This window comes from Mesoplodon bidens, assembly GCF_964165515.1.
Source record: "Mesoplodon bidens genome assembly, chromosome: 20".
In the NCBI taxonomy this organism is placed as follows: Eukaryota; Metazoa; Chordata; class Mammalia; order Artiodactyla; family Ziphiidae; genus Mesoplodon; species Mesoplodon bidens.
Window position 1 is genome coordinate 10,746,228 of NC_138181.1, and position 60,948 is coordinate 10,807,175.

General features: G+C 42.7%; 1 protein-coding gene across 9 annotated transcripts; it reads right to left on the reverse strand.

The window, feature by feature from the left end:
- Positions 1-15,508: 15,508 nt before the first annotated feature.
- On the reverse strand, positions 15,509-60,567 carry IDO2 (indoleamine 2,3-dioxygenase 2). Of its 9 annotated transcripts, XM_081220681.1 has the most exons (13): positions 60,300-60,350; positions 58,060-58,273; positions 51,775-51,844; positions 48,318-48,413; positions 41,074-41,193; positions 38,837-38,955; positions 37,573-37,587; positions 36,040-36,139; positions 34,606-34,723; positions 28,608-28,667; positions 24,560-24,611; positions 18,159-18,307; positions 15,509-16,682 (listed from the first exon to the last, which is right to left on the reverse strand). In XM_081220681.1, exons 3-13 carry the CDS (start codon positions 51,823-51,825, stop codon positions 16,327-16,329), a joined length of 1,236 nt encoding a protein of 411 aa, XP_081076807.1. In that variant the 5' UTR covers positions 51,826-51,844; positions 58,060-58,273; positions 60,300-60,350; the 3' UTR covers positions 15,509-16,326. The 9 variants fall into 9 exon arrangements, with proteins under 9 accessions (XP_081076807.1, XP_081076808.1, XP_081076805.1 ...); XM_081220682.1 differs by lacking the exon at positions 58,060-58,273 and having other exon boundaries at positions 60,300-60,361; XM_081220679.1 differs by lacking the exons at positions 51,775-51,844; positions 58,060-58,273 and having other exon boundaries at positions 60,300-60,566.
- Positions 60,568-60,948: the final 381 nt, after the last annotated feature.

The following is a 60,948-nucleotide window of genomic DNA, read 5'->3' on the forward strand; positions in this document are numbered from 1 at the left end:
CTGGTCTCAGGACTTAATGAAGCTCAGGTTCTTGATGTCTCATCGCAGAAAGACTTCAGTGAGAGACAAAGTGATAGGTAAGGAGTGGATTTATTTAGAGAGAAACACACTCCACAGACAGAGTGTGGGCCATCTAGAAGGTCCTGTAGTATGGGGTTGTCAGTTTTTATAGGAGTGAGTAATTTCATAGGCTAATTAGTGGGAAGAGTATTCCAGCTATTTTGGGGAAAGGGTGGGGATGGGGGGTTTCCAGAAATTGGGCCACTGCCCACTTTCTGACCTTTATGGTCGGCCTTAGAACTGTCATGGCACCTGTGGGTGTGTCATTTAGCATGCTGATGTGTTGCACTGAGAAGATACTAAAGCTCAAGGTCTAGTGGAAGCCGATTCATCCTCCATCTTGGACTTATTTGGTTCTAATCAGTTTATATCGTGTCCTCAGGCTCTGCCATTCTTTTAAAGGTTGTGCCCTGCCCCCTTCCCCCCTGTTTCAGGAGGAGGCCACACATGGAACAATTTTGACATACAGATGCCACACTGGGATAGTGACACAGAAGATCAAAGGAGGAAACAGGGGAGCTCTGTTTCCCTGTGTCCACACCAGGCTGTCTCTGCACTTAACAGTTACCCCTAGGGAGTGCTGACATGGAGTAAAAGTCATCCAACTGAGGAAGAAATGGAAAACATATGTGCTAGGCCAGCCTGGAATACTCCTCAGCACTTAAGTGAAGAAACTGAAAATCTGGACCCTGGAATAGCTTTTAGCTACGCTTAAAACATGTGTGAAATAGCAAAGGAACAGGTCAGGAGTATAGCTCACAGAGCAAGTCCTATTAAAATACTTTGTACTCACGGAGTGACGGATGTTTTGGAGCTTTTCACCTGGTAACACCAAAAGCTAAAGCATCATTTTATGCCTGAATCTCATGGTTTTTAGATATAAGACAAGGCACAGAGTTAGTTCTGGTGTTTTGAAAGTTGCCCTATATCACTAGTAGTTGATCCACACTCTTCTTTTTTTAAAAAAACATCTTTATGGGAGTATAATTGCTTTAGATCCACACTCTTTATCTGACTTTCTGTGTAGGATCACAGCTCTCTGAGGACATGTCTTGAGACTATGCTATATGTATAGAGTATAGAATGTATAGAATCTAGTGCCTGACATGTAAAAGGTGCTCTAAAATTTATCATAAGATGATATAGAGATGAATGCTCTAAAGACAGGCATCTGAAATATGTCTGGTTTGGAAGCATAAAATCTAGTGTCTATTGTTATTTTGGGTTTTTTTTGTGGTATGCGGACCTCTCACTGTTGCGGCCTCTCCCATTGCGGAGCACAGGCTCCGGACGCGCAGGCTCAGTGGCCATGGCTCACGGGCCCAGCCGCTCCGCGGCATGTGGGATCTTCCCGGACCGGGGCATGAACCCGTGTCCCCTGCATCGGCAGGCAGACTCTCAACCACTGTGCCACCAGGGAAGCCTGTGTCTATTGTTCTTATCCCTTTCTAAAATCACAAAATGATTTTACTGGGCTCTGTATGAAAGATCATATGCTAACACTGATTCAGCCCCTTAGCTGTAAGCAGCACCCACATCAGACGGCTCTTTGACAGTGTGGCTGAGAATTTTAGTCTAGGATCTACCCCTCTGTACTTGGGACAGGAAATCAAGCCTTCCTTTCCTCTTTGGACAGAATAATCAAGGTATATAGCTTTTTGATAATACCATTAGGGTTTCAGAAATGGGCACTAAATGAAACCATGCAGAACCCTGTGGGGCTCCTGGGCACAGAAGTCTTTCAAACAGTCGCTAATCAGGAAAGGGAGTGGATGCAGAGGCAAGGGAGGAGCAGTCAAGAAACAATAGTGCAGCCTTGGGGCAGGGTCCTGGTTCCCCCTCAAGGGATACACATGACAATGTCTTTGAGCTCTTCGGTAGCACACAACCCCCTATCAGATGGAAGATGTTCCAGAGAAAGGGTCACACTTTGATAAACACAAGAAGCTCATATCAGGAGACCACCTGAGGTCAGACTAAAGGGCACACACTCTGATCCTTATCAGCAACACTGCCCTTGAACCATTGCTATGAAACTCCTCACCAAATCCCCCCAAGTTGGACACAGAGTTTTCAGAGGCACGAGCCTGCTGTGTCCCCCCTTTGCCTGGCAAAGCAATAAAGCTATTCTTTTCTACTTCATCCAAAACTCTGTCTCCAAGATTCAATTCAGTTCTGCTGCACAGAGGCCAAGTTTTTGGTATCATAAAGAAACACCAAACCAAATCTTGTTCTGCTTTCTCCACCCAGGGCAGCCCTGTTGAAAGCTGGGGAACATATTTCAAAGCCACATCTGTGGAATTCCTCTGTCACTGCTGCAGTAAAGGGTGATTTATGGTGATGCCTGTCCTTGGTTTATCCCAGAGCTAGGAGGACAGATTACGAAGGCACTTTGTATTACTATCTCTCTCACCATCGAGGAGTCCTAGAGGTGACCACAAGGATGGGCATGGTGGAGAAGATGCTATATTAATGGTGATTTTTATTGAGAACAAAAGGGGACCTCTGCTTTTCTCTTCTGTTCTCTTTTCTCTCTGTAAGGGGACTTCTGGCAATTGGTATTGCCATTGCTCCTGACTTTTAAATGAAAGACTTCTGAAGTAACTGGCACTGTTTATGGAGTATGAATTAAAGATGGAGTGAAGTGGCCTGACTCACTGGCGATTGATGGGTGATTCACTGCAGGGGAATCACTCCCCAAAGCCCTTAGTGTAGAGTCACCAATTAGGGCCATCACGTTGGGACCCTGTGTCTCTGTGTTTCGGCGGCCAGAGCAGCACAGAAGCTCAGAAATGGACACTGGGACAGGAGAAAAAGCTACAGAAAGCTGAGGCTAATGGACTGGGTCTGTTTAAAATGAAGAATGTTGCAAAAGACAAGGAAGGACACTACATAATGATCAAGGGATCAATCCAAAAAGATATAACAATTATATATGCACCCAACATAGGAGCACCTCAATACACAAGGCAACTGCTAACAGCTATAAAAGAGGAAATCGATAATAACACAATAATAGTGGGGGACTTTAACACCTCACTTACACCAATGGACAGATCAACCAGACAGAAAATTAATAAGGAAACACAAGCTTTAAATGACACAATAGACCAGATAGATTTAACTGGTATTTATAAGACATTCCATCCAAAAACAGCAGATTACACTTTCTTCTCAAGTGCACATGGAACATTCTCCAGGATAGATCACATCTTGGGTCACAAATCAAGCCTCAGTAAATTTAAGAAAATTGAAATCATATCAAGGATCTTTTCTTACCACAACATTATGAGATTAGAAATCAATTACAGTGAAAAAAACGTAAAAAACACAAACACAAGGAGGCTAAACAATGCATTACTAAATAACCAAGAGATCACTGAAGAAATCAAAGAGGAAATAAAAAAATACCTAGAGACAAATTGCAATGAAAACACAATGATCCAAAACCTACGGGGTGCAGCAAAAGCAGTTCTAAGAGGGAAGTTTTTAACAATAAAAGCCTACCTTAAGAAACAAGAAAAATCTCAATAAACAATCTAACCTTACACTAAAGGAACTAGAGGAAGAAGAATAAACAAAATCCAAAGTTAGTAGAAGGAAAGAAGTCATAAAGATCAGAGCAGAAATAAATGAAATAGAAACAAAGAAAAGAATAGCAAAGATCAATAAAACTAAAAGCTGGTTCTTTGAGAAGATAAACAAAATTGATAAAACTTTAGCCAGACTCATCAAGAAAAAGAGGGAGAGGACTCAAATCAATACAATTAGAGATGAAAAAGGAGACGTTACAACAGACACCACAGAGATACAAAGCATCATAAAAGACTACTACAAGCAACTATATGCCAATAAAATGGACAACTCGGAAGAAATGGACAAATTCTTAGAAAGGTGTAATCTTCCAAGACTGTACCAGGAAGAAATAGAAAATATGAACAGATCAATCACAAGTAATGAAATTGAAACTGTGATTAAAAATCTTCCAACAAACAAAAGTCCAGGACCAGATGGCTTCACAGGTGAATTCTACCAAACATTTACAGAAGAGTTAACACCTATCCTTCTCAAACTCCTCCAAAATATTGCAGAGGAAGGAACACTCTCAAACTCATTCTATGAGGCCACCATTACCCTGATACCAAAACCAGACAAAGATACTACAAAAAAAGAAAATTACAGACCAATATCACTGATGAATATGGATGCAAAAATCCTCAACAAAATACTAGCACACAGAATCCAACAACACATTAAAAGGATCATACACCATGAGCAAGTGGGATTTATCCCAGGGATGCAAGGATTCTCCAATATATGCAAATCAATCAATGTGATACACCATATGAACAAATTAAAGAATAAAAACCATATGATCACCTCAATAGATGCAGTAAAAGCTTTTGACAAAATTCAACACCTATTTATGATAAGAACTTTCCAGAAAGTGGGCATAGAGGGAACCTACCTCAACATAATAAAGGCCATATATGACAAACCCACAGCAGACATCATTCTCAACAGTGAAAAACTGAAAGCACTTCCTCTAAGATCAGGAACAAGACAAGGATGTCCTCTCTCGCCACTATTATTCAACAAAGTTTTGGAAGTCCTAGCCATGGCAATCAGAGAAGAAAAAGAAATAAAAGGAATCCAAATTGGAAAAGAAGAAGTAAAACTGTCACTGTTTGCAGATGACATGATACTATACATAGAGAATCCTAAAGATGCCACCAGAAAGCTACTACAGCTAATCAATGAATTTGGTAAAGTTGCAGGATACAAAATTAATGCACAGAAATCTCTTGCATTCTTATACACTAACAAGGAAAGATCAGAAAGCGAAATTAAGGAAACAATCCCATTCACAATTGCAACAAAAAGAAAAAGATACCTAGGAATAAACCTACCTAAGGAGGTAAAAGACCTGTACTCAGAAAACTATAAGACACTGATGGAAGAAATCAAAGATGACACAAACAGATAGAGAGATATACCATGTTCTTGGATTGGAAGAGTCAATATTGTCAAAATGACTATACTACCCAAAGCAAGCTACAGAACCTTGCAGATCCTCCAGCCCAGCTCACTCTCTTCACAATTGAAGACCCTGAGTCTCAGTGAGGAGGGGTAACTGGCCTACGATGGGCAGGCAGAGGGAAGCAATACAACCGTCCTACCAGGCAGTTTATATTTATTCACAGAAGAATCCTGATTTATATGTAACATTTTTCCAGTGCTTTCTTTTCTAACTAACTTTTTCTTTTTTAAGTTTTACTTTATGTTGGAGTATGGTGGATTTACAATGTTGTATTAGTTTCAGTTGTACAGCAAAGTGATTCAGTTTTATATATATATGTGTATATATATATATGCACACATCCATTATTTTTCAGAATTTTTTCCCATATAGGTTAATGTACAGTATTGAGCAGAGTTCTCTGTGCTATACAGTAGGTCCTTGTAGTTTATTTTATATATAGTGTGAATCCCAAACTCCTAATTTATCCCTCTCCCTCCTACCCCCCCTTTCCCCTTTGGTAATGATAAGTTTGTTTTCTGTCTGTGAGTCTGTTTCTGTTTTGAAATAAGTTCATTTGTATCATTTTTTAGATTCCACATATAAGTGATATCATATGATATTTGTCTTTCTCTGTCTGAACTTTTGAAGGCGTATTTTATCCATTAATTTTAGCACCACTTAAGAAATATGCCAAACTTGTTTCAACTCAAGTACCAGAATCAGTCTCCCCTCAGATAAAATCATGGTTAGTCAGCAGTTGATTTGGAATTTTGCCATTTTGAGGAAACTCTTCATCTCCTTTCCTGTGTCTTTTGGCCCAAGCTGTCTTGCATTTTTTACTATGTCCTTCGTTTAACAGTAGTATTGTTTTTTCTTTTTTTTCCTGAAACTTGAATTTGTGTTCTATTTCAGTTGAAACTTAATGGTGCAAGAGACTGATCAGAAAGAATTTACTTTTATATAATAAAGACAAACACTTTTATGCAAGTTTTTGGAGAGGGATGGGTAGCCAGGCCATCAGAAAAGACTTAGGCATTTTTGCTTCTTATTCGGATGATGATAAAGAATTTATGTTTTCTGCTTCAGAAAACAAAACTCTTTTTCATTAAATGTGAGGTGAATTATAGGTAATGGTTCATGGTATCCTTGCCAACAAGGGAGAGAGGAGAACGCCATTAACCAATGAGTCTCAAACTTTAGCTTATAATGCCGTCACCTGGAAACTTGTTAGAAAAGCAAATGATCAGGTTGAACTCCAAATCTACAGAGCAGAAACCCTGGGAGTGCTCCAACCCCATGTTTTATCAGATTCCAGGCAATTCTGATGTAAGCCTAAAGTCTGAGATATACTGGGTCAGCCAAAAAGTTCGTTCAGTTTTAAGTAAAAATAAAAGATACGTTTTTCATTTTCACAAAGAACTTTACTGAACACCATATTCACTCACCAAACGAACTTTTTGACCAACCCAATAGATTGCTGTAAACTTAAGGAATACAACTCATTTAAGAATTTACTCCTGACTATGAGAACAGGTAGAATTTCTTCCAATCTGAGAGCAGCTATTTTACCGAGGCAGGACCTTTTCCATATCAAGGTAGCTGTAAGTTGAAGATCATATTACAGCTTTTAGTGCAGGCTGACTGGCCCGAGGGGAGGAATGAGTTGTCAGTGTGCTGTGACTTCATACCCTGCTCCTATCAGACACTATTTGCCTCTCCCTCCCTTGAAAGTTTACTAGTAATGTTTAATAACTATACTTAAGGCTTTAATCCTATTATATGTCAAATACCTTAGGGAGGAATACTTTCATCCTTTACCAGTCTCTTATACAATGAACTGAGTTTTGGACTCCTTTCTGAGGAAAAGTTTTGAGAACCATGAAAGACACAGAGAAAATTAGACTATTTAAGGAAGGTATAATAAAAATATGTCTTGTTGCCCACCTCAACAGGCATTCATGCCTTCTTCCTTTTTTTTAACAGAATCCTATTTTTTGTTAAGTATACAGCAATTCTGCCTCTGTTGGAGCTGGGAACGCTATGAGATTAAGATATAGTCAACAGAAAGTAAAATATCCATAGAGGACTTCTTGGAAGTCTTCTAAAGAAAGAAATTTTCTGTATTTCCCTTTTCCTTCCCATCACCTGGAAGGCAGATATAAAGGCTGGAGCTCCAGCAGCCATCTTAAACCAGGAGGTGGCAGAAATGTCCTGAGATGTCTGAATGGAGAGAGAGCAACTTGAATTATTCATGACTGAATGGAACCAGCATTCCATTCCTAGATATGTTAAAACATGAGAGAGAAACACACTTCTATTCTTGAGATTTTTTTAAATATAAAATGCAGCATGATGGAAGAGATGGTGCCAAGATGGGGGTGGACAGCACAGAAAGGGGAGATTAGGAGTGTGGAAGCTAAACTTTCCTACTTACAGCTTAGCCAACCCTGTCAAGCAGTAGGGAATTAAATTCCTTCTCCCAGAAAATTAGCTCCCCCTTGCCAACAGACTTATGAGTCTTTAACTCTGTAAGTACTAGTTCTAGTTTTTCAAAATCTATAGTATCTCCATTTCCCTCAGAGAGTGTTGTAAGGCCTCACAACAACACTGACATGATTTTAGTTATATGTTTTAAAGCTAGATATTTTATATCATTTAGAATCTAGGAGTGGGATTGGAGAAGGTCTTTTATAGTGAACATGACAGTAATCAAACAGAGTCAGAAAAATATTTCTCTAAAAAGATGACAATGTAATACCATAGAAATTTCTCAGTTTTCTCCGCGGCCTTCCTCCGGGGTTCTTAGGGCAAAAATTCCCTTCCAGGTGAACAGAAATGAGAGAACAGAAATGAGCCGAACTCTTCTATGACTCTATGCCTCGGGTTTAAGAAAACACATTTCCTTCCACACTGTTCAACTGTGTGTCTAACAGTCCCTGGAAACTCCTAATAGCACCAATCATAGCAGCAAAGAGTTACATGGTGTTTGCTCTTTGTAGACTCTGGTCCAAATGTTTTATATACAGTACAGTAACTCATATAATCATCATACCCTATAATGTATGAATCATCATCACCCTGAAATTGACTCACAAAGATGTCACAGATACATTGAATGGAAGAACTGGAATTTGTACCCAGGCAAGTGACATAGAAAGTAGGATGTTATGAGGAGATTTCTGTGGGCTTCATGCTCTGTATCAAAATCTCTAATCCCCAATTTTTTTTTTCTTTTTGCGGTACGCGGGCCTCTCACTGTTGTGGCCTCTCCTGTTGTGGAGCACAGGCTCCAGATGCACAGGCTCAGCAGCCATGGCTCACGGGCCCAGCCACTCCGCGGCATGTGGGATCTTCCCGGACCGGGGCACCAACCCGTGTCCCCTGCATCAGCAGGCGGACTCTCAACCACTGTGCCACCAGGGAAGCCCTCTAATTCCAAATTTGTTTACTACGTGGCTACAGGGCATTTTGCAGCATAGAGTCTACATTTGCTTTTTTTCATTAGCCTCACATCAGAATTAATTCTCTGTTTTAATTTCTGTATTGGAAATTAATGGACAAGGGAGATGATAAATACAGACTCTTTAAGTTTGTTTTCTTTTTATGCTTGTTTTGTATTTTAGAAGAAGGGTGAACGTGGTGACAAGGAGCAGATCGGTTAGATGTCACATTGTCTGTTCCTTCTCCTGTCTCTGTCCACCCAAAAGTTCCCCTCCAGAGTCTGAATACAATTTCAGTGATTGCCCTGATAGGACATGTTTAAGTGAAGCATTTATTGGCCTGTGCAAATTTCATCCCTGTGTTCTTACCACAGTAGGAATTCCACAGGAGTCACACATGGCTCCGGATGCAGTGGATCGGGATGGGGGGTGAAGGAGGTAAAGAGGAGAGAAATATGTAATCAGTGATATTTTTCTTTTCTTGTAGGCAAAGCCCCAACTAGTCTCTTTCTAAGCCCAAGGCAGTTATTTGGCTGTTCCTGTTTGTAATATTTATGTGATCTTCCTTTTCAATCCTTAGTTGTGTTATTAATCTTCTTTTCCCAATCTGCCAGCATTTAAGCTTCCTGAGAGTAAAGATTCTCATATAACAGTGGTCACTGAGGTAGGAAGAAGAATTCCTCTCCAACTTTCAAAACAACAGGGATTAGAGTTTTCTTTTTGATAAAGGAAACTCTTAAGAAGAGGAATCCAAGTTATCCACAGATCTACCACCCAGAATATCCCTATTAAAAATTTACAAATAAATAAAATAAGATTTGCTTTTATTTATTTTTATTTGTTTTTTTTGGCTGTGTTGGGTCTTCATTGTTGTGCACGGGCTTTCTCTACTTGCGGCGAACGGGAGCTACTCTTCGTTGCGGTGCGCGGGCTTCTCATTGCGGTGGCTTCTCTTGTTGCGGATTACGGGCTCTAGGCGCGCGGGCTTCAGTAGTTGTGGCTCGTGGGCTCTAGAGCACAGGCTCAGTAGTTGTAGCACACGGGGTTAGTTGCTCCGCGGCATGTGGGATCTTCCCGGACCAGGGCTCGAAACCGTGTCCCTGCATCGGCAGGCAGACTCTCAACCACTGCGCCACCAGGGAAGCCCTGGTTTGCTTTTGGACACACAGAGAGCTGTCTGGATGGATTACTGTGGCTCTGTCTGGAGCCATGGCCCTGGGGGATAACCTCTCAAAATTCCCCAAGTCCTACTGTGGAGAAAGAGATAATTCTAAAACATAGGAAAAGCTTTTGTGAGATAGTTGGGAAACCACCCTTGCTCGGGCTGGTGCTGTCTTGCAGGTCGCTGTTGCCCTCTGGTGGTGACAGCGCAGACTTGCAAGCAAAGTTTAAACTTTTCAAGCCTGGCACAGAGTGAGGCAATCCCCACCCCTGATGTTTGCCAGGGCCTTTGGGGGTAAATGGACATCCACATGCCATGTCTACACATATGTAAAAGTGATCAATCAAGATAGCAAATTATTCAAAAAGATTCCATCGTCCCACCTCGAAAAAGATACTTTCGTAGTAAGCTGGGGGCCCATCTTCAAGTTAAAATTCCCAGACCCCTGAGAATCCCATATGAAACCCAGAGGCCTGGAGACAGTGGGTGTCCGGCATAGCTCACTCTTCCCAGCCCCGCTCTGTTGCACATCTCCAGGGACCGCGCCATCACGCCATGACATCCCAGCCTCCTGGCCAAGCACCATCCCCATCCCTGCTCTGCAAAGAGCCCCTCCTTCCCACGCACTCACTGTGCGTCCACCGAACAAACAGCACTGGCCCCATCAGGACCAAACCCAGGAGAGGACTATGCAGGTTTCAGGAGCAGTCTTGGGACCCCTTGTGCAAGGATTCTGTGTTTCTCGTACCCAGAGCATGATCTAGAAGGTGGCAGTGGTGGAAGTGGTGTGGACTCTTGGGGGCAATTAGGGTGACCTGACTGGGTTGCCTGCATCTGTTCTGCTCTCAACACTGAAGTTCCATGTCCTGGGAAACCTTTCATCTGGATGTGAAAAGTCCCACGTTTCAATCTTGTGTACGAAGATTAAAGGAGAAGGGCAAAATGCACATGACAGTCGCCCAAATAGGAGCTGCAAATAACACTGTTTTCAACGTCAAACCGATGTGTTGGAGATTATCCCTCTTCTACAGTCATGGTCACTGGTCACTGATGTTGGCAACTGTGGTTTGTGGTTCACAGCCATAGGTCCGCCACTGATGCTCACTCCGAGGGATGTGCCTTATAATCCCAAGTGTTCACAATCTGTGCAACTTTGCCTGTGGACTGACTATGGTGTCTTCTTTGTATCGAGACAGTAAGAGTTTGATTTTTCAGTGTGACTGCTGTGATCATGTTTACCGAACCCTTTTGAAAAGTTTAGATAATTAAAGGGAAAATAATTACATATTATTGGTTTAATCAGTCCTACTCTTAACCACTACTATGGCCACAGTTAAGTATATTTTTGATGATGTTTATGTTCAAGAACTCAGTTTTTTGTTTTTTGGTTTTTTTTTTTTTTTTTGCGGTACGCGGGCCTCCCACTGCCGTGGCCTCTCCCATTGCGGAGCACAGGCTCCGGACACGCAGGCTCAGCGGCCATGGCTCATGGGCCCAGCCGCTCCGCGGCATGTGGAATCCTCCCGGACCGGGGCACGAACCCGCGTCCCCTGCATCGGCAGGCTAACCCCCAACCACTGCACCACCAGGGAAGCCCAAGAACTCAGTTTTTTAATGTTGCAGGCAAGCAGATGCTAAACTGCAAAAATTAGCAATGGCATTTCAGAAAGCGATGATATCCGACTTCTTTATTAAGTTTACTGTTAAGTGAACAAAGAAAGAGAAAAACATGTCTTCCATTAGCAAAGCAAATAGGACATCTGTGCACAAGGAAATACAACACACAATTGGGTGGGTGAAATTCATCGTCGTGGAAGGAATCATTGGCTTGTGGGTACAGAAAGTTTTCTATCCCAGATCTTAAACTGGATAAGATCTCACAGGCTTTAAACATTTCTTTGTTGTCATAGTTTAGTTTCATTTTGATTTTAACCCTGGTTGGGAAACAACGGGAAGCAAATTACAGATTAACAGTGAGGAAAGGGGAACTCAGTCTCTGAACCTCTCTGTCTTGATATCCTATAAGTTGAGAGACCTTTGCAGATATTTGCATCCAAGTTTGACCGAAGGCAGGCCGGGGATCAGGATGGCGTGGGGCTTGCGAGCCCGCAGAGAGAGCGTGACATGTTAGCTGTGTTTGTTTTCTTGTAAAATCATTCCTGAGTCTTCAAGTCCTCCCTGTCTTTCAAGAATTGTTGCCGCTCTTTCTTCGGAAAAAGACAAATAAAATTGAGTCTCACCCCTAATAAACGCATCATTTTGAATGAAACAGTGGCTAATCCCTCATGCCCCTGAGGTCCCGTCTAAATAAAGACACTCATTTTTCAAAAAAAAAAAAAATTGTCATGACAAAAATAAATACATAACCAACTTCTTGGGGGGGGCGGTTACAAAACTTCCTGTAGTCTGAAAGACTGAATCTTTAAAGTCTCTTAAAAAATTACCACACCCATCCTAGCCAGACAAGGGCACAGGACGGAAAGGACTCAGTGCTTCCTTGTCACCAGCAGTGGTGGGTGGAGGGAAGTTGGGTCTCGTGTACAAGGCTTAGCACTTGAAGGCCTCGCTGCTCCTCCTCACGTGAAGATTTGTCCTACATTCTCAACCTCGGAGCAGTGGATTTTTATCATTATTAAGAGAAGCAATGGGGACTTCCCTGCTGGTCCGATGGCTAAGACACTGGGCTCCCAAGGCAGGGGGCCCCGGGTTCGATCCCTGGTCAGGGAATGAGATCCCACATGCTGCAACTAAGACCTGGTGCAGCCAAATAAACAAACTAACTAACTAGCTAACAAATAAATAAATAAGTAGAGGTAATGGTTCCATTCCACGCAGATCACCCAGCATATGGAGCCTTTAGTTGTGAACTAAGTCCGCTTTTTCTAGGTGGTGTTCCTTGCTTCTCCCCTAGTGGCTTCTACCCAGTCCACTGCTGCCTTGCTCCCTGGCATGTCTTAGAGAATAGCTCTACTTGGTACCATTTTTTACCTCCTTGCCATCGTTACAAAGGAAGGTTCTTCTGCTAATACAGAGTGTGGCGTTAGACACCATAACTTCTCAAGGAAGCTGGAGATGGCTAATTTTATACATCCGCTTGGCTGGGCCATGATGCCCAGATATTTGGTCAAACACTATTCTGGATGTTTCTGAGGGTGTTTGGGGATGAAATTAACATTTAATTCGGTGGACTTTGAGTAAACATTTAATTCTTTTGACTTTGGGTAGACCTCATCCAATCAGATGGAGGCCTGAATGGAACAAAAAGGCTGAACTTCCCCTGAGAAAGAAGAAATTCTCCAACAGATGACCTTCAGACTTGAACCACAGCATTGGCTCTTCCCTGGGCCTTCAGCCTGGGATAGATATAGATGTAGATATAGGAACAGATACAGATATATATGCAGATGTAGGTATAGGTATAGATACAGATACAGATGTAGAAAGAGTTCCTAAGCCTACACTTGTGCCTTTTCTTCGAGCTTGAATTAACATCCTCACTTCATCATGATCATCATCAAATCATTTCTACCATTAGTTATTTTTCCCACTGATATGGATTCCCTTTATCTCTAGAAATATTGAGGAAAATGCATTCTCTTTTGTTCTGGAAGCTTTATTTTCACACTATGCCCTAAAGCTGCAAATGGAACTCATTGGCCCTAGAAATCAAAGCTTGAACATGAATTAGGAGTTGGTTCTTTGGCAAAGGAGCTCTTTGGTTTGCATTGATTTCATTCTTGTGTAAAGACAGCAAACAAACAAAACATTCTGAAAGCTTTGAAAGACTACACTTTGTTCACTTCCATTTCAGCCCCCTTTAATCTATCTGGTTTTCTAATTATTCAACATTTACTGAAAACCTGCTCAGAGCCAGGCCCTGTGGTCTCTTTGTATGGACTTAGATCTGTTGAAAGGATACCAGGGAAGAGGAATCTCTGTTAATCCTGTCACTCTCAGGGAAAAAAAAAATTTTTTTGATTCATACAAACCTAGATTTAAAACCTAGACTGAACTGGCATGCTTTAAGTTATCAGTGAAAGGTCCTTATCATTATACTATGTCAAGAAAAGTCTATGTTCTGTCTCACGTTGCTTGCCTATTTTGAGGTCATGTTATCTCTTTTCTTTACCAAGTGCAGGGATAAGAGACAACCAGGTCCAACTTCCCTTCTGGTTCTTAGGAAGCCCTAGACATGGTTCCCTCTAGTTCAAGGCCCCATACATGAGAATAAAAGTATCATAACCACCATTTAACTACTCTCTATATTAGCTTCCTTCCATTATGACAATGTTTCTTCTTTTACAAGTAAGTGAACCGCTGCTCTGAAATAGTAGATAATTTGTGTCATGAAATGTGACAAAGCTGGGATACGAACCCAGGGTTTTCAGCTCTTTAAGCCCACACTTTTGTCACTTTCTACTTTCTAGGATTCCCAAATGATAAATGGTAATTTTATTGCCATGCAGACTCTGTGAATCCAAGAAGCTGGAGGACTGCAATGTTCTCTCTTGAACTGATGTCTGCATGATGCTCTGAGGCCCACCCCATAAACAAATAAACTTCTATTAATTTTTTTCCTCCATAACAAGAACTATCCCTTCTGTGACCTATATCCACCCCAAGACCGATCTGATCATCTTGATTTTTTAAGAAACAGGAAGCTGAGGATGAGGGATATTCTAAAATTGGTCAAAAGCCACATTGTTAACAAATGGATGAATGTAGATATATCCATGGGTGTGTGTATGACTGAATCACTTTGCTGTACACCTGAAACTAACACAATATTGTAAATCGACTATACTTCCATTTAAAAAATAAATTTAAAAAATGGAGAAATCAGGATTCGAACACTAAATTCAGACATATTTTAAAGGTCACACATTCTTTTTGCCCAAGAAGGACATCAAGAAGGGGTGATGCTTTGGACGTCTTTGGACTGTGGCGTACACACAGCCCGGGCAGTTAAGACAGCCTGGGCTTATTGATACCAAGTTAGAGCAGTTAGAAAAGCAAAGTAAAGAGAAGTAAATATATCCATGCTCATTTTTTGAGTTTCACGGTCGACTTTTCAAACACAAGGACAACCTGCGGAATGAAAAGGCTTTTTGAGTGATGAGAGCCTCGGTCTTCTGAGCTGAAACTCTGACTTAAACGGTAGGCAGAGAGGACCTCATCAGACCCAGAGTTTCCCTTGGTCCACTCAGACCAGATGCTCTTGGCCCCTTCATGCCCACCTCCCCATTTTTTTGGCAAGGCCACGCCCTGAGAGGACGTGGGTCAGTAGTAGCCTTCCTGGCACCCCAAGAAATATACTGGTTCATGACTTCTTACCAAGGGCCCTGGGCATTGAGGAGAGTCCAGAAACCCCTGTCACCCCCCACCACCACCACCACCATTGCATCGAAGAGTGGAGATTGTGCCTACACCTCTGGGCAGATGCTCTGAGCGGGTCTGGCAGTCACCCAACATTCCTGGGGGCTGTGGGAATAAGTCAGTGCTTCTCCAGGTGGCGCGATAGGACCTTGAGGGCTGAGCATCTTTTCCTGCTTAGACAGGATGAGGCATGCTGCGGGCTCCATTAGACCACTACCCACGTAGGGAGGGGGACTGCTTAGCAGATGCTAACTTGCCCACCTGCCCGATGATCAGGTGCCTCTCCCTGATGCTGTGATATAGATCAGCCCTCCGGAATTTAGAACTAGCCCGGGGACATGTGTGTGCACAGTGAGGGCAACCCTAAATTAATGGAATTCATCCTAAGATTAATGTTTTCTAGTTTTCTACTGCCAGGTGGAGTGAGATCTTGAGATATAAACCAAGTCAATAAAAAGCGACATTTATTTGCACATAACACATGTGGATTTCCCATGTATTCCCATTTCACTCATTTACTTCCAAAGGGTCAATTCATTCATTTTACAAATACAAACTTTCAGCGTAAGGAGAAAGAATCATTCTTCTAAAAAGAAAGAAAGAAACCAAAATAGAAAGTACACATTTCTGAACCTTGTGGCTAAGCCTCACCCGTTCCCATATCATTAACTTCTCGTTTCCACACTGGTGATTTCAGGGTCTTATCTTCAGTCTCCTCTTCCCTTCACGTCTCCACTGGAGCATCTCCAAACTTCTGCCCCCAAATTCCGCACACATGGGGAGAGAGGACTCTAAAATCCCTGCTGTAACCCCTAAGCCAGGGCTCAGTATGGGCTGAATAAGTCAGTAAGTGAACCAACGAATGCAGGAATTTTTAAATTTTTGTTTTTTGGAGAACTCAGCAAGGTGATCTGTCCACAAGCAATTTTATTTGATTTGTGAAAGTATGTTGGTTTTCTATCACTTGACAAACAGAATAGGGGTACACTCACTCCTCCGTGGGGTTCTGAATGAGGGCCTATCCAGAGCTGTTTGCTATTAACCAGTGATCAGGGAAGGAAAGACAAGTTCCTGGCCATGAAAATTCTCTCAACAGAGGAGAAGATGGTGTTCTGTGGAGCGAGAACATGAACAGGTCTGAGGTCCCTTTCAGATGATTCCAGACAGAACCCTGGTCCTCATTCTCCAGGCCCACCTGCTGTCCAGTGAAAGGGGGATAAGGAGAGACCTGTGTGGTTTGCAATGCTGGGCGAAAGAGCAGTCTCTTAGCCACTTTGGTGGAGGATCGCCTCTAAGGTCTTATCCCTGACACTCTTCAGGAATCTCACAACTGCCGTTCCGCCTGTGCCCCTCTCTTCTAAGGCCTGAGGTGGCCCCGGGAGATGGCTTGTCCTCCTGCCCTTTGCTTTGGGTGCAGCCGTGATGAGGTACTTGGTCACCATGGCGAGGTGGTAGCTGCGTAGAGCTGCCAGGGCCTCCACGCACTGGTTATAGGCCGTCAGAAGCTGGCTGTTTCCAGAGGACAGGATGTGGTCCCTCAGGGAAGGAGCGGAGTGAAGTTCTTCTATGAAGGCCCTGTGGGAAGGAGGCATGTAATCCCTCATGCTGTGCAGAAAGGCAGCTGAAAGAAACAGGGCAGGACAATGTCATAAAACAAGGCAGAACGATGCTGTAGCTCCACGTGCAAAGGTAAGAGAGCCTGTCTGCCTTTCCAGACATCAACACAGCAAATGCTGTTGCTGTTCTCCTAACTGCTCATTCTAATAGTGTCTAATCGACTTGGCTGGCTCTTTTGCATACAGACATCAAATCCTCCAAAGGCAGATTGGAGATGAGGAAGGAAAAGAAGCAAGCCCATCACAAATAACTAAGATGGAAGTAGCTCTACCAGCCAAGGTATAAAGAGTTATCGTCTACCAAATGTGGGCAACATATCTTGCTAGTTACACATGAGGTATATCTACAAATGTAAGGCATGGACCCTTAAACTGATGAGCTAAATACTCTGCTGAATTTTGTTTCCTCAGTGCTTCATTTTGGAGGGAGCGCTAAGGAAGAGGAAAGTGATAGAGTTTCTAAGGACAGGAAGATAAAGAATGATCAACTGTTTTAGTAACAGCCTCTTGAAGTCAAATTGTTTAAAAATCAAATCAATAGACATTTATGGGAAACACAGGAAACTCATTATGGGATTCATATTAGGCACGGTACGTCAACTACTAAGCTCATCAAATCAAAAGTCCATGAAAAGTGATCATAGTTCTATAGAACAGACTTTTGTGGATGAGACTGGACCCCATGACACCGAATTCTAGTCATTTATTTTTTCTTAATCCAACTTGAAAACTCTGTACTAGGAAGTACCTTTTTGCAGCTGTTGAACATGAGGCCTGATGTTGGCAGGTAAGGAAAAGAGCCATTTCAAGCTTGTAAGATGGCAGAACCCCTCTTCTGGTCTAAAGAGCCTTGGCTTGAGGCCACACCATTTTTACGGAATGGGCTTCGGGGGAGGAGCCCATACCCATCCCCAGCTGCATCCAGACTTGGCAACATAGTGTCACAGCCCTGGATCTGCAGATCTCTCCCCCACTCTACAGAAGCAAGCTACTGCCTAAGGACCCAAACAAAGTTACAGGGAACAGCTGGAAATATAGGAATGTTTTAAGATTTGGAAATAAAACCCAATATTCAGCTGAGCTCTGACACTAATTGGCTTGACAGTCACAGATGGCAGGTGCACAGTCTCCTGGTTGATCTGGAGAAGTATAGACTTCCTGATAGTTTCATTTACACTTGGACATATCAGTTGATAAAAACAGCACTGTGGGCTTCCCTGGTGGCGCAGTGGTTGAGAGTCTGCCTGCCGATGCAGGGGACACGGGTTCGTGCCCCGGTCCGGGAGGATCCCACATGCCACGGAGCGGCTGGGCCCGTGAGCCATGGCCGCTGAGCCTGCGCGTCCAGAGCCTGTGCTCCGCAATGGGAGAGGCCACAGCAGTGAGAGGCCTGCGTACTGCAAAAAAAAAAAAAAAAAAAAAAACACTGTTCTTCCTCCCTGTTAAGGAAAAAACAAGAAAAAGAAAAACGCCCGACTTACCACTTTCCTTGCTGTGACGAACACCCAAGAATTCATCAAAGGCGTGCAGCACGGTGCTCTGAGCAGCGCTCGCGCCGGAGTAATGCAGTGGCTCTTTGGAGACACCTTCATATAACAACCCCGCAGGCATTGCTGGGTTATCCTTCCAGCTAGGCAAGAGTAAACATCAGAGAGAAGAAGTGGCTGCTAGGAGTTAAGAGTATATTTTCTGATATGGAAACAGAGATTGAGCAAGAAAGTGAACACAATTTCAATGGCAACTTTAGGGCAAGAGGCTGGATATCTTCGTAGGATGTGTACCTAAGCATTATCTTGACTCAACTTCATAAGAGGCCAGCCCTTCTCTTTGCTCATATAAAGGACTGTTCCAGAGAAGTAAAAGATACTTAAAGAGAAATTGCTGGCATTGGTCCTATGACATATTTTTTGGAAAAATTCAATTATAAAGATGACGTCAGTGCTGATCCACAGGAACCATTAACATAGGGGATCTGGAACAATCTTCACTCCCTCTACTAATCTCCACCTTGATGACCTTGATGCCCATAACTCCACAAGTAGAGTTTTGAAAATACATGCGCGTGCACACACACACACCCCCCAAACACTGACACAAACACACAAAAATACATACAAATATACACACACATCTTTTCCCTTCCCTAAAAGTTATAGCTATAACAGTTTTCACATTCAACTTCAGTTCTAAATACTACCTAACTTCATGGGAATGCCTTTATCAGATAGTTTGTTGATGGCAGGTGTTAATAATAAGGGTAGCAGCAAAGAGAACACAATACAGCCATGCAGGTCACCAGAATCTACAGTCAAGGACAGGAGGAAGGACTGGAATTAAGGCTCAGATTAAATGGTTTTTCCTTCCTTCTCTCTCCTCTCTTCTCTTCTTTTCTCTCCTCTTCTGTCGCCCTGATTCCATGTCTTCATCTTTTTGTCCTTGAGTCTCCCTCTTCCTGAGTCCCCAAGCCACTTTACTCAGTTCGCCGTCTGACTTTTTATAGGGTCTTGAACAGTCACAGAGTGTATGTGGGTGATTCCACAATGAGACAGCCAGCAGCGCCGAGAACACACCACATCTGCCTTTACGATGCTTTACAGTTTACATATCACATTCACATCCATTTTCTCGTTTGTCCTCTTTGGGGTAGATCAAGGCAGGCATTTTTAAATCCATTTTACAGATAAAGAAATAAAGACTCAAGGCACTAAGTCTCTAGGACCATGTTGTTAGAGACAGAGGGAACGAGAACTTGACCCCCAAACTTGTCATTTTCTAGTTTCACTTCCCAAGACCACCCACGTGTAAATTTCTACTTTTACTAAAGAACAGAATCTTTTTCTTTTATTGCCGGGAACCCTGTTGTTAACGGTTTTAAATAACAGGCTTATGTTGATGTCTCTCCTTCTTCCTGTAATTCTACAAGTCATTCTGCTGGAGAGAAGGGAAACACACACATCCCACATCCCGAACACACAAAAGCCGCAGACAGACTGCTCAACTCGCATCCATGACATTTTCCCTGAGGTAGGAAATGCTATTGTTTTCTTTGGGGGCTGTTTTGCGTTGCCTATTCTGTGGTTTCACTGGATGAATATCGTAGTGGCCTTTGCAGTTGGAGCAATATCACTGTGGAAAGAGATGACATATGCACAGCAGGGCAGGGGACAAGTTGGAGGAGACCAGGGAGGATTCTGAGTCTAAGATCACAACCTGCTGTAGCTCTTAGGAGAGACCACTCTATCTTAAGCAGATATGGAATGGAATCTCAGCTTTGATACTTAGTAACTCTGAGCCTTAGGTGAGTTAATTAACTTCCTGGAGCCTCAGTTTCCTCATCCAAGTAATATTAGTATCTACCTTACTGGGATGTGAGAACTAATTAAAATAATACCTGCTCTGTGCCTGAAAACTATTCAGCACTTGATAAATATTAGCCATTTTATCATATTATTCACAGTGAATTTTAACCTCTTCTCCCTCCTTTCATTATTTTGTAACTTTGTACAAACCCTCTGAGTCTCAGTTCTCCTGACTTGTACCTACTTCCTGAAGCTGCTGGAAGAATCAAGTGAACCCCACAAAGGTCTTCTGACTCAGCAGAGTTCAGGACACTGGTGCAATAAAATTTCTAAGCAACATTTTACAGGGCAGAAATATTGAGGACCAGACTACTATCATGTGGTAAGTGGACCAAACACAATGGCTGTACTGGTTCAGATTTTTCTCTGTAATCCTGTTGATGGTCTCATATAGTCACTTTGGTCTCCTTCTCTAGTTCCTTCCCTTCATGACCACTTCTAAGTGCTGGACACTCTCAGGACTCAGTCCTTGGGCTTCTCACGACTCTCACTTCCCAAGTGATCTCATCTAAGTCTCTTGGATTTCAAAGCCAACTATAGTAGGATTATTGACAAATGTGCACCTGGATCTGGATCTCTGCCCTATATTCCAGAGACGTGTCTTCAACTGCCTACTAGACATCTCCATGGGAGGGGACACATCCCAAACTGACCTCTCGATTCCCCCTTCCTTTTGCCAGACTTGCCCCTCCCACATCTCCACCTTCAGAGAAAGGAAAACGGCAGCTCCATTCTTTCCATGGATCCGGCCACACACCTAGAGTCCTCTCTGAAGGACCTCATTCTCTTCCATTCTACGTGCAGTCCAAGCAGATAACTTCAATCCACATCCAGAACTGACTGTTTCTCAATGCCTCTGCGGCTCCTGCCCTAGTCCAGGCCACCACCCTGGATTGTAGTCAGAGTTTCTTAGGTGCTTTCCTTGGTCCATTCTATTGCCCACTCAGAAGACAGAGTGACGATTTGCAACTTCATCCAGCTCATGTCACTCTCCTCAAAACTTCCCGGTGCTTCTCTTCACACTCAGAAAAGGAGCCAACGAGCCTCTACATGATCTGGTCCCTCCATCGCTTGTATTTCTCATTCTCCCACATTGATTCCATGCAAGCACTGCTGGGCTCGGTGCAGCTTTTCCTCCAAAAGTGCCCCCACCCCAGGGTCGGGATGATGTTGTTCCTTTCAGGCAGAGCAGGTACCTGGGTGGTTTGCTACTCATCCTCCTCACCTGCTTCACATATCTGCTTAAGCATCCTTTAGAAATGTGGCATTTGCAGATCACAATAAATAAATAAGAACTTTGGCTACCACACCTAACACTCCATGATGCTCTATTATCCTACTTTGAAGTTTCCTGTATCTCTTATTGTTGTAACACATAGAGTATGGTATTGCCTTTGTTCTATTTATTTATTCATTATCTGTCTCCCGTGATTAAAATGTAAGCTCCACAGAAATGAAGTTGCTGTTTTTACTGCTCCATTCCCAGCACCTAGAACTGTGCCTGGCATTTTGTCAGCCCTCGCTAAATATTTGATCAATCAATGAATGAAAAAATAGCACTCTATAATTAGGTATTATCTATCTTGAATATGTAAATCCAAGTGTATTTGTTGAAAGGACCTGGTCAGCTTAAAAGAAGATGATAGAGAAAAAAAGAGCATGAAAGTTAAAAAAAATAAAAGGAAGGCATCTACTTTCAAAACCCATATTCTCCACCTTGATGAGATTAACATGAGGAAGAAAAATTGGGTTTCTCTGAATAGCCCAAGGATTGCTCCCATGCATTCTCAGGCCCAAACTGCTATTTGTGAAGAAAAGGAATTATTTTCCTTACAAATCTCTGTAGGCAAGTTTATTTTTAACATTTCTTGTAGCATATTTCTAGCAAACCCCAGAAAAGGGGAAGTTTAAACAGAAAAAAAAAAAAGGAAAAGAGATGACTTTTATCCATAGGGGCTAACTTCCCTGACAAATTTGACGTGAGTGAGAAATAAAGAGACTATGTTTCATTTACAGATGGAATTTCTTAATGCTCCTAAATAAAAATGTTTTTTAAAAAGTCAACAAAAATAATAAGTCAAGCATAAGACAAATCAAGAACACAGAAGCAGATTTAGATTTTTCAAGACAAACCTACTGGGAACTCTCAACAATCCAGATGTTTTTGGCCACCAACACATTTAGGGTTGGCTACTGGCCACTTAGTTTAGCTATGTGGGAAATAATTTTGAGGATCAGAAATAGAAAAGAGGCATTTATGTAGATCACAGATAAAATGCATCACTGACCCAGAATTTATATATATATATATATTTTTTTTTTTTTTTTTTTTTTTTTTGCGGTACGCGGGCCTCTCACTGTAGTGGCCTCTCCCGTCGCGGAGCACAGGCTCCGGACGCGCAGGCTCAGTGGCCATGGCTCACGGGCCCAGCCGCTCCGTGGCATGCGGGATCTTCCCGGACCGGGGCACGAACCCGCGTCCCCCGCATCGGCAGGTGGACTCTCAACCACTGTGCCACCAGGGAAGCCCCAGAACTTATCTTAATGAAAATGAAGTCACCCTTTGGTATCCATTTAACTATGATAGATGGAATTTTAAAAATGTTGTCCCAAGATTCCCATTCTAACTCCTAGAACTATTAATATAAGACAGCATGCCTGTCGATATGATATATTATAAGGCAAGGCAAAAGGGACCTTGCAGGTGTAATTAAGGTCACTAATGAGAGACCTTAACCTAGGCAGTTATCCTGGATTATCTAGGGGAGTTTAATCTAATCACACAAGACCTTCAAAGCAGGCAGTTTTCTCTGGCTGATGACAGAAGGAGAACTCTGAGAGATCTGAATTACCAGAAGGATTGGAAATATCATTGCTGAATTGCAAAGGATACTGAAGGCTTCTAGAAGCTGACAGCAGATTCTGCCAGGAAAGAATGAGACACCTCAGTTCCCAACCCACAAAGAGCTGATTCTACCAAAGACCTGAATGAGTTTGGGAGTGAATTCTCCCCTAGATTCTCCAGATAAGAGCTCAAGCCCAGCAGATCCCGACTTCCACCTTTTGAGACCCTAAACAGAGAACCAAGCCAAGCTCACCCAGTCCTGTGACCTACAGGAATGTGAGATAATAAATGAGCCTTGCTAAGTTGTGGTAATTTGTTATGCAACAGTGGAAACTAACCCAAACTCAGAGAGCAAACTGAAGCACAAGGAGATTTTCCAGAATTAGTTCTTCCTAAAACGCAGTCTGTTTAAAACGTTTTGGGAAAACGGCCCTTTTGTTCTCCCCTCTAATCCTACCAAAGCCTATCTGCATGTTTTGCTTAATATTTGTTGCTAGAATCTCTATTTTACAATCAGATCTTTGTATCGACCCTGACTACATGCAAAAGATACAGAGAGCAAGAAGAGTTCTACAGGATGAATAATCCCTTTGTCGGGGATTCGGGAGTGGAGGGTACATGGGAAGGTCTAACTTCTGAGATACGCCCTCAGTTCCATTCCTTTGCTCTTCCCCTTTCCTCCTCTTTTCCCCATAAACCAGGTACCTGTTACTCTTAAGTTATTCTCTAGCAACTTTGCTTCCACTCACTACCCCTACAAGGAGGGTTCCCCACCCAGGCTGGCCTCCCCTGAGACCGTCTTACACTACAGACCTACCCAATCTAGAGAAAATACTTAATACACATGGTCACTCCCTTCGTGCACCCATGGAATATACCACTAAATCTACTGATGAATCAATACATCTGTTGATGTTGGAATTCGGCATGACTCTTGCTACATCCAGACACAGCTTCATATTCTTCCTACCAACAGCGTTTCAGGCACCTCCTAGTTATCAAGATGGAGCTCTAGATGATGTCTATTTCACATTTTCACCTCTTCCATCCATCACCTCCACCTTTCACTCTTCACCGTTAAAACAAAAACAAACTTAGTTTCTCTCAGTTAATGTGAGTAGGAAAGCAATCTCATTAAAATGTGTCACGTTATGACAAATGTATTTAAAATAAGACATGTATCTAAGAGTAGAGTTCTCTATCTGGAGAAATTGCAGGCCAGGTGACCAAAGAAGAATACCAGGAATATGAAAAAATGTCTTTGGGGTAGCTATTCCAAGAATGTTAGCAGGAAGCTTTTAAGCTACTGCCTGTGCCTCCACCTGCCTGCATAACAGGCAGGAGAAAGGATATACATAATTGAGCTTTGTGGGAGGCACACTGGGCTTTTTTCCCCTCTGTCATCCAGTGATTTTCTAAGAAAGGTGAGTACATTGAATCTAAAGTGATGGCCTCAGGACAATTACTCTAAACTTTACTATTCAATCCTTCAGTGTCATTTGTCATGCAAATGGTACCCCACTTCTTTTATCCAAGAATGGATCCAGGTGATTCCTTTGTTAGCAAGGGTTACTTGGTGTGTTTCTTCCTCTGGGAAGCTTCTGTCTGTTTTTCCCCCTCATAAATCTGGGAAAGGCTACAGATGCCTCATGCAGGAAAAGAGTTGAACTATACTTACCCAGAGAAGAAGATCCGGATGACTGCATAAAACATGTCTGGATCTACATAATCTAGAGGAGCAATCAAAATGTGAACTTTACTACGGGCAAAAAAAGCAATTGGTTCCATATGCACGGGCTCTGCTGCCTTCCCAGGGCACCCCCTCTATCTGATCTGCACAGAAACCTGGAGGGAACACAGCAGCTGGAGGGGGAGGAATGTTCCCTTCTGTTACCCCCCTCACTGGCGCTGACGGGAGGGTTAAACGGTTCCAAATGCTGCCTTTTTCTATTTGTGGTTACTTCCCTCTTCTGCACTTAAACAACAATCACCAAAAAGAGAGGTCAAGGCCATCTTTAAAAAATTAATATTTTAAACAGACAGAGAGAATGAAAGAATGTGGGAAGCAGAAAGGAGAAAAGCAGAGAGAAAGAATCTGCTCTCTTCAAGGCTTTCAGAAGAGAGGACCGCTGAACCCCTGGGTGCATTTCTGTGTCGTCAACAAAGGGCAGAGAGTGGAGGATCCTGTGCTCAGGCTCTGCCACACTTGGTCGGACACAGCCTCACTCATTAGTCCGTGCAGCTCGTTGGGTGTGCGTGTGTTGTTGTTGTTTCTGTTTTTTGGGGTTTTTCTTTTGACGGTGCCACATGTGGGACCTTAGTTCCCCAACCAGGGATCCAACCCACGGCCTCTGCATTGGAAGCCCCTAGTCTTAACCACTGGACCACGGGGAAGTCCCTGTGCAGCTTATTTTGAATCTAAGCCCATGCGCGGGGATAATTGATCCCACTAGCTTATTAACTTGTGTGTGTAAAGAAGCACGTCCTCACATTTGCACCGAATTTCTTTTCATCCACTTTTGAACCTTATTCTCTCTTCTTCTCACAGTGCGGCCCCTCTGGGAGCTGACATGTTTCTCTCATCCAGATTCCTGTCTATGTCTCTGTGTTTCGGAGAAAAAAAGAAACACCTTTTGGGGTACACGGGCCTCTCACTGCTGTGGCCTCTTCCGTTGCGGAGCACAGGCTCCGAATGCGCAGGCTCAGCGGCCATGGCTCACGGGCCCAGCCGCTCCGCGGCACGTGGGATCTTCCCGGACCGGGACTCGAACCCGTGTCCCCTGCATCGGCAGGCGGACTCTCAACCACTGCGTCACCAGGGAAGCCCAAGAAACATCTTTTTGATGAGACCTAAATAACGGCATCTCTATACCATCAATTTACCTTTTCCACCGTCACACCTGATCTCTGGTCCTCCAGCTCTGTCTTCTCTGAAGCCCCCTGGGCTCAGGTACCTCACATCTCCCATCAGCCGCAGGCTTCCCAGGGCCTCTGAGGGCTGTCACACCCTCCCTGCTCCTGTGCTGGACTGTTCTCTGGGCCCTATTTCTGGGTCTTTCCCATTTGGTGCTCGGTTCCCACAAATATGCTAAGTACTATGTACAAATTTTTGCTGAAGCAGTAATGACTGGAGATAATTTAATGTTTTACCCAACTTATCATATTTAAGGAGGAAAAGCCAAATGATTATTTCAGTAAATGTGAGATAAATTTTGTTTGTTTGTTTGTTTGTTTTTGGCTGTACCACATGGCTTGCAGAATCTTAGTTCCCTGATCAGGAACTGAATCCAGGCCCTCGGCAGTGAAAGCGCAGAGTCCTAACCACTGGACCACCAGGGAAGTCCCCAAGAGCCACCATCTTTTTTTTTTTTTTTGCAGTACACGGGCCTCTCACTGTTGCGGCCTCTCCCGTTGCGGAGCACAGGCTCCGGACGCGCAGGCCCAGAGGCCATGGCTCACGGGCCCAGCTGCTCCGCGGCATGTGGGATCTTCCCGGACAGTGGCATGAACCTGTGTCCCCTGCATTGGCAGGCAGACTCTCAACCACTGCGCCACCAGGGAAGCCCAGTTATAAGTATTTAAATGAAAAAACAAAACAATGTTATTCTCAAATAATATTTTTCTACATAGAAAACCTAGATAATCAACAGATCATCATTAGAATTAATAAGAGTGTTTATCAAAGTGCTAGATTCAAGGTTCATACTAAATATCAATTTCATTCTATAAACCAAGAACAAACAGGAATTAGTTCAATCAAAAGATGCCATATTGGCTAGAAACAAAAATATAAAGTAACTATGAATAAAGCGGAATATATCTAAATCTCTTACCTTGAAATAAGTCAAAGTAATTTAAGAAAATGTGTCTTTGTTCACGGACAAGAAAACTCAGTATCAGTATCTAGGAAAATAAATGTATCTAAAGAAGAGTTTTTTGTTTTGTTTTGTTTATTTTGTTTTTATTGTATATTCAAGTATTTAATGTAATTACTGATATATTTTGGTTATATATTCACTTTTATTTATTTTGTCTTTGTCTCATATTCTCTGTTCCCTCTTTTCTTCTTTTTTGACTTTCATGAAAAAAATGTTTTAAATTATTTTATTTTCCCCCTTATTATCATTACTTTCCCCCTCTTAATGCTATTCTTTTAGTGGTCATTCTTGAGATTACAACAGATATCTTTGATTCAATAGATCTACTAAAATTAGTACTTTTACCACTTCCCAATCAATACAAGGTCTGTAGAATACTTTATCCTATTTAACCCCTTTGCCTTTTGTGCTATTGTTATCATTTATTTTATTTCTACATACATTTTAAACCTACATTATTATTGTTGTATAAAGTCAATAATCATTTGAATTTAACCACATAGTTACCGTCTCTTGCTCTTCATTCTCTCCCGTATTTCTGTGTTTACATCTGGAATCTTTGTACTTTTGCCCAAAGAACTCAACTGAATATTTATTTTAGTGTGGGTCCTTTGGCAATAAGTTTTCAGAGTTTTTATTTGCCTGAAAATATCTTTGTTTTAATTTCAAATTTGAAAGATATTTTGGCGAGGTGTGTGATGCCACATTGGAAGTTATTTTGTTTCTGCACTTCAGTGGTATCATTCCATTGTCTTGGTTTCTTTTTTTCTGTTGACAAGTCTTCTTATTTCTTTAAAGAAGAGTTTTCTATCTGGATAAATTTCAGGCCATGTGGGAAGAGAATAACACCCAGCAATATGAAGGCATGATTCGGAGAGCACGTTAATGTCTTTACGTTAGTCTCCACCTGTCCATCTGCCCTGATCAGAGGACAGAAGACTAGATAGAATATCAAAATCAGGTAATTTTTCTCCAAATTAATATACAGATTTAATGCAATTTGAGCAAAATTCTTAACAGAATTTTTTATTGGGATTTGACAAGCTGATTCTAAGTTTATATGAAAAGCAAAGGGTCAAAGACAGGACGCGTGCCCCTGGAGAAAGCAAGGTGAGGGGGATTTTCTCCACCTGAAAATGAGAAACACTATGAAGCTATGGTTCATTTAAGACAGATGGTTTTGGTGTGGGGAAAGACAAACAGACGATGAAACGGAATAGGGAGCCTGGAAAGAGATCCAATCATTTAAGAAAATCTGATGGAAGACAGTGTTAGTATTGTAGATTAGTGATTATTCACAGAAGGGAAATTGAATTTATTTCCTATGTCATACTGTATAGAGATAATAATTATATGTGTATTAAGGGGTGAAAGGTGAAAGACAGACAACATCAACTACAGAAAAAAATGTAGAAAAATATATCTATGACCTCTGATTATGAAATTATATCTTATGCCAGACTTCCTAAAAATAAACTGTTACAAAAGTAAATACTGTGACTATATTTAAATTAAGAACTTCTGCTTTCAAAATGCAGAATGAGACAAACCACAGCACTTGCAATCCATAACTAACAAAGATCACCCTCCAGAGTGTACCCAAAAACTTATTAAAGGCAATGAGTAAAAGATAAAAGACATTTCCAAAAATAAGGAAAGCCATGCATTTCACAAATCAGGGACACACACGATGAGCACGCAGGAGCACAGGCCCTTCCACCCCCATCCCAGACACACAGACAGTTAACTCATTAGAAAACAGGGAAATGCAAGAGTGACATCATCTGCATGGCAGAATAAGAGTTTTCTACTATCTTCCCCACAAAGAACATTGTTTTAGACAGTCACCCGTGGATAAGACAGCCTTTGTGGAAGTCCAGGAGTCCAGTGAAAGGTTCCAGAACACCACTGGAGCAAAAAAAAAAAAAAAAAAAAAATCTAAGAGTGGATGCACTGAAGAGGGTAGGAAGGATATTTCACTTTACCCACATCACCCCTTCCCCAGGGCAGCACAGCACAGGGCCAAGAGAGACCTTCTTGGCACAATCCTGAGGGTGGCAAGAATGAGCCTTTGCAGATAGGTGGCGAGCAAGTACTGCGGGACTCTGTGGGATTGGGAGAAAGCAAACACACTTGAGAGTTTAGCACTGCCCTAGGGGAAGCAAAGGAAGAATGTCAGCTCCTGGCCTGGCTTTGCAGGATCAAAAGAAGGCATGCACGATGAAGAGGATTAGGAATTCTGCCACAAGAGGGAGCAAGAAGACTGGAGCAGGTGTATCCGTAGAAAGTGTGAAAAAAGCCTCAGAATCCCTACCAGGGCTGATGGAAGGTATTTCTCTCCCTAAACCAGGTAGAGAACATCTATTAACGTGGGGCTGGTGAAGGACATGAGCCACATAAAAACTCTTGCTTCTGGATCTGATGTGTGTACACTTGGGCTAAGAAGAGCAGTTCCTGAAAGCCAGTGTCATTATCCTACAGGGAGCATAGAAGATCCAAGAAGACACCTGAGTTAAGTCTCCCCCCTTTCCTTCCCTGTGTCTTCCTAGGGGAGTGGAAAAATGGCCCCATGGACTGCAGTTTCTGCCCCGATGGCCAAGCCCAGGTGCACTTAGTGGATGGGGCTAGATGTCTTCCAAAGTGGATGTTGCTATTGTTCAGAAAAACACAAAACACTTTGGTCAAGTATCTTGTTCTTTTAAATCTAAGTGACTCTCAAGAAAAATACAATGTCTGCTTTGGATTAGTTCACTCTCATCTCATTTTATCATAAGCATTATTTTTGTTTTGCTTGGAAAACCTAAGGAAACTTGCTTTTACAACTTTTCAGGGTTAGGGATTTAGGTTTTATACTGAGAAGTGGCCTTTAAACAAAACAAGACTCAGCAAATCCTTGCTTTGGGTCAGTACTAAAACCACAGACCCAGAATCACTGCAGTATTTTCATATGACATTATTAATGTTCATTATGGTCATCCCACTCAGGAAGGTAAGGCAGTCAATGCTCCATTACTGACACCTAAAACAAAGCACTGTAGGTGCATAATGGAAATATACATCTGATGGACCTGACCACCAAACTGTGTCTTTTTGGGGTAATTCCACCTTTTTTTTTTTTGGTATGGGGGCTTCTCACTGTTGTGGCCTCTCCCATTGCGGAGCACAGGCTCCAGACGCACAGGCTCAGCAGCCATAGCTCACGGGCCCAGCTGCTCCACGGCATGTGGGATCTTCCCGGACTGGGGCACGAACCTGCACCCCCTGCATCGGCAGGCAGACTCTTAACCACTGCGCCACCAGAGAAGCCCGTAATTCCCCCTTTTAAAGCCACGTATTTCCACTGAATGTCTCAGCATCACCTTAAATGTGACATGTTTCAGAGCAAGTATTGTTTCCTTTCCCCATGTTCCCTATTTACTTTGAAAATCAATCTGCCAACCAAGCAGAACTTGATTCAATCTTCCAAATAACAGATCTTTGCCAGAGGCCTCATGACTTTTTTCAACCAGCTTTGAAATCATACATATGTATATACCCTTGATCCCTCTTCCTGCCTTGGTTTACACTTAAGCTCTGCCAATCCTCAGCCCTTCTCCTTGGGGAGTCTTGTTTATTTCTCCTGTTGCAGTCACTGCTCCATCCCTTGCCCCATTCCTGGGTTTGGCAGCATTGCTGATAGGGTTTAAGCAGCTGTATATGCCTGGATGAGACCAGGGCTGAAATCTGAGTGTAAACAGGAGTTAAGTAGGCAGAGGGTGAGTTAGGAAGAATGTCTGAAGCAGAAGGAATAGTCCGTACACAAGCCTTGAAGTGGAAAAAGATCTTTTCAGGAACAAAAAGCTAGTGTCAGAAAGAATAAGTGAAGGGAAAGATGATGTGAAATAAATTAAAATTAAAATAGCCTGGGGTCAGTTCATCTTGGGTCTTGCAGAATAGGTTAAGGATTTTGGCCTTATCCTTAGAATAATGGATAAACTAGTGCTTTCAGTTGAAATCTAACGTGATAGACACGTGTAGTTTTAAATTTTCTAGTAGCCATATTTCAAAAGGTAAAAAAAATGGAAAAATTAATATCAATACTATATTTTAGTTAACTCCAAATATCCAAAATATTATCATTTCAGTATGTAATCAATATAAAAATTATTAATGTGGTTTTTAAAAGTAATTATTTGAAATCCTGGGTATATTCTTATAGATTTAAAATTTATTTTATACTTAGAGTGCATTTTAATTCGGATGCTGAATTTTCAACAGTTAAGTGAAAGGTAATCTTTCTAACAATGAAGCTGTGTCTAACAGAAAAGTATTGGACACTGATTCAGTTTTTCGACTTCAATTTCAATTAGTTAAATTTAAATACAATAAAAAATTTAGTTCCTCAGTCACACCGGCCATATAGCAAGTGTTCAGTGGCCATGTGTGACTAGAGGTTACCATATTGGACTGTGCCAGGAGGGCAACTGGAGGGTTTTAAGAGTCAAAGTGATGCAATCAACCTGCACTCCTAAAAGTTGATTCAGGCTTCTGTGAAGAGCATGGATTCGCCTAGGTAAAGGGCAGATGAGAGAAAGGATTGAGAAGGCCACTGCAGGAGTGCTGGCAGGAGATGATGATAGGTGCAGAGGAAGTGATGGTGGAAACACAGGGAAAGGAAGAGATGCCAACAGCAGTCCAGAAAGAGACTTCCCTCTGTTGTAATGGAATGTTGTTTTACTTGGACCTCTCCTTCCCCTGACAAAAACAACAAAAAGCTGGATAAATATGAAAACATCCTAAAGGCAATCAAAGAGCTCAAAAGACAGCAAGGAACCACCAAGCAAATATTGCAAGGGAAAGCAGAAACCCAAGGAGGTAGAAAAGAAGACCAGCAGAGATAGTTGTCCCTGAAATCACTTGCCCATCCAGATTCGCCAGGGCTCTGGTTTAGTGGCTTCTCTGTACGATGGGAGCCCTGGTCCCAGCTTTGGTGAGGAATTTTACACCAGACCCTCCCCATATTATCCGCAGAGCCCCAAATGCCTATACTCACAACCTCCGAGTGAATCAGGGCCCCGCTGTACCCCCGTTTGCCACAGGAGACAGAATTAGAACTAACTTTGGCACCAAGCCAAAGAGGACTAAAAAATAATCTGTCCCTAAAAAGTTGTGACCTTTTCTTTTGCACATTTTTAGCCCAAGTTCAGTTGTCGGGTCCTTACTTGTTCAACATGATTTAAGATGATCCAGAATTTTAGAGTTCCAAAGAACCAGGAAGAACCAAATACAAATATTTCTCTCTCCTAGTCCCAAAAGCCTGCTTACAGATGATGTTTCAAAGACAATGAACATTACAAGGTGAAAAAGCACAGAAAAAAACATGACAGCCACTGTGAGGACTGAAAAAGAAAGAAAAGGTTAAAAAAACAAGAAGGAGGGAAGGGATGTGGGAACAGATGTATATGTATGACTGATTCACTTTTTTATAAAGCAGAAACTAATAATAAAAAGAAAACCAAGAAGGAAAGAGAAACCAGTTTCAAATATCAGAATTACCACATCTTTAGGCGTGACTTTGAAAATTCCTGGAAAGGAGGCTTTAGAGAGGAAGGGAGCACACAATTCGTGCTAAAGTTTGGCTCAGAAAGAAGAATCGTTGGGTAAGCTCCATTTGGGGGAGGAAAGCAGTGCAGCTGGGCTCTATTTATCAGGCAGAAGAAATTCAACAACCATAAACCACAATCAATCACTAAAATATCCGTGCGATTCCTTACACCTTGCAGATTTTATTGTTTGTTATCTTTTTTTTTTTTTTTTTTTTTTTTTGCAGTACGAGGGCCTCTCACTGTTGTAGCCTCTCCCGTTGTGGAGCACAGGCTCCGGACGCGCAGGCTCAGCAGCCATAGCTCACGGGCCCAGCTGCTCCACAGCATGTGGGATCTTCCCGGACCGGGGCACGATCCCACGTCCCCTGCATCGGCAAGCGGACTTTCAACCACTGCGCCACCAGGGAAACCCTGTTATCATTTTTATAATTTCACCTTTCTGGTTACTGTGGCTGCATAACAAACCACTCCAAACTCAGTGGCACAGAATGACCATCGTTTTACGCTCATGGACTCAGGGCAGGAATTAGGGCGAGACACAGTGGAGATGGCCTGTCTCTGCTTCACAGTGGTTGGGTCCTCAGCTGAGGAGATGGAAGAGTGAGGATGCCTGGAAAGTGGGAACTTAGACTCATCTGAGGGCTTATTCGCCCCTGTGCTAGGTGCTAATTGGAGCACCTACAGTTGGCCTCCCTGTGTGCTTTGACATCCTCATTCACAGCCACGGTGGCCACAGAATTGATGGACTTTTTACATGGTGGCTCAGTATACAGGGTGGCAGCTGCTGCATCACTTTTTCTAGCCTTGTCTGGGAAGTCACGCTGTGTCACTTCCGCTGAGTTCTACTGATCGCGGGCATGTCAGAAGCCCGCCTACGTCACAAGCCAGGACACGGGCTTTGATGAGAGGAATATCCGGGCCACATGGTACAGGAGCCCTGAGGATGGATGGTGTTGTTGTGGCCATTTTTGAAAACTGCAGGCTGATACATTCATCTATTTCACTGCAGTGACTAGTAGTGAAACCTTTAAAATACATGATGTCTGTGTGGGAAAATTTGCCTTTGGGGGACACAAGGGAAATCACCCCGTCACCTGCCCAGGCCATCAGACCTCCTGCAGAGGATGATCAAGAAAGCATCAGGGTTGGCCTGGGCTGAATAAGTGCCTTTGAAAATGAGTGCTAGGGAAGCATGTGAGAGCCAGACAGGGCTGTGCCACCTTACTGGGACACACCCCGTGACACGGTGGAGGGCCTCCTGTGACCTTCCAAACCACTCACTTCTGCTTATTCGTACGATCTGAAGACCCTGCAACGTCCCTCTAGTGGTCTTCACATCCTGAGTAATACACACAGGGCATCTTGCAAAACTAAAATCCATCTCACTAAGCTGGGAGAGCTTGTTTGGCAGGAGACCTACTGATGTGATCGGGAGGAATTTAAAATGAAAAATCAGGGAAATGGGGAGATGTGAGTCAAACATGTGAAACAGGGGCATTGAATAGAAAGAATACATAACCCTGTGACTTCAGATGGACTTTCCCGGAGAGTCCGGGATGACCAGGAAATCTATCCTTTTCATGAAAAGTCATAAAGCTGAGCACCATCCGGTCTCCGGCTCCCTCCCTCCTGTCCTGTTTCCTACAAACACTCTCTTTTTCCAGAATCTGTTTTGTTTTCCAGTGAAGAAGGACTTAGGGAAACTGACACTTAGCTGCTTTTCCCTTGTTAAACAGATCACGCCCATTTTCCCCCTTAAATTTTTGAGATTCTTCTGCCAGGGGAAGTTGAAGAGCTGCTCAGACATTGGACAGGAAGGCAGTTGCCAGAATAATATGTAACCAGTTGCAGGAAGGGGGGGCCCCTTAAGTGGCCACACTTATGGTAACCCATCCCTGCACTGGCCACAGAGGAGAGCTGGAGAAGCCAAGGCCAGTCATGTCCTCCGGTTCCAGGGTCACTGCTGGATGAAGCAGGTACAAGCCATGTTGTGTGCCCTTCCCCTCCTCCCAAGCTTCGTGCAAGACCTCAACACACAAAGAAATACATGACCGCCGAAGAGAGGAAATTAGCCTAATCACAAGAACATAGAAAGACTAAACCAGGAGAATATCCCTGCCAACGGAGAGGTCATTTTCCAATAGCACGAGCGGCCGTTACCTAAAACAAAGCTAGGACAGCAGTGCCTTCTCATGGATGCTGCCTACCTCCAGGCCCTTTCTCCCCCGCAAGCGATCCCTCAGCCTTCAGGAGCCCCTTACCATGCATTTGTCCCAAGGCTCTGGTGATGTCCTGAATGGAGAGTCTCAGTCGCTGGAGGGCTTGGAGCAGGGAGTCTGGGCTGGGCAGCAAGACGGCATTCACTGCCTGAACGAGGGCCTGGGGATGAGATTCAGTCTCACAATGCATTAGCGTTCACTGAAGGCCCATTGAGATGCAGTGAGCCTCAGAGATGGGGGAATCCAGGAAAGGCAGCCCTCTGCCTGCTGGACTGTGTGACAGGGCTCCCCAGGGAGTGCGCCTAAACGACATTTGCCATGAGGTCCTTCTCAAAGGAGAATCTTCCTGGTCACCTCCCAGATGGACCTGGTGAGGTCTTTCTGGATCTTTCCACTGGCTGATACTTGTTGTGCCTCTCAGGGGTCTCACTCTGTCATTTTCCTCCTTTCTGCTTCCTGAGTTATGACACAGGAGGGTTCTTTCTACTCCTGCGTCTTGGCTCAGGACGGCCCCACCCCTGAGCTCTGTGTTACAGAAAATCAGAATCTGTGGAGCCCTCAGCTCAGACCCCCCTTCATTAGCAGTCTCGACCTTATCTGAGCTATATTTGGAAGACCAGTATTTTATTCTGTATCTTGCTATGGACTAAACACACGGATAAGAAGTAAAGTGACCACATAGTTTCACTTCTGAGAGTGCAAGAGGGAGCTATAATAATTGTAGACCAATCTGGTCACCCTACAGTAGGTACAGTAGGCACCCAAAATATGCTTACCAGGGAAGGGGGTGAGGAAGCACAGAAATCTAACTTCAGTACCTTCAGGCAGGGCCTGGATTCTCTGGCAGACACCTGACCTTTCTGGGACCTGCCTGACCCCTAAAGGAATTCAAGTTTACAACCCCCAGGGCTAGGTAATCTCAAGGATGGTTCATTTTCACTCAGAGCCCTTGCATGGTAGTTCCAGCCATCAGCATCTCTCTCTCTCTCTCTGTCTCTGTCTGTCTCTCTCTCTGCTTAATTCCTTTACATTACTCAGGTATTAACTTTCAGACCTGTCATTTCCCTTGGAAAGCTTTGCCCGACCCCTCAAGTCTGAACTAGGTTTTAGACATCTTTTCATGAAACACGGCACTTTTTTTCATGTTACTCCCTACCTCGATGCACCCTCCTCCACTGGATCCTGAGCCTCTGTGGAAGCCAGAGCAATGTCTGTCTTATTCCCCCAGATCTCCCATTGCCTAGAACAATGCTTGTTTGTTGATGGGCAAACGGTCAACTGCGTGTTTTACAGTAGTTGAGGAAAGGTAGATACCTCTGTGGGCCAGAACTTAAATCTCTTTGCTCAACTAACCAAGTAAGATGAGGCCTATATTGATGAATTCACTGCAGGGAAGGGGCCTGGGTGGGAAGCAAAGCTCAGACTGACTTTTCATTTAGAAAAAAAAAAAAAAAAGTTCTGTGAGTGGGAAGATACCTTAATCCCGGGTACAGCCGCTTTCTCCACCAAAACAGTCACCAGTATAAAACCACGCAGGCTTTCTCCCCCAGGGAATAAGAAAATGGGGTCCAAGTTCCTTGGGAGGGACATGACCACGTGGTTAGAAAGGTCTGGATACAGTGAGTACGCACGGCCAAGCGGTGGCCTCGAGTCAGGTAACTGCTAGTCCAAGGTGGAACCAGAGGTTGATGTTCTCCTCTCCACAGGGCAGCCCAAGGATGGGCATCTTCCCTCCAGCAACATTCAGGTAGGAAAGAGACAGATCTGCTCCAGCCCAAGTTCACCTGAGGACTCTCAAAGTCTAGCATGGCCCGGATGGTCCCAGACCATCCCCCCCCACCCCACCCCCGCCCCTGCTGTGGAACTGCTAAAGCACGAGTGGACAAGTAGGGCTGATTCTTCACAGGGCCAGTCCAGGGCCCATCACACCCTTCCTGTTAGGAGCACAGTGTCTTAATGCTGCAGTGACCACAGGCAACAGCTAATTCCATGCTCCTTTTTTACAGACAGAAAACTATGGCCCAAAGAAGCAAAATCGCTTCCCCAGTTGCATCCAGCTGGTTAGTCACTGGACCTGGTCCAGAACAGTTTCATAGCTCAGGCTAGTCCTCTCTCTAATTAGTCATTTTCCCCCCAAATTCTGTATTATAATAGTGAAAGCTGACGACTGTTATAGAGGGATCATTCTTAAATGATCAGTTATCACATGGATTCAAATAGCCCAGAGGTGGATCCAGTCTACAAAACATAAAACTTCATTCCATAAGCCACTTCTGCCACTAAAACATGAGAAGACGTGAAAAACAAACACAAAAGATAACTCAGTCAGGGACCCCCGTAGTTTCAGCAGAGTCACATTAGTGTGGGAGATGGGGTCTTCATGCTTCATCTCTCCATCTTCTGAGCTATAGCTTTTATACTGAGCCCCTTTATTGAGCTGAGGTTTGGTGACCGGAGAGGCAGTGTCAACTTAGAGGTTAACTGTGCTCCCTGGGGAAACAGGAGCCTAAGAACATCTGGACCAGACTTGCCCCACGAGCTCCAGTCTATGTAATATTTCAAAGGGATTCTGTATCTGTAGCAGCCACAGCCAGCAATTTGGCCTTTCAGAGAAGTTAGAGTGAGACCAGAGATCCTTCGCAGATCATTAGACTTCAAAAAATCACAGAGAATTGGAGAACTGGTGAAGTTTTGGTGTTTTGGGGGGTTTTGGTTTGTTTTTTTTGCTCTTCTTACATTGCATTTTACTTGTTTTATTATGTACAAATTGGAAAATGTAGTAAAGAAAATTAATCCCTTAATCTCTACAAAGCAGAGGCAACTACTGTTAACTTTTGGGCTGTTGATTTGGGGCACATTTCCTTCTACTATTTTTTCATGCATTTTTATATGTTTTATGTACTATACATGCAGTGTGGTATGCTTTCTCTTCTTTGCTTGTGGGTTTTATTGTAAGCTTTTACAATTAGCAAGGATCCTAAAGTGAGTGAAGGATTTCTGAGAACTTACCTGATTTCCAGGGGTCTAGTCCAATTTCAGTTATTGACAAAAGGAAAGAAAAAAAAAAGAACAAATCAGTTTGCAAACCTGATATACCTTCTAGGGTCACGTGGACACAGGCATGCACACTTGTGTGCAAATGCACGTGCAGACACACACACAACGTGCACAGTTTGGATGTCACGGGTTGTGACTAGACCGTGGGCCTGAGGGGAGCAGAATAGACCACCCCAAATATGCCACTTAGGTGTATTGATTATTTTGAATTAAAGGTACTTGAGAAACAGCAGGTGCCAAAAGGACACTCGGACCTCTTTGTACCCCTGAAAGTAGGAAATAAATTTCCCATGTGAAGGCGCCCTCCCTGTCGGGAAGTAGAGAGACAGCCTTATCACCAGAGACAGGAATTCAGGGCTGAGAAGCCTGTATAAACAAACCTTGTTACTTCTTTCCTAGTTAGCTAACCCAAGCCCCAAAGCCTGGGTCTTGTCAATTCTTCATAAATGCATTGCTTCCTCATCTAGAAGATGTACAAGCTTCCGGCTTTAGTCGCATATTCGAGTCTCATATTTTTATGGGGCTCTAATACGTACAAAATTAAATTTGTTTTTCTCCTCTTCACCTATCTGATGTCAATTTGATTATTAGACCAGCTAAGCAGCCTCAATGGGAAGAAGGGCAAGGTTTTCCTCCCCTACAGTCCTCGGAGCCACCAAGAGGGAGATAGATAGATCTCAATTTACATATCAGCCCCAGAGCATTTAGCCTGTGGCCATGCTGACAATGGATCTTGCTCCTTTTATATACTTGTAATTACCTGCCCCAATGTGTTCAGAGTGGGTTGAGAGGAAGCTCCTGGGAACTGTGATTTTTGAACTTGTGTTCAAGTTCACCCCCCCCCCTTTTTTTTTTTTTTGCGGTACGCAGGCCTCTCACTGTTGTGGCCTCTCCCGTTGCGGAGCACAGGCTCTGGACACGCAGGCTCAGCGGCCATGGCTCACGGGCCCAGCCGCTCCGCGGCACGTGGGATCTTCCCGGACCGGGGCACGAACCCGTGTCCCCTGCATCGGCAGGCGGACTCCCAACCACTGCGCCACCAGGGAAGCCCACACCCCTTCTTTGGCACCATAAATCAGGTAATAAATATGAACATGTCTAATCACAAAATAGCTGACAAAGCCTGGATTTTTCCTGCAGAGAGAAGGAAAAGTCAAGACTCTCCCTTACCTGGTTTTAATCTGTGCAAATCCCAAACACCCTCTCCCGCTCTTACCTTCCGGGGTTCCTAGTAGCCCAGTTGGCCAGAACCAAGTCCGCGTGAAGCAGGATAGGAGGGAGCCCCAAGTTCCTGGACACCTCGACCAAGGGAAGGGCAAGGGTTCTCGGCAGAACCTTGCAGACATAAATCCAGACAATTAGCACATTCTAGCAAGAATGCAGCAGAGGAAGCAATCTGTCTTTTATTCTGGCAATCTTGTGGTAGAGAACGAGCCGGGGATAAAAGTGGAATTATGTGAGTGATCCATATACACACACCTCATTCTCATATTTATTCTGTTAACAACCTAGTAGATATATTGTTTATGAGTATGGTCTGAAATATATATGAAAATTACAAAACTGGAACACACACACTTACACATCTAGTATAAAATAATCTCTGAATATTGTGCAGAGAAGGGCCTGAGCAAATGTTTAAGCATAAATGGGGGCTGAGTTGATGAGCAGTGGGAAAAAATCTCTCTCTATCTATATATATCTCTCCAGATAAATAGATAGACACATAGAGATATGTAGCTATCTAGATATATGTGTGTTTTTGTGTATAGTCTTAGTTTTAGGAGCATATGCGTATGTGTTTGTATGCACACGCGGCACGCACGTGTGTGTGTATGTGTGTGTGTGTGTGTGTGCGTGTCCTCTCCTCAGGGAGAGGGATGGGAAGGATAGAATGCTTCATCAAACCCAATAACAACTTCCAGTAAGTCACCTCAAGACAGTCCCCATTCAACCCCTGAGTTATCCTAGGACACCCTAAAGAACCCCATATGCCCCCACATCCAGAAAAACTACCCGGACCCATGGGGGTGCCAGTGGGGGACTCCAACCACGAACAAGGCTAAATTAGTCCACATCCAAAAGAACATTCTTATGCTTCCTGTCTCCCACTTCCATTTTCCTTCCCCTTAATCTACTCAAAGAAGTCCCGCTTCTGCCTTTGTTTTCCCTTAGATTTTTAGAGAGAGTTGGGACAGAACTCTTTCCAGGTAGAAAACAATAAAGAGCTTTAAAGAATTTCAGATTCAAACCTAAGGCCAACTTCCCTTGGGGGGCAGCGGATGAGGAGCGCAGCGCAGAAGTGAGGTGTCTCCAGAGTGAAGAAGTTACGGGAGGAGATACAAAGAAGGTAAGAGATGGCCCGAGGCGGGGGTGGGGTGTGACAGGGGGCTCCCACCCCTTCCCCTGATTGAGGATTGTGGTTTGGAGAACAGAGGAGGAGGGAAGCCCATTGGGATGCCCTGTCGTATGTGCCTAGATCTCAGACTTTCCAACATCAGACACGTGACTCTTTTTAAAGAGTCTGAAGCAGCTCTATGCTTTCCTCTTCTCTCCTTCCTTACATTCCTTTCTTTTTCTCACTGGGAGTCTCCTGAATTTACTTGAGAGAGAAAAGGTAGAATCAACCAAGCACACAAAATAAGCACAGGCTGCTGACTCAAGCAGGAAGTACTGGAACAAGGGTAACACCCTCATTTCTGGAGAATGTCCATTTATAAAAAAATGAAACTGATAGGAATTTATACTGCAGTCAGTGAAACAACGATTTCACGTTCCAAGTTTCTGACTGAAACTGTAAAAAGTTATGAAAAGATTCAGAAGAGATTTACATGAACTATTAAGAGACACAGACCAATATTTGGTAGATAGCAAGCAACACTCAAGAAAGTAAGATTAGTGTTATAAATGGCAATGTGTGCTTTTCCCCTCTGGGGAAAGAAGGTTACATTAGTGACATCAGAAGGTCTGAGTTGTGGCCCTGGATTTTCCACGAGCTTGCTCTCTGACCTTGGGCAAGGAATTGAACTCCTGTAGTCCTCAGCCATCTGTAAAATGGGCACAGCATGGCTGTACTTACCTTATGGGACTGTGAACACTGACTGTGATTACGGATATGTATAAGAGCACAAACTGCTGTGAAATGGAAATCATGAAGTTTTCTATGACACCTCAGAACTTGCCTTCAAATGCAGCTCTTCACAATTCTTGGAAGAGGGTGGGTGCCAGAAAAAACAAAATTCAAAAACTAATGAGAGGGCTACCCGTTCTAAGGAAAATTAACCTCCTGGCCAGTGGAAAATTGTGTTTTCATTTAAATGGGCCCTTTGTCCTTCCTTCACCTCATACCCAAAGGAAAGAACAAGAAAGGACCCGTTTTCCAGGCAAACAGAGAGCGTTTGCCAGGTGCAGCAGACCTGCCAGATGACAGGACAGGTGTCCCTTTGTCCCTACCTCTTTGGGCTGTGCCTCTCCATCCTGCCAGACATATCCCATGGTAATAAAGGTTAGGACCAGGTGTGCCAGCCGCTGTTCCCGGTAACCCGTGAGGAATTGGCAGTTCAAGAGGGGCATCTGTTCAAGAGAATTTCCAGAGATTACCAGCTGCAGGGGTGTGAAGGCTGCAGGGGTTCTGTGGCTTGAAGGGGTTATATTTCAGTGACGGGGATCCACACACCCCCCTTTCTGCCCTGATCTTAGGACACTGCGGTAGAGGAGGTATCCCAGATGATAAGTGTTCACGAAGTACCTACACCAAATTGTCCCCATGGTTGTGACGGTCACTGGTCACCATCACTGACAGCTTGGTTAGAGTGTTCTAGAATAACTCAGTCCCAAGACTGACATCATTTATTAAACGGGAGTGTCCCGGGGCCACTTTTACAATCCTGCCTTATCAAAGCACCTCTGCATAACGGGTACCATTTAACCCTAATAACAGCCCTGCTGCTGTGGGCGTTACTGTCTCTGTTTACTCCGTTTAATTCGTAGGTAAGCGAGTACATGGAGGCCAGTGGAATTAGGAATCCGATCAAACCCCTTACGGGAGGTTGCTGAGCCGGAACAAGAGATTGTTCATTTCTCGTCCGAACACTCCCCCGTGACCCTGTGACCTCTCCACGCCCGTTCCCTCCCTGTCAAGATGCGTCATAGAGAGGTGTAAAGGTGATGTCCTTGAAAGCAACACCCTGTACACAAGTTAGTTATTACTGACAGCCCTGCCTAAGCAAATATTACCAGTTTCTCAGTTTTGCCCCGGCCAACCCTGCCTGTCTCGGCTGACGTCAACAGCCTCTGAGCTCCAGCTTCCCTGTACCTCCCCCTCGGCTTTCCTCCGTCCCCTATCCCTTCCCCAGCTCTAGACACAGTCTGGTCTAGTTCTTCCCAGGTGCCCCTCTCCAGGGTCCGAAGCGCCAGAAGGGGCGGCCGTGGATGTGTGTATCTCTTTAAACTCCGGGCTCTTAAACAATGAGTGACAAGTGGGCTGGGACCGCGGTTCCCCAAGCCCAGCGCCCGGCGGCCGGAGCGGCAGCCTCCCCGATGGGAATCCTTCCTCCGCTGGCCGCTAGGGGGCAGCCTTTCTGAGTCTGTCCTCACTGTGCCAGACTGCTTATTTCACCCTTAAAACTGGCTCTGAGATAGAATCGCGACAGTTCTGTGCCTTAGGGGGTGTGTGTGTCTATTGGAGGCATTGCTGAGATGTTGCATTTTAACAGGAACCAGCCTGAGAATTATAACCACAGATACAATGTATTCAGTTATTTCTTCAGTACTTATTCTAAGGCAATTACTAAAGTGTCCAAGGCATGGTGAGAAAAGCGTCCCAAGCAGGTTGGTACTCCATCTTCCCCCAAACCCACAGGCCAAAACTGAGGGTCAGAGAGGGTAAGATATTTGCCCAGAGCCACAGAGCCAGGAGGGACTGAGCCAGGGTGCTAGGCCAGTTCTGCTGACCACAGCCCTGCCCTCTGAAGTCAGCGCTGCCCGAAAGAAATATGAGAGCCATACGTGTAATTCTACATTTTCTATCAGCCACATTTTAAAAATAGCAAAAAACAAAAAACAAAAAAAGCCCCGGGTGGAATTAGTTTTAATAACATTTTATCTAGGTCAATGTATGCAAAATGTTTACACATAATCAATATTAAAAATATCAAGATTTTTACACTCTTTTTATAGTAAGTCTTCAAAATCCAGCGAGTGTCTTACATGCCAACTTGTCCTGGCCACATTTCAAGTGCTCAGTAGCCGTGAGTGGCTACTGGCTACCCACAGTGCAGCCTCAAGGTAAAGGAATAAGGTCCCAAGATGTTCTGGGGTCACCTTCTATTTTTCCCTGTTCCAGATTTATAATCAGCTCTTTCTCCGAGAAGCCCCAGTTCCATTTATTGGAAAAGAGTTCCAATAAATGGACACTGGGTTTGTTCTTTGCTACTGCAATGACCCTGTTACTAGATCCCTCACAGCGGACAAAGCTAGGAAATGTGTGTGTGTGTTCTGTGTGTGTGTATACACATATTATGTACACATACATATAATGTTTGTTTACCCATCTATATGTCCACAAAATGTGTGTGTGTGTGTGTGTGTGTATATATATATATATATATATATATATATATATATATATATATACGTTTTAGTATCATATGTATATATGATGCTAAAATGCTAAACATGTCAGACGTCTCCAACTCTAATCTGGTGTCACAGGTTGGTCTTATCTTCCCCCCTTCCTAATTTATAACTTTCATCTCTGATGGTGAAATATTATCCATCATTCATTTACTTATTTATTCATCTTAACATGGGGTTGCCCCAAAAATTCGTTTGGTTTTAAGTACAAATAAAAGACATTTTTCATTTTCACAAAGAACTTTATCGAACAACATATTCACTAACCGAACGAACTTTTTGCCCAACCATATATATATAAATGTCACAGGAATGGAATCATACAATATGTAGCCTTTTGGTTCTGATGTGTTTCATTTAGCAAAATGTATTTAAGGTTCATCCATATGGTTGAATAAATCAATAGCTTATTCATTTTTGTCACTGTATAGCATTCCAATGTATGAATACAGGAGTCTTCGTTCAGACTGCTGTAACAAAGTATACCATAGATTAGATGGCTTATAAACAGTGGAAATTTGATTCTTACAGTTTTGGAAGCTGAAAGTCCAAGATCAGGGTGCCAGCATGAGTGAGTTCTGGTGAGAACCATTCTGCTGTCTTCTTGCTTCATCTTCACTTGACAGCAAAAGAGGGCCAGAGAGCCCTGGGGTCACTTTTATAAGGGCATTCATCCCATTTATGAATATCCCATTCTATTTTCATGACCTAATTACATTCTGTGTTGGTCAATTTGATGTGTCAACTTGACTGGGCTAAGGGATGCCCAGATCCATTATTTTTGGATGTGTCTTTGAGGATGTTTCCAGAAGAGATTCTGGAAGAGATTGGGAGACTGAGTAAAGCCCATCACCCTCACCAATTCGGGTGGCATCATCCACCCTGCTTAGGGCCTGAATAGAGCAAAAAAGTGGACAAAGGGTAAATTTGCTCTCTGGTTGAGCTGGGACAGCCATCTTCCCCCACCATTAGCACTCTTAGTCCTTGGATTTTCAGACTCGGACTGGCAATTGCACCACTGGCTCCTCTGGTTCTTGGTTTTCCTGGGCCTCCAACGTGCAGGTAGAAGGAAGATTATGGGACTTCTCAGACTCCATAATCATAATCATGTGAGTCAGTTGCTCCTAATAAATATCTTTCTATAGATCTCTGTATCTCCCATTGGTTCTGTTTCTTGGGAGAACCCTGACTAATACACCTCCCAAAGTCCCCACCCCTAACAACTTCATGCTGGGGATTAAGATTTCAACATATGAATTTGTGGACCACACACACATTCAGGCCATTGTACTCAGTTTAACCATTTCCCTGTTGAGGGACATCTTGGTGGTTTCCAGTTTACGGGATCCTTTACCCACAAGCTTTTCCACGCACATAAATTTTCAGTTTATTTGGGTAAATACTTAGGAATGTGATTGCTGGGTCATATGGTAAGTCGATGTTTGCCTTTAAAAGATTCTGCCAGACTATTTTGCATTCCCATCAGCAAAGTGAAGTAGGGTCTCTGTTGGTATATAGCCTCACCAGTGCTTGATGTTGCCAGAGTTTTAATAAAATGTTAGCTGTTCAAATAGGTTTTAAATTGCCTTTTAGTACTTTTTAACATAGATACATAGTCCTATGTTTCTCTATAAGTCACCTAGTTTCATTTTTCTTCCTTCCTGATTAAGACTTGCAAAACTTTCCTCTTATTCTAGAAACTCTGAAGTTTCACCAGGATATCTATGGCTGGTCCCCCGCCCCCATTGTCTTTCTGATAGAAATACTCCAGTCTTTCATAAGATCTGAAAAATTTTGTTTTTATGCGTTTAAAGCTTTTCTTTTTCTTCACCCACACTAGTCTACCTGTGGGACTTCTGTTTTGTGGAATTTAGATCATCCATTTCTCTTTTTCATATACTTTTATTTTTCTGATGCTGGCATTTAATTTTTGCTTTCTGCTTTATAAAACCGTTTCAAGGAAGTCCCTAAATCACCATTATTTTTCTATAATCAATGTTTCCCTCATTTATTCGGGTTGATATTGAGCTTTTTGTTTATTTCTTTGCTTTCCAATAGTTCCTTTTACCGAGCAACTTTATTTATTTTTATGGAGTACATATACTGAAGACATTAATGCAGTTTTTAAAAGCACTGATCTCATATTTTGGCTTCTGTCGGAGACCAAATGTCCTGTCTCTCCCTCGTCCTTCTTTTTTTTTTTTTTGCTGTACGCGGGCCCCTCACTGTTGTGGCCTCTCCCGTTGCGGAGCACAGGCTCCGGACGCGCAGGCTCAGCAGCCATGGCTCACGGGCCCAACCGCTCCGCGGCATGTGGGATCTTCCCGGACCGGGGCACGCACCTGTGTCTCCTGCATCGGCAGGCGGACTCTCAACCACTGCGCCACCAGGGAAGCCCCAGGAAAGCCCCTCCCTCGTCCTTCTTGACTTGTTTATTCTCTTCATATCCTTTGGTCATTTGGGGTTATCCATTCGTGTTCAGGAATGGAGGCCAGGGTATCAGAATTAGTAACTAATAGAGCTTCCCTTATATGTTTCCAGGATACTTCTGAGCTTCCTCTTGTGAGCTTCCTGTGAGTCCATCAGCTGTCTGTAGTGTTTTGTCCCAGAGGTCTGGAGAAGGGGGACCCTTCCTGGAAGAAGGTGGTTGAGTCTAAGCTAGTTAACAAGTTTTTGTCTGTTTTGTTTCTTACCAACATACAGATAGGGGCCCTGGAGGCTTTCTAAGAGTAAGGTGGTTGGCCTGGAGGTACTGTGAGATTAGGAGTGTAAATTCACTTTCTGTCTTGTCTGTGCCAAGTAAAGGCCTCAAGAGGTCAAATGTCTTAGTCTGTAGCTCTATGTGTGGTCCTGGAAGCCATAGTATTTGCTTCTCATGACGGTTTTCCAATTGATTCAGTCTCCATCTGTGGTGGTGAAGTCTAAAGAGTGGTTTTATCCAGTTAGTTGTTTTAGAGCTAATTAGAAGCATAGGGAATGGCCACGGATGTTATATTAGTTTCCTAGGGCTGCCCCAAAGAGGGAGCACAGCAGAAATTTATGCTCTCACAATTCTGGGAGATGAAAGTCTGAAATTAAGGTGTTTGTGAAGTTTGTTCCTTCTGGAAGCTCTTGGGGGAGAATCTGTTCCCTGTTTCAGTTCAAGTTTCAGGTGGTTGCCAGGAACTCTTGGGATACTTTAAGGGACTGTAGATGCATCACTCCAGTCTCTGCCTCTATCTTCACATGATGTTCTAACCTGTATATCTGTGTCTCTGTGTCCAAATTCCCTTCTTGCTCTAAGCATGCCAGTCCTAGCGAACTTAGAATGCACCCTAATACAACACACATGACCTTATTTAACTTGATGATATCTGTGGAGACCCTATTTCCAAATGAGGTCATCTTCACAGGTTCCAAGACACAATTTCTGGAGAGAAACTATTCAACACAGGAGAAGTATCAGGGGGATTAATTCCACTGCTGTACTGAGCTATATCCCCCATGCCCATGTTTACAGTGACCAGAAATTAGCTGGACACTCCTGGCCTTTCCTCATTGACACTTAACATATGAGAAGCACCGATTCAACAAGTTCTTCACTTCGTTTATGGAGGTTGAGTTACATAAACCCCGAGGAAAGCCTTGTACAGAGGACTTTGAAGTACACATTGAACTTGAATCTACCTTCCTGCAAACTGCCCCTTGCCTCTGTGCCCTCTTACTCCGAGATGGGAGAGGGAGCCTCGGGGGTCTTCTTTTTGCTCTGGTTGAACGCTTGGCATGGGTACAATAGACATTTCTGGATCTGATATAATTTGATTAATATGGTACAAAAGTCCTTAAGGGTTTTATTCCATCATTTATCTCGTTTTCCCTCACCCAGATATCTCCTTTTTTCTTCTTTTTGTATTTCTTTGGCCATATTAATGAGACTTTAGGCAGCAGGAAAATAAATTCTTAGGCTTAGTTTCCCATCTTCATAGACACTGAAGAGAGTGTCTTACATCCCTTACAGGGTTTTAAACCTTGTGCTTGCACTTAGCAGGCATTCCATAATTATTTTTAAATGAATTTGTAATTATAGACATGAAATATGCATAAGTCAGTGAAGGAGAATTTTGGAGAGGAAAACCTCTTATATGTCTAAAATCACATGGCATGCCAGTTGGTGAGATTAAAACAGATGGAGGAGAGACGAGAGGGAAGTGTAAATATATATATTGAACACTGTTTTGTGGCAGGAAATACAAAAACACTATTGCAAAAGTCATTTAGTTTTCACAACAATTCTAGGGGCCCCGAATTTCTCCCATTTTGTAAATATGGAAACAGAATACATAACTCGTTAAGTCAAAGTTTATAGCGACTAAGTGATAAAACCAAGAGTCCAACTCAGGTCCTCCTGAGTCAAATCTATGTTCTTCCTATAACACCTTCTTCTTATTCTTCTTATTCCTATAAAACCTTCTTCTTATTCCTGTGGGGTCATGTCAGTTCTCCCAGGACCAAGGAGTTTCACAGTTCCTTACATATTTTGGGGAAACATTTCTCATCTTGTCTCATATGTGGCATTTACAGACTTATCAATGATTTCTGACGAATCTGCCAACACTGACTTTATAACTGGGAAAGTCTCTTGACTCTACTATTCTGTGAAACGCCGACAGTAAATCAATGTGGCTTCACTCATGGGGAGGGGAGCCCTGACCGTGTGGCTTGGCGTGAGGGCACTGAGAATTTTCACACCTGTCCTTCCCCAACTAGGTCTTATTCATCGGTTTCCTGACACTTCTCAACCAAACTGTCTTCCTTTTTTAAACACATGCTTGTTGAGTGCCCAGTATGTTCCAGGAACTGTTCTGTGCAGGCTCTGGGAATTTTAGGGAAACACACTTGTCATACTGGAAGCAAGTGTCATTCTGCTCATCATGAAGGGTGAGATAGTTTTAGCTCTGTAGATAAACTCAACAGCAGTGATTGGTCAGCTGACCCACTTCCACAATGCTGAGAAAGGAAACTGGTGTGAGGATGAAAATAGGGTAGTGAGAAGGGGTTAAGGAGAAGAATACCAAACGTTTTACCTCGTTCACTTGAGCTCGAAGCTGGTGACTCCCAATCAAGTGAGGAAGTCGGTTGGCAATTTCCATCCAAGGTCTATAGTGATCAGGGAGTTCTTTCTGCATTCAAAAAATAAAAATGCCTCAGTATTTTAGACCTCTCTGGGAAACAGCTTCGTGTAGTAGCTGTTTTCAGATTTCAGTCTTAAGGCAAAATTCAGGTCAATTCCATTCAACAAATATTGAGAATTCACTATCTGCTGTACCCTATGCTAGGCACTGCAGATACACAGGTGACTAAAATACAGTCCTTGTGGTGAGGGAGCATATGGTCTAGTAAGGGATAAATAAAATGTAATCAGGGGCTTCCATGGTGGCGCAGTGGTTGAGAGTCCGCCTGCCGATGCAGGGGACATGGGTTCGTGCCCCAGTCCGGGAAGATCCCACATGCCGTGGAGTGGCTGGGCCCGTGAGCCATGGCCACTGAGCCTGCACGTTCGGAGCCTGTGCTCCGCAATGGGAGAGGCCACAGCAGTGAGATGCCCACGTACCGCAAAAATAAAATAAAATAAAATAAAAATGTAATCAGACATACCCAATGCAGTATAATATGTTCAATTAAGGATATGTGTAAGCTTAGCAACCAGCTGAAGAGGAAGTGGTTAATTCCGTCAACTGTGCTAGGGAATTAAAGGGAAATGTTCACAGAAATATGAGAGTTGGGGCCAGTAGTAGGGTCTGAAAGTGACTTTTCTAGTTGGAACTTTTAAGATGGGAAGGCAGTGAAACAGAGGAGATAATGGATAAATAGAGATAACTGTGCTTCTTGGGATTACAGATGATTCAGTGTCACTAGAATATAAAGTTCAAGAGAAAGGATGATGGAAGATTTGACCAGAAAATCAGATCAAATATGCCTTTTATTGACTACGTAAGAACTTTATCTTTATATATGTTGGTGACATGATTCAATCTGAATTTTAGGAAGATAACTTTGCTTTGGGATTTTAAGATATAAAGTCAGATGAGGAAGCCTTTGAAATATTGTCTGAAAATTAAGCTTAGGCAATGGCAGTGAATTTGGAAAGGAGAAGGTATATATTCAAAAATATTTGGAAAATAAAATTGAAATAATTAAATTTAGAGGCAGGGATGGGACTAAAGGCAAGGTGATCCCTAGCCCAATAGCACAGTTTATTTGCCCACTCTGGGTCGTTGGTTTAGCGAAGAAGAACACAGGTTGGATTACAGCAACCCTGACTCTATCCCAAGAAATGGCAAACTGCAGCAAATTACACTCGTTGTAAATAAGCTTTTATTAGGACACAGCCAAGTTCATTTGTTTCCACATTGTCTACGGTGGCTGTCACTTTACAATGGCAGAGTTGCATAGTGGCAACAGAGACCATATGGTCTGCAAAGTTTAAAACATTTACTATTTGACCCTTTACAGAAAAAGTTTGCCAACTTGTGACCTGTCCCCAGGGTCTGGGCCTCCTTTTACAGAGTACAGTCTGTAAGACTGAAATGTTGTGTCTCTGGGTTAAGAAAGAGAGGCGGTGAGGACGATTTCCATGTTTCTGAATCAGATGACTGAATGAATTGTTGAGAAGACAGATTGAAACAGAAATGAAGGTGGAAGTCAAAGAGAGGACATACAATAGTGAATTTTTTTTTAGATATGTCCAACCTAAAATATCTGTGGAATGTCAAGATATGGCTCTATACTGGGCAGTTGGATATACAATTGGAAGCTCAGGAGAGAATTAATATTAGAAATATACAATCGGGAGGCATCACACTAGTGCAAATTCCGCATTGTGGTAAAAACCACAAGTGGGTACAAGACCATTCGGGAGAAGTTGCCAAGTGAAAGGAGAAGGCTTAGATCAGCGCACTGGGGGGGATACTTACAAGGCAGGCAGAGCAACTGAATCCAGCACAAAAAGACATGTATAGAGGCTAAATGAGCCAGAAGAGAATCACCCTATAGAAGTCAAGACATTAGAGGATTTCTCGGAAGTTGGGATTCATCAGATGGCCAAATGCATCATTTAAGTAAGGTTATGCCTTTGGAAGACAAAACTAAATAGTCACTAATATATCAATATATACATGTCTTTCCATGTATATGGCATAGAAATTCAGGTCAGGGTCATGGAAACAGGGTTCAAATTTTAGTGTGCTGAGGAGGGAAGAAAACAGAGATTGGAAATGTGAATTAATTTTTTTTTTTTTTTTTTTTTTTTTTGTGGTACACGGGCCTCTCACTGCTGCGGCCTCTCCCGTTGCAGAGCACAGGCTCCGGACGCGCAGGCTCAGTGGCCATGGCTCACGGGCCCAGCCGCTCCGCGGCATGTGGAAAGCTCCCGGACCGGGGCACGAACCCGTGTCTCCTGCATCGGCAGGCGGACTCTCAACCACTGCGCCACCGGGGAAGCCCTGAATTCCTTTTTTGGGAGAGCCATAAGCTGTAACAAGGCGACAGTTTGTGTTTGAGAGCTGTTCCCACTTTCGAATGGGAAACCTGAGTGGTTTACAGCCTGCTAGTGTAAGAGGCGGAGATGGAAGAGAAAGGAGAGAGGGAATAATTAAAAGTAAAGGGTCTTGAGGAGGAGGAGGAGGAGAGGAAGGGCCCAAATGGAGCACCTGACTGAGAAGAGCTGGACGGAGAGAGTCTGGAGTTTGAGGGATTCATTTCTTATGAACTCAGTTTCTCAGCAAATGGTGAAGATTCAGGTTATATGACTTGGGGAGAGCGGTGGATGTTAAATTAATTACCGGAGGGAAGGGAAGAGGAAATTAAACATAAAAATGCAAATAACTTAATATTTTGCAATATATAGTATGTATATTATAATACATTATAATGACTTTAAAAACCCGGGGAAGTTTGAAAACTCTAAGTTTGGAGTGCTGTAGATCTGTAACTTACCAGTAAGTCACTTGTTGGAGATCCTCTATCCCTCAGACTCTAAAATAAAACTGGGTGAATCTAACATCCAATACACAATCTTTGAAAATTATAGACTTTATTTAATCCTCTGCTTCCTATCTGCCCCTGAATCAATTTGGGACAAATTGGACAGCGTTTACTAGCTTTCCCAACAAATCAAATTACACCAAACATCATAATTTAACATTTTTAATATAGATATTGTGCAGGAGGGGGAGATTTTACCCTCTACTCTTAAGTTCTTGTGTCAGGAGTCAATAAAATTGACCCAAAACAGATTAACAGGAGAAAAAGAAAGAAATTTTAGTTTGTGTGTACAGAGGTCTCATAGAAATGGGACCTAAGAAGTGGCCAAAGCAGGCTTTTATACTTTGTAGACAAAGAGACAATAAATCTGTGAGGAATGGACAAGACAAAGAAACTTAGGCTTCATGTGCTTATCTAAACAGAGTTTGGTCTTGGGGTCGTCAATTAAAGAAGTAACAGGGTTTTATTTATTCAGGCTTCTCGGCTTGAATTCCCTACCTCTGGTGGTAAGGGTGTCCTATCTCCAGATGCGTGGAGGGTACCTTTCATAGGAGAGATTTATTTCCTGCTTTTAGGGAGACAGAGAAGAGGGTCAAATTTCCTCTTAAATTGACTGTTTCTTAAGTAACTTTCACCCCAAATAATCAATATGCATTGAGACATATTCGTGGGTGACTTGCCCTGGGCCCCAACAATACAGATATTCACAAAGAGGAAATCACACCCTGTTCTCCTCATGCATTCCTCATCCAGTACCTCAGCTTCTGAGAGGTAGAGTCCACTATGCTCCCCTACTCTTCTCCCAGAGACAACATTTATAAGCATAATGGTATAATTTTCCCTAGCAGTGTTCAGCAGTAGTGCAGAATTGAAGAAAGCTGCTAACTGACCCAAGTTTGGGGATTTACAGAGCAGTGGACCAGCTGAGAATGCTCGCACATAAAGGCAGAGAGATTTATGGTAAACTGACTCTGAACTGGCAACTTGTTTTTCTTCTCATCTGTATGATGCATATGTTTTATGAACAAAAACTGAATGCGGCTACAGAGACAAAGGAATATAATATTTATAAAAGAAAATCACAGAATCAGACTCATAGTATTCAGAATCCCTTTTAAAGTGGGTTTGAAGAAAGCTGTAACTAAATCTGTCCTTCTTTCTTTGATGCCTAGAGAGGGGATCGTATTCTGAGAATTAACTTAGAGCATCCTGGAGAATTCCCTGGCAATCTAGTGGTTAGGACTTGGCACTTTCACTGAGGTGGCCCAGGTTCCATCCCTGTTTGGGAAATTACGATCCTGCAAGCCATGATGAACAGCCAAAAAAAATTAAAGCATCTGGATTTCTGCTTCCTGGCTTGCATGGGAATCCTTAAATACTACATTTTGCCTCAATCTGAGCAGCACTCTATTCTTGAATATCTCTTTTTCTTTCCCCTTAGATTCCTAGAGGCTTCTTTTCCTTCCTTCTCTTTATCCTCTCCCTTCTTTAAACAGTTCTAGTCTTTGGACTCTGGTACAACCCCACAAATGTAAGAAAACTGTGAGCTTTGAGAACCTCTAGGCTCTCCGAGTGTGGTTCCCATCCAGCAGCATCAGCATGATGTGGAAACTTGTTAGACATGCAAATTCTCGGGCTCTACCCCAGATGTACTGAACCTGAAACCAGCTGCCTGTGCTTTAGCAAGCCCTGTAGGTGAAGCTAATGTACCCCAAAGTTGGAAAACCACTGATGTGGGGACCTCGAAGGAAAGGGAGAAAGGATTTTAAAGCTAACTCATAATCCATTAAAAATGTATTCACCCTAAGTGTCCATCAACAGATGAATGGATAAAGAAGATGTGGCACAGCCATATTACGCAGCCATAAAAAGAATATTACACAGCCATCAAAAGAAATGAAATTGAGTTATTTGTAGTGAGGTGGATGGACCTAGAGTCTGTCCTACAGAGTGAAGTAAGTCAGAGACAGAAAAACAAATACCATATGCTAACACACATATATGGAATCTAAAAAAAAAAAAAATGGTTCTGATGAACCTAGGGGCAGGACAGGAATAAAGATGTAGACGTAGAGAATGGACTTGAGGACACAAGGAGGGGCAAGGGTAAGCTGAGACGAAGTGAAAAAGTAGCACTGACATATATACACTACCAGATGTAAAATAGATAGCTAGTGGGAAGCAGCCATATAGCACAGGGAGATCAGCTCGGTGTTTTGTGACCACCTAGAGGGGTGGGATAGGGAGGGTGGGAGGGAGGGAGATGCAAGAGGGAGGGGATATGGGGACGTATGTATATGTCTAGCTGATTCACTTTGTTATACAGCAGAAACTAACACAACACTGTAAAGCAATTATACTCCAATAAAGATGTTAAAAAATAAAATGTACTCACCCTTCCAATGGGATATTCCTCTAGAAACCGAATAAAATATTGAATTGTGTTACTTACTCTTTGATTGCCCGATTTTGTTTTAAGTTACAGTATGGGGGGACAGGATCAGCTGATGAGTTTTTCACTACATAGCACCCCTTTTGGTATTAGTTAATCCTAATCTATCGCATCTACTTCAAAGCCTATATACAATTTCAATATCCTATTCATGAATATTGGTAACTGCTTACAGTTTTTCACTACCATTAACAAGTTTGCAAGAGTCATCCTTCTACATGTGTTTTTAGATGTTTTCTCATTATTAGGACAACTTTATAAATGTGGATTTACTGGATTAAAGATTTTGCACATGGAAAGGTTAAGAGCTACTTCTTGGTTTTCTTACAGAAAAGTTACATGAATTTTTTTTTTTTTTTTTTTTTTTTTTTTATTTTTATTTTTTCTTTTTGCAGTATGCGGGCCTCTCACTGTCGTGGCCTCTCCCGTTGCGGAGCACAGGCTCCGGACGCGCAGGCCCAGCGGCCATGGCTCACGGGCCCAGCCGCTCCGCGGCATATGGGATCCTCCCAGACCGGGGCACGAACCCGTATCCCCTGCATCCGCAGGCGGACTCTCAACCACTGCGCCACCAGGGAGGCCCTACATGAATTTATAATCACATTTATAGTATGTAATATATAATGGGAGTGCCAGTTTATTTATGATTCTAACAACAGAGCATCAGCAAAGTTTTTTGTTATTTTTAAAGGTATAATATGTGTTATCTGCACTAAAATTCTGTAATTATTTCAATATTTAGTAACAATAAAATAACCACCCAAAATATACCTTTCTCAGAAATGATTAAAATAATGTAATCAATATTGATGGCAAGACAGTCAAAAAGCACAAAATTTATAAAGTGGAAAGTAAAACTATTCATATCCTCATCCTCTCATCAAGCAATGATGACCCTTGCAAGTTTGAGTGGTTTTCCAGAAATTTTGTATGCTATCATTTTATTATTTAAATTTACAGTTCTGTGATTATTAATGAGTTTGAATATCTTGTCATGCTTTGGTCATTGAGTGCGAGTGTGAAATGCCATTCATACCAGGGTCGTCAAATGAACCAACATTTTCATTTATGCCATTGGGTTTTCGATTATGCTTAGAAAGTTCTTCCTGTCCCCATATCGTTTCTTTTAGAGAATTTCTAGTTTAATTGTTGGTGCTTACATCTTTCATCTATCTACACTTGTGTTGTGAGTTAGAATAGATTATCTCATTATTTCCATTTCAAAATAGAGGAAGTTCCAGCCAGAGAAGTTTTGTAACTTTCCCGAGTTTACACATCTGGTCGGTGGTCAGGTCAAACCTCTTCTGACTCAGAGTTCAGTGTACTCTCCAGTACCTCCTGAGAGTAAACACATGGAGAATGGTGACTGCGGAGATGGTTAGTACAAGGGGACAAGAAATGGAAAGAAACTTGACATGTTTTTCTTCCCCTCATTCCAATAATCAGAAGACCCAGAAGTGGGATGGCCACAAATAATAAAATCTATGGCCTTCTTTTCTATTTTTTCAGTTTCCTATTTTAGGTTATTCTTTTTCTGCACTTTTATATCTGTCAAAGTACAATTTTCAAAAAGTTTAAAAAAATGACTCATGCAAATATGGAATGTGTGTCCAAAATATATTTAGTTTATTAAAGAGGAACTCAGCAGGATGGTCCAATTGGTTCAAAAGCACTTGATAAACTGAAGTGTTTAGAGTTTTGAAAAAGAATGTTAAAATTAAATTGCTAAGGTAAAGACATAGGAATTGGTTAATGTCCTATATGAGAGAACAATCACAAGCTTTAGGGTTTTATTTTCTACTCAACGGAAATCACTGGCAGCTCTTTTGAACAAAAATCTGCAAGTTAATATGCAGCTTCAGAGATTCGGTCCTAATCAATAGTAAGCAGCATGTCAAAAAAGGAGCACCCCGGGCTTCCCTGGTGGCACAGTGGTTGAGAATCTGCCTGCTAATGCAGGGGACACGGGTTCGAGCCCTGGTCTGGGAGGATCCCACATGCCGTGGAGCAACTAGGCCCGTGAGCCACAACTACTGAGCCTGCGCATCTGGAGCCTGTGCTTCGCAACAAGAGAGGCCGCGATAGTGAGAGGCCCGTGCACCGCGATGAAGAGTGGCCCCCGCTTGCCACAACTAGAGAAAGCCCTCGCACAGAAACGAAGACCCAACACAGCAAAAATAAATTAATTAATTAATAAACTCCTACCCCCAACATCAAAGAAAAAGAAAACAAAAAAGGAGCATCTGTTAGGTAATTAAGTAATCCTAAGGTGAGACTGTTTAGTTAGACAGGGCTCTGGATGGTACTAAATAAAATTCAGCTCTCCTTTTGCTCTATTTTGGATAATTCTTCTCAACACATGTATAATCTAGAAAAGAACAGACTTTTAAAAAATAATGTATTTTATAGAAACAATAAACTGTATTAGCACTGATTAAGTTAATGAAACCAGCTTCTGGTTAAGAAAATAGCACAGAAAGTTTAAAAAATGAAAGTTTAATGAAATTAAAGTGGGCAAACGTCAACAAAGGAAAGTTGGGTGACAATATTGTGATCATAAAAATTAGGATGTAAACTATGGGACAGAGTAGAATGTGAAGGAGAGGGTTTTAAGTGAAATAAAAGACAAGTTTCAATGGAAAGAGCCTGGTGTGTCATGGCTGCAAACTAAAGAGGAGAAAGATATTAGATGACTTTGAAGAGATGGGTAAGCATCATGAGAGGGCCTTGGAGGCTACACTAAAACATAGGATTTTGTTCTAAAGAGTGGAGTGATGTGATCTGATTTTTGTTTTAAAGGGTCACTCTGACTGCCATGCGGAGACTGTACTATGGCAAGAGGGGAAATAAGAAGACGGGTTACAAGGCAATGATAGTCCAGGGAGAAATAGTGGTGGATTGGACTAGGGTGGAAAAGAGAAAGGTGGGCAGCCAAAAGACAGTTTTCAGAGACAGGGCTGAACTCCTTAATTATCACATGAGTCATTTGAGAATAGTGAAGATTACTGTGAGACTCAAATGGGAAATGTGCAGGTAACACAAGGCCTAGTACAAAGTGAGCACCTATTAAATAATAATTACTACTCTTATTATATATTATAAGAAGGTTACCATAGGAAATAAGAAAAACTCCATTCTTAATGAAATCTAGGAGAATGCTATCAATAAATTTTGCTAATACTTTGAAAATCTGAATTAAAACTACTGCTTCTCTCAGGTGCTTTGAATTGCTACAGGAGATTATATATGACTTTATTTTTCCTAAATCGTTGCTTGGCCACTCTACAGAACAAGGTTCCCAGCATCCCGATTCCTTTTCTTCTGCTCCATGGCACCCTTACAATTTGTTTTTGCTTTGTTTTTCCCTTTCCTTTGTTTTTGTGGTTAAACTACTTCCAAGCTCTTCTCACTGTTTCTCATAGTTATGACACCTTTCTTTCCACAAACAACCTCCTACGTGTAGCCCCTCATCCCTCACCTGGACCTTCATTGTCCTTTATGTATTCTGTCGTTTTCAAGTACCGAGCTAGTTAGGCTAGAGGTTCTGAATTAACTCCTGGCTGGGGTTCTGGCATCAATAATTTTTAAGCTTCCCAACTAATTTTGGTACGCAGTTCAGGAACCATTGCTGGAACCCACCCTGCCCTTAACCTTCTGCTAGGAATATATTCACACACCAGGGCATTGTTGCTTACCAGACGCATGAAATCCAAATTCCTGAGCCTAACGTTTGAGTTCCCTTGGTCTCACTCCAATCTAATCTCCTGCTGTAAACTATCTTGGTCCCTCCCTTCCTGCCAAGCAAGTTTCCTCACATTCTTTATGTCTAAAGAAAAATTTCTCCTCACCCACGCACCAACCCAAACACACGTATGCAACAGACACACGATCTGGCAAGGGATTTCTGTGGCTTCCTTATGGACATAGGTCTGAAAGGTATACATTTTCCTCACCGAAACATTAGACCCTGGAGATGTTTGAGAGTTTATAGAAACAGTGGGATGGAGTACTTGAAACCAAGTCAGACCCTTCCCCCAAAGCCAGAATGATTGCTTATTCATTAGTTTGACTGTGTTTTCTTTTCTTTTTTGTTATTATTAAAAATCAGAACCATTTCCGATATTTGTTAGTTTTAGTCATAAAAATGCTATTAGAAATAGCATACAGATTGGTCCAATATCCATAAAATCATTGAAATATAACAAAATATTTACTACCTGTGGTACATGATTACACTCACATGCTTTAAGTATTTATGGTAAACAACCAAGCTTGCTGAAAGAGTATGTTTGGGCTCATTGACATGAAGGAATAGCCAGCCCATCACTTACCTAAAAGCAAACAAAGCCTACTCACGCCCTTAGCAAAGTCAGCGGCTGATATTTCTCAATTTGTGATCTATTGCGACACCACTGTTATCTGGTGATGATTCTTTCCTGATTAGTTGAGTAAACTGAGGCAGATTCTGGTGTAAACTCTCTTCCCTTTCCTCTTCCCAGAAAGGGAGATGTTTAAAATTCTTCCACAAGTGAGAGAAAATTAAAACTGAAACAAAGAAGTGCATTCTTTAGAACTCTGACACATGACTGTGAGAGTAGACCCAGTTTGCCAGGAAATTCTGAGCTCCAGAATGGAAATTTCTTCTAAGGAGTATCCATCAACCAAACCACAGGACAGATAGAGTCCTGTGTTTTCTCAGAAAGTCACAAACACTTGATGTTGCTCTTGTTTTCCGTCTGGTTTTCTTATTTATAAGAAAGGAAACAGCAAAGAAAGGAACACAATCATGGTGGCCCTACCCAATGTTTACATACTTTTAATATTATTTTTCTCAGCTCAGTGTATATATTTAATCCCAATAAGAGAGTGTTGGCCTGTTGACAGACTCTTCCTTGTGAACTAGGTAGGGATGATGGAAATATTCCTGAATCAAGTTATACACACAGAATGGAATTTGGAATAAGCACTGGACTGAGGGTTGTGCAAACTGGCTTCTATCCTTCCACTGGATTTATGGAAGTGCTTTCATACTCCATAGCAATCCAGTGGCGTGGGGGGGGGCACTAAATCTCTCCAAGTACATGTGAAAACTGAGGGTCAGGCAATGCTGGTGATTCATTCTAGGTCACAAGAGTTAGTAAGTGAAACTTAGGGTAACTAAATAATTCTATTTTGCCCAGGACTTTCCTGGTTTACCATGGAAAGTCCTGCATCTTGGAATCCCCCTCAGCCTGTAGCAAATGGACTTTCTTGGTCACCCTAGTGGCAGGGTCAAAGAACACAGTCCAGTGTTCTGGGCCACAGCTCTCCTCTACATAACACCCTAGAGTCATTACTTTTAATGCTCAAGTTACTTGCAGATCTGTGACTTGGTCTCACAACTAACAGCTCTACAGAGGGCTTTGGGGATCAGCAAATAGATCCTATCTTCATTTTTATTCTTCTGTTCACACTCAGAAGAAGGTATTCCATAAAAGCTCATTAAATGCCAGATCATTCATTAATCACAGTTAAATCTCCTATTAGACCCCTAGAAGGAAAAACTGGATCTAATAAATGATTGCAGGGATTGTAACTTTGGATCCCTAGATTTTTAGCTGAGTAGGCTTGGCCCTTATTTAGAATGTAGTAGAAAAAAGATGTCAAGAGTCCTGAGTACTACTTCTGCTTTTTCCAGTAATATAACTTTGGGCAAGAACTTCTGGCCTTCAGCTATGGTTTCTAAGGACGCTTGCAGTTTTGACATTTTAGACCTGACCATTAAAGTGTTGAAAAGGAATTGCATTACAGGTTGAGCCTTAAGAACAATTAAGAAAGAGCTATTGGGGCTTCCCTGGTGGCGCCATGGTTAAGAATCCGCCTGCCAACGCAGGGGACACGGGTTCGAGCCCTGGTCCAGGAAGATCCCACATGCCATGGGGCAACAGAGCCTATGCACCACAACTACTGAGCCTGTGCGCCACAACTACTGAAGCCCACGCACCTAGATCCCGTGCTCCGCAACAAGAGAAGCCACCGCAATGAGAAGCCCGCGCACCACAACGAAGACCCAATGCAGCCAAAAATACATAAAAAAAAAAAGAAATAGGTACAGTTTGTCCTCAAAGGTTCTCTCCTCTTCTCAGCAATTTCTGTGAATATCTAATCCCTCCTATGAACCTCAAACACAGCCAGGGTCCCTTGTGTTCTCTTTTCTTTCCCACTAGCAAGTCAAGATAAACTGATTTACTCATATAATTGATCTTTATCTAAATTCTCTCTCTTTCTCTCTCTCTCTCTCTCTTTTCTTTTTTTTGATAACTGCACATTTGCTCATGAGTTTGCTGGAATGATTGACCATCCATTAAAAAAAGCTGACATTAAAACATTCCATTTGCTCTATCCCCTGCTGTAGCGGTCACTTCTCCTTTGTTGGTAATCACACTGTGCCTTATTTGTATTATCTGTCCCAAATCAATGACTTAGCATTTATATTGCATCTCTCTTAATGACCACATCAATTAAACAAACAAACACCCAAGTCAGCCTGTCAAGAAACCTATACTGGCCTGCTTTAAGACCCTATCCTTACCAGAGGATTTGGAAGAAGAAAGCCATAATCTTCAGAAATATGAAATCTTCCTAAAGTCAAAGATGGTGCTGTCTTCAAATTCTGACTTTGAGGCTCCATAATTTTGTTTGAAGTATCTGTGCAGAGGCTGCTGTTAAAGAGACAACTGCTCCAAATACATCAAAGACCCAGGGTAAGGGAGCTTCAAAACAGCATCTCTTCCTCGCAGTTAGCTGTACAGTTGTCTCGGGAACAGGGGAGAACCTTGCTCTAAGGTTGAATTCCACACTGCCGTAGACTTTCTCTAACATAAGGCTGAGTAAATTATTAAAGACTGCCAATTAAAACAAACAGGCAAACAAAATCACCTCGGGGAGGGGGGGAAACTCCTTTCTTTTCATATATGTGAATATAAGAAGATTGATTTTAAACCCAGAGACTAATCTGTTCTATTTTAGAAAATGGGAAATGAACAAGCGTTTTGATTGTGGATGATCCCAGACACCCCGACGGGAACCTGGTCCATGATGAGCTTTGACAACTGGGTCTTTATTTCAAAGGTGTAAACTGTTAAAACTAGAAGTTAGTGACATTCAGATATTTCAGTGGATTGGTCATGGGTAGAGGGGGGCTGAGGACTCTAAACGCATATCAGAGCCTCAGAAGTGTT

What these genes read in the sequence shown, in the direction of transcription:
- IDO2 (XM_081220679.1), bottom strand. Translation starts at nt 60,398, where the DNA reads ATGGAGCCTCAAAGTCAGAATTTGAAGACAGCACCATCTTTGACTTTA. An exon ending in TTCTTCTTCCAAATCCTCTG is followed by an intron (nt 48,414 to 60,299) that starts GTAAGGATAGGG and finishes TTTTGAATGCAG; the next exon opens with AAAGAACTCCCTGATCACTA. An exon ending in AGCCTTGGGACAAATGCATG is followed by an intron (nt 28,668 to 34,605) that starts GTAAGGGGCTCC and finishes TTTTTGCTCCAG; the next exon opens with TGGTGTTCTGGAACCTTTCA.